Here is a 64,628-nt window from a genome sequence, read left to right as displayed (position 1 = left end):
TCTCCCATAGTATGGACCCCAGCCACAGGGACCCTAGGCATGTGGTATGCTAGCTAATGCCAAGGGCGGGGGTGTCCATTTTCACTGGGACAGGCAGACAGAACAGTGACTGCTTAGGGCTGTTTGGACCTAATCAACAGGTCAGCTGGTCAGCTGTTTAAGAAGCTTGAAGTAATGGGAAGAAGCCATTGTTTTGCTAATCAGGTGATAAAGACTGTTATCACCAGGGATCCTGATCTTCCCTGATAAAAAAATCACAAATTCTATAATAAAAATTGAAAATTCTCTGATAACCCCCCCCAATATGTGTTTAAAATTAAAGGCCCCCCACAGCCCTTCTGACTCTGCTCATGCCCCTCACTCCCTCCACAACAGGCCCCCAGTTGGTGCCACTCACTCTACCCTCACTGCCCCCTAGCCCTGCTCATACCCTTGTCCCCCACCCAGAACCCCTGCCCCCCAGCTCTGATGGAGGGGGCCCCCAGCTGCCAGGACTATGGGGCCAGAGACCCAGGCCCACACCTCTCTGCCCCCAACAGAAGGCAGCAGCTGCTGCAGCAGAAGGAACACAGAGCCAGCTCCTGCACTGCTGCCCGTCTGCTGCTGGCTCGGGCGGGGGCAAGACCGGCTCCTGGCTGCAGCATGCACTCCTGGGGAGCAGGAGGTACCCACACACCCCATATCTCTGCGGGGGGGGCAGGGCAGATGTGCGCTGCATGCAGGTTTCCTGAAGGACTGATAGTGTGCCACTCTGGGTCCATGTGTCCCTGGTCGGGCAGACACTCCATGTGGGGCTGCTCCCAACACCTCCCCACTCCCTCAGTCCCCAGCCAGCTTCCCACAGGAGTGCCTGCCCAGCCGGCAGCACATGTCCCGAGTGGTGCACTGTCAGCCCTTCAGGGAAGCTGCACATGGAGGCACGGAGCCCAGTCGAGCAAATACCACGCCACTCACAGCCCACATGCCACTGGCCAGGTGGGCACTCCATGTCTTTCCCTAACACCTCCCCACTCCCTCATCCCCCAGCCAGCTTCCGGCAGCCAACTTCCCGACCAGCCAGCTTCCCCCCCAACCCTGCTGGTGCCTATCACCCTTGACCTGCAACCCGCCCAGGCCCCTGCAAGCACCACTTACCTCAAAGGCTTCAGGAAGGAAAATGAGCCGGAGCCAAGCCTTGGGTGATTAAGAGCCCCTGTCCTTTCCCCTTCTCCCTCCTGCTCTGGACTGGGCTGCAGAGTTTCCCGCCCTTTTTGCAATTAGCTCTTGCATGCTGGAACTCTGCCAAAAGTGGGAAATCTGCATGTTTCTCTGCTAAAGGGTAAACTCCATTTTTTTCTCTGATAAAATAGAGAAATCTGTGGTTTTCTGTTTTCCACGGGAAATGGAAAATCTGGATCCCTGGTTATCACTATCAGCCCCGAGCTGGCCTGCTTGCCTGTCAGCTTGGAGCAGACAGTATGACAAAGCAGGGAGGGAGATTGAAAAGCTCCATATCATCAACAGTTGCATGCATTGCAACCCCCACATGCCTTGACTCAGAGTGCTAGCCTCAGGCTGGAGACTGGCAACACTCCCACCCCTTGAGCAACCAGCAGGGAAAAGCCTGGGATAGTACAGGCAGATCTCCCTAATGAAACAGGCCTGGCCACATCCCCTTTAGTTCAGGTCCCTGCAGATGGGAGGGCTGCTATAGTGCCCACCAACTTCTAGCATGAGCCACTTCAGCCATGTGCCCAAATTTCCTCAGCCCATAAAGAATGTCTGTCCAGTTTCAAACCAGTTCAGCCTAGCCAGATTAGACTAATCTGCAAAGATTGAATCAATTCAGGCTCAGGCTTTTTGAATGTCTGTCCCTAGCCATTAACATAAAAATACAATACTAAGATGACTTGGATCCATCCCATTGTTCCAATAGATTATACTGCTCTGCATGTATAAAAAAGCACACATTTTTGAGATGTTTGTAGCATTCTAACATCAAAAAAGAAGGTTGGAAGGAACCTCTAGCACACTGTTGGCTCATATTTAGTTTGCTGTTCACTATAACCTCCAGCTCCTTTTCTGTAGTACTGCAGCCTAGCCAATTAAACCCCATTTGTGCATTTGATTGTTCAAGCTAGGAAACTAATAATTTTGACTATATAATAAGATCATAATGTTAAGTAACTGAAGATACCTAGAAGCTCAAACTGTATATACTATGTATGTATATTTGGGGATAGACATCTGTTACACTAGGGGTTGTCAACCAAGAGTACGTGTACCCCTGGGGGTACTTGGGAACGCCCTAGGGGGTACGCAGCAGTGGCACAGGGGGCAGGGCTGCCAGCACTTTGTGCTGCTTGTGCTGCCGCTTTCATCTTCGCTGGTGCTTTTGTTGCTGCACGCACCTCCACCGCTGCACACCGCCAGCACTTTCGGTTTCATTTGCATTACACCTTGCAAGCAACTTCTAGAGAGAAAATCTGCCAGCTTGAAGACCATGAGTTTCAGTCTCCATTTGATTACTTAAGCACATGATTCTTTAACCTCTTCTGTGTTTATGCCACTTGTTTTCCAACTAGGACCCTTATCACAATACAAGTATTAAGCTGAATATGAAGACAAAGTAAGGATGAGGGAATCAAGACAATAAAAAAACAGTTATAGACAATTACATTCATAGCAAGAGGACTATGAATAGTTCTGACATATAACATATAGAACTTATCCATATTCCATAGAACATATCCATATTCCAACCAGACTCTACAAATAGTTGAGCCTGGTTGGAATAAATGTGGTTGGTGTCTATGAATTTATGATATGGTTAAAATATTGTTGAAATAACTATGAATCTCTTTGCCTTGGTGAGTTTTTCTTCAATGTATCATTTTGATGCTGCTTTTTCACATTACATTTATTCATTTTTTTTTAATAACTAAAATTAGTTCATTTCCTTACTTGTGATTTTATCTTGTCTGCATGGAAACCCACTGCACTGTTAAGCTTAGAATTGTTGGACTTTTCTGCCTTTTCAATTCCAAAAGGTACGTAAGAAGATCCTCTTCCCACTACTTCTCCTGCATGCTGTCACCTTGATAATTCCCTGTACAACAGACACAAAGGCATAGCTTAAAATTTTGGCATCCTGGGTGGTGTAGCACAGGGGGAAGCAAGCACTTACGACTTCACACAAGGGCTGCTGTAGTTGTGGTGGCAGCACAGACTATCTCAGTGCAAGCTCTCTGAACATGGGCTGTTGCTGTGGTGGCAGCACAAGCTCCCTGGGGGGCTACCATTCTCACATACCCTCTGATGCAGCACATGGGGCTGGGCTGCCCTGCTCAACCCTCCCTCCCCACAAGTACAGATATGCCTGGTTAACTTCACTAAAACTGCAGTTCTAGCCAGACATGCTAAATTTGAGATATATAAAGTGTATTGGGGGAGAGAAGGGGACTGTAAAAGAATCAAACAAGGGTATTGAGAAATCAAACAGAAAACTTTCCTTCAGAAGAGAGAGAATGGAATAACACCAGACTTGCCTTAGCCTCAATCTTTCTGCCCAGAAAATGTGAAGATAAGGATCAATCACCACCCCCAGGAGACCAGACACTGGAAGTGTCAAATGCAATAAACCACAACCCTGTGAGAACAGCAGATTTGTGCTCAATGAAACCAGTGTTAAAGGTCTGGAAACTAATGTTCGCCTCAATAGCACCTTATATAGAAAACTTTGACAATAAGGCTCCTTTATGGAAAGGGCCCCCCATTCACTAAACCTGTGAACCTTTCAAAGTCTAGGAACATTTTCCCCAGTGGTTCAAAGCTGACAGGGTAAGAGATTCTAACAATAGACTGAGACTCTATTGTGTCGTTGGCCATTAGATCAGGGATTTGTAAAGCAATACTGCTTTTAGAAACTGGGAGATATAAGGATGAAACAACAGGCTAGAACCGGTATTTTGTGATGATATTTATATTTTCAAGAAACTAGAACTCAAACCCAAATGCCACCTAGCAAAAAGCCCAGAATATCTCAAGTACAGTTTCATAGGTGGAATTCTTTTTCCCTTTGTACATCTAAATGGTAACTTTTTAGTCACATTAAGGGGAAAAAATGCCCCTGTGCATAGGTAGCTTTTTATTTCTCCAGCAGCATAAATGTGTAAATGAGTTGATGTAGACTGAACATGTTCAGTACTCTATGCACTGGCTGGACATGCATGTGCCTCCATTGTGGCTACATAGTGGCATCTAAGACATGTTGGCAGTTGGAAATCTATGACTAGCAGATATTAGGGTCCGGAGTGTGACCCTCTTGTTTTAGCCCCAGTAGTTGAATGATTGGGACCCTCATGCAAAAACCAGGGGATGCAAGTTGCAGACCCCTCCTCACACAGAGGGGTTTGAACCTGTGCTCTACCTAGCACACCCTAGGTCAGGCAGACCATTATCTAGTGCTCCTTTTGAAACTGAGCCACTGCCTCTTGCATTTGGATGCCTAGCAGTTCAATAGGCAAAGTTCTGCTCAAACAAAAACAAGGCTCCAAGACAGCATCTGTCTCATTGAACCACACCTCTCTTACTTGATTTCTTCTTCCTGGCTCCACAGACTCCCCTTCATGGATGCTGAGGGGGACAACTGTAAAAGACTTCTGAAGGGGGGACTTGATAATGCCTGACCTGTGGCATTGTGCTTAAAACATTGTATTAGACCTTGGTCAGCTAAACCAGAAAGGTATTTGGAGCCAAAAGAAGACAGCAAGCCAGGGGCTGCAGGCCTCAGTGAGACAGATGCTTCTTCTGGGTTGTAGCTTGAAGTCTTGATCACAATGGGATAGAGCCTATTCTACTATCCTCCCCTCCTTTCATAAACGCCTCCTGAGCTGTGGCATGCTGGTTCGAACACTACACTGGGAAGTCAGAGGTACAGGTTGAAATCCACTGTGGGTAGGAAAGGTCTAGAACCCACATTTCCCACTTGCTATACACTAAACCCTCATCCATGGGGGCAAAGGTGGTGCTCAACCAACAGCCTGTTGATCAGATTTGTCAGATGGCCTGCAGGGCCCCAACAGGTGCAGAAATTTGGTAGTGAGGAAGCAGTGGCAGCATTAATTGCTGTGGCTAGGGTAAACATCTTCCCCAAATGTAAGTGGGCTAAGGAGGTGTTACAATTACCTCCTTCAGCCCTTCCCTGATGTTGCTTTCTTGCCCACCATGATTTTGATGTTTCCTATGTTTTGATATCGGAAGTTAGTTACTCAGGGCAATCACCTCAGACTGCCAGGTGGGACTGTATTATGGGGCTCCTCCTCCCCTATACCCCAACCTCAGCACACTCTTTCTTGACAATTCCAGAGAGAGAAAAAGAAAAACCTTTCAGGGCTAACTCTTCCTGGGTAGGGCTGTTTTCTCCCCTGCTTCACCAAGATTGAATGGAACATGCCCACAGTCTTCAAATCCCTCTTCCCCCACCCCCCATCTAGGGGTAGACCAACAAGTTCAAGTCCAACACAACCAAAAAACCCACCCTCAGCTGAGGTAAGACAATAAAGTAGTAAAAGAAAACAAAATGGAGGAAAAGAAACCAGACACCATCCTTTGGGGCCTCCATAAAGATGTTCTACCCTTCAAGAGGGCAAAGCTCACCAGATCTTCCCTCTCTCCTTCCCGTACCTACTTCTTGGTGAAGGTTCCTGCCCTGTTGTCAATCCAGGTTCCTGGAGTGGCACTTCATCTATCAGTGGTCCTTGGACTTTTTGTACTGTCTTCCTGATGCTTTGGTGCTGCACAGCTCTTCATAGACTGGCATCAAGAGGAAGATCTCCTTGTGTCTACAGTCTCTTGAAGGGTAGAACATCTTTATGGAGGCCCCAAAGGGGCCTTGACACTGGAGTCTCCCCCTGGCTCCCTCTCTCCAGGTCTACAAGTACCTTGTGTGGCTCAACTCCCACCAGTCCAGAGTGAGCACTCACTCTGGAAATGCGGCATACTGCCACATGTGCCTGCGGCGATCCTCCACTCTCCTGCAATAAGTATGAGGGGATCACCTCTATTTTCAGGGGTCTTTCGTGCTTTAAAGTCCTTCCTCTGATACATCCCTCCCCTCAAGACACCCTTAGACACTGTTTAACAGTTACCTTTTGTACAGAGTTTCCCGATGTTACCTGATTGACCTCTGCATCTTCCTCCTGATGGCAGCAAGACAGAAAATCCAATACTATGTTTGTCTTACCTGGTCTGTATTCAAAAGAAAATTGGAATGGCTGCAAGGTCAAAGCCACCTCATAATTCGAGCATTGTTAGTTTTAGCAGATTAGAGTCATTTCAGTGGAGTATGGTTTGTAATTAACTTAAATTCTCTACCTATCAGGTAGCATCTGAAGTAGTCAATGCTCCACTTAATGGCCAAACACTCTCCTTCAATAGTTACATACCTTTTTCATGGTTGTTCAACTTCCTACTTGCATAAGCCACTGGCCCCTCCACCGCCCAACAGCCTCCCCTGATGCATCTGCCTACAAAATGAAAAATCATGTGTGGAGTACCACATCCTGGCAAAGTGCCACCTTGACTGCTTCAAATGCTTCTTCACACTTTGCATCCCATCTTATGGGGCCATTTCCTCTTCCCCAGATGGTATCATTTAGGGGGTCTGTGATCTCTGCAAAATGTGGGATAAATCTACAATAATAACTACTCAATCCAAGGAATGCTCTTATTTGTTTTTTACTTTACGGGGGAGAGTAATTTTTTATGGCTTCTACTTTACCTTCAAGTGGTTTTATACAGCTTTGCCTGACTAAAAATCCTAGATATTGTATATAAATTTAGCCCAGGACTCATTTCTTAGGGTTGGCTGTTAAGCTAGCCTGGCAGAGTCCCTGCAATACTGCTTTCACTGCCTGTACATGTTGTTCCCACCCTTCAGTATAGACCACTGTGTCATCAATATTAGCCACAGTGTTGTTATGGAGCCCATATCCAATTCATTAGTCATTGGAAGGTGGCTGCCACTCTATTCAACCCAAAGAGTATTCTCTTAAACTCATATAAACCCTAAGGAGTTCCAAACACCATCTTTTCCTGATCTTCTGCCCCCAATGGAATTTGCCAGTAACCTTTGGCCAAGTTGAAGGTTGAAATAAACCTGGCTTGTCATATTCACTCTAAGGGATCCCCTACCTGGGGCATGAGAAAAGCATTGAATCATGTGATGAGGTAGAGCTTACTAAAATCTAGGCATAAATGGATTGTTCATCAGGCTTAGGGACTACCACCAGGGGACTTCACTATGGATTATGAGATGCTGTGATAACCCCCTGTTCCAACATCCTATCCAATTCTTCTTTAATTGGCTGGTACTTCTGATATGGGATCCTTTGCCACCTTTCCTGAACTATCTTCGCTTCAGGAGTGAAAATCTTGTCCATCACTCCACAAGCACTCCGCAGTGCCCCACTAAAGACATCTTTAAAATCTCTAACAATTCATCTCAATTGCTCTAACTGCCCCTCTGACAGCTGGCCCCCGAAGGTTACTCTGTCTTCTAATCATGTCCTCACATTCCTTTCTCTGTCACAACCAAATTCCTCCTTCTCAGGGAGTGGGGTGACTAAAAACCCTTCCCTTTCTCTCCATAACTTCTGTTTCACTTAGAAACCAAAATTTTAACTTAGTCCTTTATGAATTGACACAACACTCAGTTGATGAATATCAGAAAGGCTTGTTTTAATAACTATTTACAAGTTATAAAACTAAATGACAGAAAAAGACTCTTTCCCAATATAAAATAAGCTATTAGTCCTTGTTATTATCTTAGCTGCACAGAGATCTTTACCCAATGCAGGCAGGAAGCAGTTCTTGTACAGTAGGGGCAGGCAAAATATGGCCCATGGGCTGCATCTGGCCTGCCAAGCCATTCTATCCTGCCCCAAAAAATGAGTGAATTAATATTTATTTGCTCCTGGCTGCCTATCAAAGCTGACAGGAGACAGGGGCAGTAGGACTCAGCGGGAGCCCTCAGCAAAACTGAGTAGCCCAGCCCTACCCACCACCATCCATTTCACACACTTCCTGCCCCTGCCCTGCTCTGGACACATGGCTCCCGGTTGCACTGCTGGATGGGGGAGCACAGGGCTGCGCTGGTATACGTATATGTGTCTGTGTGTGCAGCCAGGGGAAGAGTGTCTGTGTGCATCCAGGGGCAGAGTGTGTGTCTGTGTGTGCAGACAGGGGCAGAGTATCTGTGTGTGTGTTCATAGGGTGAGTCCCACATGCACACCCCACCATACACATGCACCCACACCGCTCCTCACACTGCCAAAAATGCAAATTCCCACGCTAACACCCACTCATATACTTCAGCCACCTTTCCCCCACAGACCCCGCACCCACCCACACCCCACACACCCACCGCACCCCACAAACCTATACACACTCCCCACAATATACAAGAGTAAGACTTCATTTTAAGGTATTGTGCAATCACCTCAATGTACGCTACACAAACACATGTAAATCAGAACAGTTTTTTTTTTAAATCAAATTAAAGAATGCTGTAGATGTTTGCTTCTTTTATGGTATAATTTGGTATTTTTCTGCTTCCAAGATGTCAAAAACCCTTGCTGAAAGGAGTACTTCCAGTGGCAAGTGGAGGGACTTCAGGTGGCAAAGGTCAGGGTTTAGGGGGTGGGACTTACAGTCACAAGATGATGACCAGGGGGCAGGACTACCCACGCAGCCCTCAACAGCTTGCCAAAGCTCAGTAAGTGGCCCTCCACCTGAAATAATTGCCCACCCCTGTTGTACAGCCTTACAGTGTGGTCCTTCACTTTTGGTTAGGTGGTATAGGATGGCTTCTTGATCTTCCTTGGACTGGACAGACACCTTGCTGACTGTTCTGTCTTGCTTTTTCTATTTTTTTAATTGTATAGCTTCAAAGCATTCCTTCTTGATAGTTGGTTAATCAGAGTCTGAACAAAGCAGGTAAGGCCAGAATTAACATATTACAATTGTATCCTGTTTGTGTGTTTGTGAAGTTTGCAAGCTTTTGATCAGTTTGGAATCAAATTGAATGGGTATTTATTGAATGAGATACTTTTAGGAAATTAATCACAAAATACTGTTTTTCAGTAGTTATTTTAACAACGGAGCCTAAAAAATAGCTGCATCAAATGGCTCATGGAGATAATGAAGATCAGAGACTATTGGATACAATAGGTGTGAGTTTCAGGACAATACATACTGGTTTAGCATAATAAACACTTAAAAATTGACCATGTATTTTGAGAAATATGCCTTAATTAATAAATGGAAATGTGAGGCTGTGAGGATCAGACAGTAGGTGTGAGGTAGGATAGATGCAGTCATATAGATTGATTTAAGCATAAAACTTTAGATAGATATTTGAAGTTTGCTTTGGGAAATAGGTCTTAATCAAAGGGGGGAATCTGTTAACCAGGACACATTTACAGTCATGTTTTCAACGTATCTTGGCTTTTCTTGAAATGAATATTTTAGTTCTTTTGTTTTCTTTAGTGATACTGAGATCAATTGAGATGTAGATGTAGTTTTTAAGTTTCTCCCCAGGACATTTGGCTTTCTAGCTTGCCCTCTGAGTCTTGTTATATTTGTGTAATGAGTGTGTTAGGTCTCTGCCAATACTTTTAACCATCACTTATTTTTTTAGGCTCAAACATGGTAGAAAGTTAAGGACTGTTATTATGACTATTATTATCTTATGGCATGGGTCTGGTATTGGGTACTGCAAGCACTGCACTCTCTCTTATACCTAATGGGTTGCAAGCCATTTTTTATTTTCTTGTTGCAGTCTTGTTTCCACAACCCAGTCCCACAACCCAGTCTTGCCCCAGCCACTGTCTTGCATTTCTGTGTAAGAGACACTGTCCAAGCTTTCACAGTTTTCATATGCAGCAACTTCAGTAAATTGATATAGTAAATATGCTTATCATTTTATATCCTGTCAAAGAACTTCATAATCTATGGGACCCACTCGCCTCACAATATCAAAAGGGCCTTGCCAATAAGTAAGACATTTGCTGGTTGAACTGGGCAGAAGAACTAAGACTCACTGCCTCACTTGGAAGCCACACTCCCTAGCTTGCTTATCATGTTGTTGCTTCTGATGAGCCTGCACGTTCTGTAAATTCCTAACAGCCACCCTATTAGCTACCCAGAGTCTCTCCCTCAGGGAGGTCACATACTTGGAGGTCACATACTGCCCCAGATTCCCCATCGTTTTCCCATCCTTCTCAAACTACATCCAGATAACTTTGTGGTATACTAGCCAAACACTAGTTCAAGCAGCGCATAACCCAGAGAGGCTTAGGGAGCCTCCTGAACTGCAAACAATAATGGGGTACCAGGAGGTCCTCCTTGGGTCTTCCTGGACACATTGGCAAAGCATTCCTTTCAGGGTCCCATTAAACTGATAAATTGAGGTTTTGAGGTGTGTAATTTTCAATACCTGACATACACTTCTAAGCATGTAGGGCATAAAATTGGTCCCCTGATCTGTTACAATCTCTCTAGGGAACCCCACCCAAAAGCAACTCAGATGCTACTCCTATGGAACCCCCTCTATTGTCACTGGGCCCTTCTAATGCTCATATGTAGAAGCCCAACCATGCATTCAGATCTTTCTAATGGGAGAAGTTCTTCCCACTCCCTCACACGGCAAGAGATCTGCCATAAGCAGAGACTGTGAGCAGCCTATGTCTACTATCATCTGCCCTCATCTGCCAGCCATTCCTACCATCACTGTGTGCTTTTTCTGTGTCATGACCCCCATAGCTTCACCCAAACTACAGTCCATCATCTCAGTCTGTGATTGTTCTTGTGTAGTGATTCTTCCCCCTTTCTGTTCTCCCCTCATCTCTGTGGCTAGCAGATAGTTCAGTGAGCTGGTGAAACAGTCCCTGGCTGTGTGTCCTGGCTGGCCACAAAGGAAACAGATAATCCCTTGTTGTCGTATTTTCTTCAGCTCCTTACTTTCCTTCCCTGTTCTCTTATCCAGGGTCTTGGAAGAAATGGGCCCCCTGACCTTATTGCTTTTTTCCCCATTGTGGGTCATCCTGGGCACTATCCAAGTCCTGAGCCAGGCACAGAGCCTCCGCCACTGTCCTTAGTCAATGGCACCTGACCCACTTTTTACATTTGCTCCAGGGTGGCCAAAAACTGCTCCAGAAGAATAAGGTCACATATCTCTGCCTTAGACACCTGTGTAGGCTTCAGTCACTTCTCCATGGTCTGCAGCAGAAGCCTTGGCATCTTGTCTTCTGTCCTCTTTTTTGTTTAGAATTACCCCAGAACGATATCAGCAGTTACAATAAACTGATAAAGGATTTCTTTTTTCACTTTGTCATAATCTTGGGCCTCTTCCTGGGGCACTGCTTGGTAGGCTGCTTGAGTCTGTCCCACCAGGAGTACCCCAACTTATTGGCCCATCTTCCTGATTACAGGCCTTCAGCTACCATAGCCCACTCCAAAGCTTCCAAAAAGGCCTCTAAGTCATCTTGTCCTGTCTTTCTTGGGACCCTGAAATCAGTCACATGCTGCTGAGCCCAGTCCTGTTGCTGAGCCAAGTGGTGCTATATTATGGGGCTTCTCCTTCCCTACACCCTGACCTCTCCACACCCTTTGTTGACAATTCTGGAGAGAAAAATGAAAAATCTTTCAGGGATAACTCTTCTTGGGTAGAGCTGTTGTATCCCCTGCTTCCCCAAGATTGAAGGGTACAAGCTCACAGTCCTTGAATTGCCCCCAGCCCCTCCACCCCTTAGAGATAGACCAACAAGTTCAAGTCCAACACAATCAAAAAAAAACCACCCTCAGCTGAGGTAAGAAAATAAAGCAGCAAAAGAAAAAATGGAGGAAAAGAAACCAGACACCGTCCCTTGGGGCCTCCAGAAAGATGTTCTGCCCTTCAGGAGGGCAAAGCTCACCAGATCTTCCCTCTCCCTTTCCCCTACCTACTTCTTGGTGAAGGTCCCTGAGCAGCTGGCTGTCATCAATCCAGGTTCCCATGGTGGCACTTCATCTAGTGGTTGTCCTCCAACCTCCTGTACCTACTGGTGGTTCGGTGCTGCACAGCTCTTCACAGACTTAAGTCAAGAAGGAAATCTTGTGTCTCCACCCTCTTGATGCTGGAGTCTCCCACTGGCTACCCCTTCTCTGGGGCCAGCGAGTACTCACTCTTGAAATGTAGTGTACTGCTGTGCATGCTTCTGGCAATCCTCCACTCTCCTGCAGTAAGTATGGGAGGATTACCTCTATTTTCAGGGGCTTTCCTGCTATAAAATTCTTCCTCTGACAGACTGGCCCTGCACCAATCATCCAGCTAGAGGAGCCAGATACATTGAGCTAAAAGATAGACGTGCTATCCTCCTCCCTTTCCCAATCATTTTTTTCCATGACTTGCACTCAGGCATGAGTACTGGAACTATGTGCATGTATACATAGTCACATATATAAGCGAAAAATAAACAGGTAAATGGCTTGAAAATTACCACTTAGATCAGCAGTGGGCAAAATACAACCTCTGGCCTGGGTCTGGCCCATCAAGGGATCGTTCAGCCCTGCCTAGCACAGATACAGGAGGCAGCCCAGGCCATGACAGCTGGTCCTACCACCCCTGGGCACACAGTGGGGTTAGGGCAGTATGGCAGCCAGACTCCAGCTCCTAGAAGCTTTGGTGCTGACAGCTCTTTCTAGCTACTGCTATCAGCATCACTGCCACTGCTGGACCCAGCCCCACATCCTGGGCACCGTAGCCCATCTGCCCCACAGTGATCACCAGGAGCACCAGATGGAGCATGTGGGGACAAGTGTGGTCTCAGTAGAGACTGGCCCAGGACCCCCGCAGCAGAACATGCTCAGCTAGGTGAATGGGATGGTGCCATGGTGGAGTTCAGCATCTGGGAGTGGGATGGACAACCAGGGCAGAACCAGGGCTGAGGCTATGGGCTGGACCAAGATCATGGGTCAGTGACAACATAGGGCCATGCTGGGAGCAGATTGTGGCTCTGCATTGGGCTCTGGGCCCACACTGTTACCACTTTGTGATCTTGGCTCTGGCCCCACCCACCCATTCTGCTCCCAGACACTGCTCCCACGCATTGCTCCCTACCCACCTGCGGCCCCATCCTATTAATTTGGCCAATTGTGTCCTGCCCACAGGGGTCCTCGGCTAGTCTCCAGGGAAACTCACCCACCTGCCCCCCTCTCCATCCACCACCCCTTGACCAGTGTAATAGTCTACCTCTTATGGAGTTTTAGTGAGCTGTTACATGCCAGGTGGTGGGGGAGGGGAGGAGAGGTGCTGACCTAGTCTGGCATGGTGGGGGTGGGAGCAGGAAGGGTGCACTCCAGCCCAGATAATTGCCACCCCTGACTTAGATGCAGAAAGGGAAAAAGAATTCCCTTTCTGGGAATTCTTTGCTCTAAATAAAATAGTGGTCTTGTGATATGGATACCAGCCCTCTAGGAACTGGTTTAGAATCAATAACTTATTCCAAGTAAATAATTGAGCAGCATACAGACACTTTTTTTTTTTTTCTGCTAAACTGAATCTAAACTGATAACCTAAAATAAAAAACTTCAGGACCATAACATCTTCCTCTTGTTTAAAAAATTGTATTTTTTGTACTTAATGAATTAATTGCCAAAAAAGGGGGAAAAATCAGGTCTTATTTCACTGCAACTTTAACTCTGAATGCATCACTAAAATCATTCATTTATATATGAAGACAATAACTAGCAGGTTGATACAATATGCTATAAATGGCAAAACCCAGCAATTTCCTCCTCTGATTGATCTTGACCAGCTAAATACGGATATAAGTGTTCACTTGCACTTTCACTTAAGGAGAGTATTAACATGAGCTACAATGCATCAGCGAACTTTGACAGCTTTTCCTAATGCAGATAAAGGTAGATAAGTTCCCTAATATAGATAAATGTAGGCAAAGAAGCTGTTACCACTTTAGAGTGGTTGCTTGTATTTCTATTACAAGAATATGCTGAGTAGCACATGAGATAAGACCATATGTATATTCCACATTGTTACAAACATTGTGCCAAATCCTCCACAGCCTTGCACCTTGTACTTTATTTAAATCTCTAAAAAATAAATTTAAAGTAGGTAAAAGGCTTTAAATCACAACAATGAAGCAATTTTAAAACAAATTCAGAGTATCTGAATTTGACAGGGAGCCAAAGTAACTACTTGAAATCTGAAGGGTTTTCCCCATTAATTTATACTTATAAAGCCAAATATTTGAACAGGTTGAGATGTTGCAGCTTGTTCTCAGAAAAGCCCCTAGTTTAGAATATGGGTCACAGAAATTTTTATTACAATCTTGACATCAGTCTTTAAAATAAACAGCTGAATTCTGGTGATATTCCACATGGCTGGTGGCAAAAGGAAATAGTAGCTGATCTGACACAATGATCCAAAGTTAGCAGTATACATGCCATCACTTAGGCTTTTGATACAGAACAAATTAGATCAGTTTCAACAGAAAAGATTCCTAACCAACAGACACAGCACATCTACTGGTTTACATTTATTCTAGAGATTTCCTCCTGAAGATTTTAGCCAAATATAGTAACTTTAGCACATGCTGACACTGAGGGAATCAGATTCTTTTTTTTCTTATTTGAGTGTGTGCCAAAAACCCTCTGTCCCACAGCTATGTGTCAGACTTGGTTCTTTTATTTTCTCAGATGAGGTTTAGCTACACAACCATTGACCACGCAGATCACCTAGATTGGCTAGCAATTCTAGGCATTTAGCATTGGGTCCCATACAACAGTGTATCAAAGAAACACAGAACCTATAGATGGAAAAGTATGTCAGTACTGGAAAACCTGTAGTCAGCAATACTCATTAATAGTTGAGTTTCTTTATACCTCCAAATTAAAAGGTTGGTTTATGCCAAAAATTAGAGTTTATATGTTTCTTTCTTTCTTTAAAATCCCAACTGACATAACTATGGCTGTTATAATTCTTGTTTGTTTTTCATCTGAAAGATACCTGGTAGCAAGGAGTTGCCCATCCCAAGATGCATTGTGTAAACATTTCCTTAAATCACATTTAAATTGGCTGTCTTTCATTTTCATTGGAAGTGTCATTCTTGTCAGTATATCACACAAATATAAGGTATATATGGTAAATATGACCATGAATATATTATGGTAATATAAGGTAAACATGACCAACAGATTTACATTCACCAACTTGTTCATTATTTTTAATACTTGTTCCATATTCTCTCTTGGTAGACTCCTAACTTAACACTTCAAATATTTATACTTTTTCTTTATGTGAAAGTTGTTCCATGACTTTATACAGATCTATTTCCTACTTTTACATTTTCTGACATGTGGAAGAATCTAGTTTTAAGATGTAACAAACAATTCAGGTGACTTCATCTGAAAGCCAGTTTCAAAGCCCATTAGATTCCATGGTGCACTGTTATGTTAGTCCAATAATGTACCATGTTTCTTCAACCAGAAAGAATGTCAGAGGGCTCATGGGAGAAATCATCCACCTAAGGATCCTAGCTCATAAAGAAAAGCTATAGGTATGAAGCACCATGACAGCTCAAATAGTCACAACATTTTTGAATGGGCTCAAAATGAAAAAAAAAAATTGGTATTGCAAATCAAATTATTTCTATTTGGTGGGATGGGCAAGAAACAAAATATTAAGTTTCTATTCAGCAAAACTTAAATTTTCTTGAAGAAAATGTTAATTTTTAAAGAAACTGTCTTGCATAAAGAAGTTCTTGCCCAGCATTCCTGTGTACTTTTAACTTTACCATTCTATATAAATTAAATCAGTTCCAATTCTCTGTCATTGTTACTATAATTTTATGAAAGTTTAATTCGTTTAGGTTGTTTGTGGTAATATATTTTGTGATACTATAGAATTTAAAAATGACAGCAATCTGGTTTTGGCCATTTGTTATTATAGTAGTATTTAACCATTGTAACTGCATTGGAACTAGATAGAAATGAAAGATTTGTTACTGCCCTGCTAACTGAATAAGATCTGCACTAGGTATTTGCTGTCTGCTTGTAATCTCACATTTAATTTACAGATCATTTTCACTCTTTCTTTTAGTACTGGCTGACTAAGACCTATATCCTTAGCACAAAAACTCAGGCATAGGCATACTTCAGCCTGGGCTTCAGAAAAGCAGACTTCGACTCATTCAGGGAATGCATGAGCAGGTTCCCCTGGGAAGTCAGTCTAAGGGGAGAGGAGTCCAGGAGAGCTGGCTGTACTTTAATGAAGCCCTGCTGAGAGTGCAGGAACAAACCAACCCCATGTGCAGGAAGACTAGCAAGCATGGCAGAACACCAGCTTAGTTTAGCAGGGAACTCATCAGTAAACTAAATCACAAAAGGGAAGCTTATAAGAAGCAGAAACTTGGACAAACAACTAGGAAGGAGTGTAAGAGCATTGCTCAGGCATGCAGAGATGAAGTCAAGAAGGCCAAAGTACATTTGGAGTTGCAGGCATCAAGGGATATGAAGGGTAACAAGAATAGTTTCTATAAGTATGTCAACAACAAGGGGAGGATCAGGGAAAATGTGGGTCCCTTACTGAATGGGGGAGGCAACCTAGTGACAGAGGATGCAGAAAAGGCTGAAGTACTCAATGCCTTTTTGTGACGGGGCCATCACAGGGCTAGTCACAACGTTGGATCTGCTACCTGTCTAGAGCAGTCCACCCATCTGCCATGCCTTTTTTGTAACTCAGAAGTTGTTTCTAGGTGGAATGCTGCCCATTTAATGCCCTGATGCCAAGGATGGACCTCCCCTTTACTGTATCCCATGCCTCACAGATGGCATCCAAAAATCACTTCCACTATTGCTTCCCTGGCATCATTACTGGGCCACACTCGGCCTCTGGCCCAAATGTGGCCTCAGGTGTCCTTAGACATGTCCTTCATGCTGGTCACCTGACATACGTGCTTCTTTGTACCTTATGTTAATCTGTTGGCTTTAGAGCCACTCACAATCTTGCCCTATAGCTTTACCCTATGGGATCAAAAGGTGTTAGTAATTATCATGAAAGGTTACCTACCACCCGAACTCAGGTTCACCCAATAAGCAAATTACACCACATTACTTTGAGGTTTGAAATTAGCATTACCTGCCTAAGCTCAACTCCTTAGTTTTTTATTCCTGGATTCTTTGGAATGCACTGATTATATTATAAAAAACCTGTTAGATAAGCTAATCTTGTAGCTTTGCTTATTTTGGGGGCTCAGTGGTTCCATGATCAGTGCAAACAGTTAGATTCAACACTTTGGTTAAATTGTGACAGACAAATTCCACTTGCAGGTTGCAAAATTGCAAGCTTTGCATTAGCTAATCTTAACTGCTTATACAATTGCTGAATGCCTCCAAGAGCATATATTTGTTGCTCATAATAGTAACCCCTCTGGTTCTGGCTACCACACATACCCCCTCACTGTGGCCTCTACTCATGCCCCCCACACTGGGGCTTCTGGCCTTTACACCCATTGGGCCTCAGGCATCTGTTGATGTGCCTGGACTCCACTCTTGTCCTATGGCCCACTCAGGCCTCAGACATCTATCGACCTGCCTTGACCTCACCCTCATTCAGGCCTCCCACTAGGCTCTACTCCCATTTAGGCCTTGGGCCTCGGACCTTCCTGACCCCCTGTACTGTTGCCCAAGTCTCACATTCTCAGGCTTTGGGCCCTCCTGGCCCCTGTGTTGTTGCCCAAGCCTGGTGCTTTTCTCTTAGGGTGTGCTCCCCTAGCCTTTCCCCTCCACAGGATCACCCAGAAGGCAGTGGAGACTGAGGCTTTTCAGAACCCCATACTCACCTTTCATTAGAAAGGCATTGGTCTGGCATTTCCTGGGGACTGCCCCACCACACCTATCCAACCCTAGCAGGGTGTAGTTTCAGGTCATGCCCCAGCACCAACTGCAGGCCCTCCTGCCCTGGTCCAACTCCTCCCTCACTGAGCTCCTGGATGTTCTTCCTGAGCTGCTTTCTCTCCTGGGGACTCTAGTCCAGCCTTTCCGTATACCCTGTTTCTCAGCTGCTGGCCCCATCACTCTCAGACTCCTATATAGGCCACCTCCCATCAGGAAGCTGGGCTGCAGCCTCCATCATTCCAGTGTGCTGGCTGGCTGACTGCCTATCCTCTTTTGGCAGTGATGTCTCCCCCCTTAAAGTGGCAAGCACCTAAAGGTACTCTGTCACACACCTCCTCCCTTAAAATCCTTCCCGGAGGAGAGCATCACTCTGCCTCTCCCATGTGCAGGCTGCCTCACTGCAGCCTGTACAAACCCTTAAAGAGGCAAGCACCCAAATGTACTCTGCCACACTTTTTTACCTCAGTCTTCACAGGCAAGTTCAACTCAAAAACTACAGCACCTGGCAGTACGGTTTGGGGAGGAAGCAAGAAGCGAACAGTGGTGAAAGAGCAGGTTAAGGGCTATTTAGAAAAGCTGGACATATACAATTCCATGGGACTGGATGGGATGCACCTGAGGGTGCTGAGGAAGTTGGTTAAAGTGATTGCAAAGCCACTGGCCATCATCTTTAAAAACTCATAGCAATTGGGAGAGGTCCAGGATGACTGGAAGGGCAAGCATAATGCCCATATTTAAGAAAGGGAAAAAGGAGAATCCAGGGAACTACAGACTGGTCAGCCTCACTTCAGTTGCTGGAAAAATCATGGAGCAGATTCTCCAGGAATCCATTTCTAAGCACTTGGAGGAGAAAGAGGTGATTAGGAATAGTCAGCATAGTTTCACCAAGGGCAAGTCATGCCTGACCAACCTGATTGCCTTCTATGATAAGATGACTGGCTCTGTGGATGTGGGGAAACCAATGGATGAGATATACCTTGATTTTAGCAATGTTTTTGATACAGTCATCCACAACATTCTCACAGGCCAGCTAAGGAAGTATGGGTTGGTTGAATGGACTATAGGGTGGATAGAAAACTGGCTGGAGCATCAGGCTCAGAGCGTAGTAATCAATGGCTCGATGTCTAGTTGGCAGCTGGTATCAAGTATAGTACTCCAGGGGTTGGTCCTGGGGCCAGTTTTATTCAATATCTTCATCAGCGACTTGGAAGATGGCATAGTGTGCACCCTCAGCAAGTTTGCAGATGACACCAAGCTGGGGGGAGTAGTAGATACACTGGAGGGTAGGGCTAGGATTCTGAGTGACCTGGACAAATTGGAGGATTGGACCAAAAGAAATCTCCTATGGTTCAACAAGGACAAGTGCAAAGTGCTGCACTTAGGATGGAACAATTCTATGCACTAGTACAGGCTGGGTGCTGACTGGCTGGGCAGCAACTCTGCAGAAAAAGACCTGGGATTTACATTGAACAATAAGCTGAATATGAGCCAGAAGTGTGTCCTTGTTGTGAGGAAGACTAACAGCATACTGGGCTGCACCTGTAGGAGTGTTGCCAGCAGGTCAAAGGAAGTGATTCTTCCCCTCTATTCAGCACTGGTGAGGCCACATCTGGAGTATTGTGCTCAGTTTTGGGCCCCCCACTACAGAATGGATGTGGACAAACTGGAGAGAGTCCAGCAGAGGGCAATGAAAATGGTGAAGGGGCTAGGGCGCATAACTTCTGAAGAGAGGGAACTGGGTTTATTTACTCTAGAGAAGAGAAGACAGAGAGGGGATTTAATAACATACTGTCACGGGATGGGGTCCCCCAATGCTGGCCATGATACCCCTAGGGCCCCTCGACTGTGCCATTTCAGCCCGATGGGCACCCTCTTTTCTTGCCCACCATGTCTTGGTGTAACTATAATAAACAGGGAGTCTGCCTTAAATCTAGTTGGACATGTTCCTGATGGACCCCACTGAACCCCATGGGTTCTTGGACCCCTTGTGGGTCCCATTTCAAAATGGATGTCTTGGGACTCCCCCAGCCTTATGGGCTAGATGCATAAATCGCCCCTTTACCATGCCCCAAGACTCACAGATGGTATTCCCACAGAGTCCTTCCAAGGCCTTGGTTTCCTTCCCCAATAGCCTCAGCCCAATCCACTGGTCTTATAAACAGAAATCAACATGCAAGTCCCTAGGCTATAACATAAGCCACACAGGGATGCTCTGCCCCTTAACATTACTTAGAAGCTGAACCTGCAGTCAGGCCTCTTCCCTTTGCTTCCTCTAGGAGAGCTCCTTCCCCCTTGGCTGCTGGCAGAGAACTGCCTTCCTGGTCCCAGCTCTGGGTTTATATACGTGTCAGGCCTTGCCTCTTCTGGTCAGCTGACTGCTGGCAGGTGTGGGCCAACTCTATCATTCTTGCTGCCCTGGTAACCAGCAGCTGGGAGGGTTCCTGACTGATTGCTAGGGCTCTCTCCCTAGGAGTTTCAGCCCTTAAAGGAGCAGAGCACCCTAGTGCCCTGCAGCACATACCTGAACAGGGTTTGAGAGAGGATAGAATGAGACTGTTCTCCATGGTGACAGATGACAGAACAAGGTGGAACAGTCTCAAGTTACAGCAAAGTTTAGGTTAGATATTAGGGAGAATTTTCTCACTAGGAGAATAGTAAAACACTGGATCAGGTTACCCAGAGTGGTGGTGGACTCTCCATCCTTAGAGGTTTTTAAGACCCAGTTAGAAAACCTTAGCTGGGATGATCTAGTTGTGGATGGTCCTACTTTGATCAGGGGGTTGGATTAGGTGACCTCCTGAGATTCCTTCCAACCCTAATTATCTATGATTCCTTTTCCACAACATTTCATACCTTGATCATTGCTCAGTACTGTTTATTTTTTCTTCTTCTACTCTTTTTGCCTGATACAGATATTACAATCCTCCTGGCAGAGTAAAATTATAACTATGTTAGGTTATACATAATGAAGATTAACTCCTTTCTCAGATTGAGGTCATTCTTTATCACACTGTCCTTCATTCTTTTTAGTCAGAGGTATCATTTCTCCTGAATTCCCTTGCTCTCAGATCATCACAAAGAGCTGAATTCTGGTTTAACTGGTCCAATGACAAGCAGTGCTTCTGTTGACATCACAGGTCTGAACACAACTTTTGTCTTTAAAGTAGGTTGTTACCTCAATGTCAATAAAAGGCTGCATGAGCATGCTCTTAACTATTTCCATTTTCTAATACAGGGGTTTTCAAGCTTTTTGGATCAGTGTACCCCCGGCAACTGGATGTGGAGCAGTATACCCTCAGTGGCTGGATGCAGAGCACAGGGAAGAAAGTGATGGGTGAACAGTAGCAGCACATACCCCCTGTGCTCCAGAGCTGTGTAAAAGCAGTGACTCTGGCCAGACCCTGTACTGGCCAGCTGGTGAGCTCAAAGAGCTCCCTGCATAAGCAGTGCACAACCTAAGGGAACTGCAACCGCAATCCTGTACCCCCCTGGATTCTCTCTGTTGCAACATGCACTACATTGTAACAAGGGATGTTTCACTACATGCACTACTTACAAGGGTGTTTCAGAAAGTAACAGCAATTTTGAAACAAAACTGTTTTCTGTGCAATGATCATTTATTGGACCAGATCATTTTTTTACAGTCTTAAATGATGGGTGCATTCAACAGTGCCACTATCAGTGTTCCCTGCTGCTGCTAGTTTCCCACTCCTGTTGTAGACATTTGTGTCAGCACCCATTTTGCTGTTAGTTTTGGAAACACTTGTCTTTGTATATAAACACATATATATTGTAACATGTATGGAATTCTCATAATTAGCTTTCTCAGCCCAAAGCTCCAATGCCTGGATCTTAGGCACTTATTTACAGGTATGCAAAGTGACTATCTGTAAAACTCTGCCATTCTGATTTGATAGCCTTTTGCATTTCCTTGCACAATTGTAAATAACTGTACAGAGTGCGTGAAGTGGAGAATCAGGTTCTCTCATTTCAAAGAGATCATTTTGATAATGCATGGGAATTCTTGCTACAGATTAAGCTATAACATTCTAATCTGATATACATAGCATTCATTATTCAATATCCTAACAATATGCTTTTGTATTGCATTCAGTAGAGTGGGTTATATAATACTTCAAACATAGTAAAAGACCTCCTTAGAAATATGACACACACAGCAAGCATCTGAAATTAGAATCTGCCCTCATTGAATACATGATACTACTACTATTGCTGTATCTCATTCCTCTCTGGGAAAAAAAATCCTCATCCACCTCAGCCTTTAGGATGGCAGCCTTTAGTGCCATATGATGCTCTGAATTATGCCTCTACATCTCTATTGAATTCAATAGTTTTTGCAAGGGTGTATTGCCCCTGTATCTATCAGGCTCACAACATATCTCAGAGGGACACTAAGCATAATTATATATTAATCTTTGCGCTGATGTATTTTATACATGGAAATCGTTAGCTAGCAAAAACTAGCTCTGACAGATTGTAAAACAGGGTTGCAATGCTGTTGTAGCTGTTGTAGCTGTGATGGTTCAGGAAATATGCAAGTAGGGTTTTTTGGTGATATCTTTTACTGGACCAACTGTATGGTTGGGAAAGTATTACACACATTTTTGTTTACAACTCTATATAGTTGGTCCAATAAAAGACAAGAGCCAAAAAACCCTTACTTTTTAGAATTATAAACTGGTCAGATTGCAACTTCAGTTTTCTAATTAATCTGAAGTAATGAAATAACCGGAACTGCATCTCTTCAATCACTGGAAAGAGTTCATACTATAATACAGATCTTCCTTTCTTAATATCTTGAACCTCATTGTATTAGCTAACTACTTTGCAGAAAATGCTCTTCAGATATAGAAGACAGAATAACAATAACAGAGTAGTTTATAATGGTTCCCTTTCACTGAAACTCATGTTCTAAACCAGTGAATCTTAACCAGGGTGCTGGTGCCATGAACTCCTTTTAAAGATGCCACCCGTTATTAGCACTATTAGTTGCTCACATACCTATACATGATTCACAAGATAAACCCAGAGATTTAAAATAGAAATTCATAATGTCAAAAATATTCTGACCTGTTATGGTCTTTCTCAGTTCTTTGCAATAAAATAATTGCTCTATTATTTTTCCATGGCCAAAATATGAGTGAAAACTAAGAGGTGGCATTTTCGGAGGGGTCCCTTGAGTCTAAAACACAGCTTGAGAGTCTCTGCCCTAGGCTGTCATTTTCAGTCATTGAATCTTCCCGTTTCATTGAGGGCTTGTGTTTATGCCCTTCAGCTACATTCAGAAAATGCAATGTTTCTGTAACATTTCTTGATTGTTGAAGTCAAAATATTTTAATATTCATTGTGTGATTTAAAAATATAATAAATATAATTTAAAAATCCAAACTTCTTCCTTGAAGACCGTGTTTCATTTTGCTTATAAACTATTTTATTTCTTAACTCATATTAGTTTATTAGGTGCCATTTCATAATCCTCCTTTTAATGCAATTAAACATTAGATATCATTAAACAAAATGGAGGGAACAGAAGCAGAGAGAGCTACTACCAGTGAAGAATCATATTTGAATAGGAAGAGAGATTCTAAATTTAGAGAATATGAAAATAACATCCTTATATGTGTTAAAATGTGGCAAAAAAAAATAAATGGGCACTAGATGGCACATATCCAACCTCAAGCTCTTGTCAGGAAAATCATCTGGCATGAGATTAGAGAGAAGATAACTTCTCTTAGAGTTTACCCCAGTGACCTGACACAATGCCAAATAAGGTGGAATGACATTAGGGCAGGGGTGAAAAAGAGGCAAAGAGCCAGTGGCAGTTCATGTCAAAGGCAAGAAGGCAGAAATCCAAGGAACTATTTACGTTTCTTTGTAGAAGAACAGATCTGGGTGACTACAGCAAACAACTCTCTGCACATTCTTTTACACATAACACTGATGCATGCACTTTTCTTATATTTGGAGATCCTTTCAATTAGTATTGGCAAATAATGTAGAGAAGTAAGTTGCTATTGATTAAATGTTTTTGTAAAATAAAAGGCCTGTGAAAATTTGCACAAAAAAAATTTCTCAAAAGCGTATCTGCCCTAGAAGTGTTCCTGCTGGCACACTGAAAGCTCACTGTCGGTTGGGGTTGGGAAAAAATACGTTTGCTTCAGGAGTTGAAGGATGTTTTTAAATAAAATTTTAAAAAGGGAAAATGAGGAGCATTAGTGAGAAGGTAAAAAGTGATATGCAACTCGTCTATCAGAAGCAGGGGATTCACTAGTGTTCAAGGGGTTCAAGGATTTGCTTGTGCATTGTCTATGAATCTGAAGTGTTGCCAAGCAATAGCAACCTCTCTACCTGGAACAGTTAGTTGCCTTTGGTGCTCCGTAGGAAAATAGTCCCCAGGGGCATATGCTGCCTGGCATCCTGATAGGGTGCTGCATCTGTCCGACTTCTGAGTGGCTGGGGCCACATACTGGCCTGGCTGCACCAGCAGGAGCCATAGGCTTAAAGAGTGAGAGCCATAGGTTCCTTGAGATGTTACTTTGTGTTTCCCCCTTCCACACCCACTGTGCATCTGGATGACACCCCCATAACTACACTATACAAGGGGGCAGCCACCCTAGACTGTTACACTAGGTGTGTGGGCAGGCTCCGCCACTACCTCCTCAGTTCACCAGCCACAAGCTCCCCTCTGAACCACACTGCACTCCCCCAGCACTACAGGCTGGACTGGGTTGTGCCATGACCAGGAATCCAGGTTTTCCATTCACCATGTAAAAATGTGGTAAAACCCAGATTTTCTCGTTTTAAGGAGAAAAACCCAGATTTTCTCTTTTAAAGGAGACAAGTGTTGGAAAAGGCAGGTTTCCCCTTGCAGGCTGGCAGAGCTCCAGAAGGAGGGTGATCAGCAGGGGATGCCACGTGCATGTGCGCATGTACATATGCACATGGCTGACATACAGCCTGGACAGCAGCTCCCGCAGCTCCCTACAGGTAAATTAGTGGGGGTGGGGGGCAGGAATTGAGGCCCCCATAGAGGGAGTTGGGAAGAGCTGAGGCTGCTGCCCAGCTGGTGTGGTGCATGGGGCTTGGGGCCTGGGGCTGTGTGTGGCCGTAAGGCCTAGGCAGGAAGCAGGACAGAGCTGCAGGTGGCTCGTCCAGGGGGCAGGGAAGCGGGGCTGGCTCCCTGCCACCGAGCACACTCCCAGAGGATCCATGAGGGGTATGTGCCCTCCAGATTTGTGTGGGGGGGGTGCACCAGGCTGCCGTCAGTGTGCTCAGGGCTCCCTGCCCTGCTGCCCTTCTCCCAGGGCCTCCACAGCCCAGCAGGTGGGACCAGTGCAGGAGGGCAGAGCAGAGTAAGGAAGCTCGGTGCCACCGTTGTGAGCCCAATGCCACCATGGTGAGGCACCCCTTGCCCACTGGGCAGTAGCGGGGGGGCAGGGAACAGCACAGAGTTGTGCCCCTTGCTGCTGCCAGGGGGGGCAGGGGGCACCTCACCAGTGTGGGGGTCTCAGTGGTGGCACGAGCCTCTCTCCCCGCTCTGCCCTGCTGTGCCAGGTCCTGCCTGCTGGGCCACAGAGGTCCCTGGGGGAGGGCAGCAGGTCGGGAAGCTTGAGCCCGCAGCAGGCAGCCCACACTCCACCCCTCATGGGCTCTGCTCTGGCCATGCCACCCATTGGGGAAGCCAGGCTTCACTCTGCTCCCCACTTAGGCCACAGCAGCCGCTGCCTCCCACAGGTGGCGGCTGGGTTTCAGGCACTGTTGTAGACAGGCAGGGTGCTGTGGACCTGGGTCCCTGACTCCATAGCCCTGGCAGCTGGGGGCCCCTTCGGTAAGCAGGGCTGGGGGGCAGGGTCCTGTGAGTAGGGCGTGAGGGGCACTGACAGGCTTAGGGGGCACCAGCAGGGCCAGAGAACTGTGAGTGGGAAGTGAGGGCCACCAGCAGGGCTGGGGGTCTGTGGCTTGGGAGTAAGGAGCAATAGTATAGACAAGGCACCAGTATATCAGGGCTGCTCAGCACCACAAAGCAGCAGGGGCAGACAACCACAGCTGCACCTGTATCCTGGTGAGCGAAGGGAGAGAAATACCCCACTGGGGGCTTCCCTCTTCCCCTGTCCCCCAGCACCAGAGAGACTCTGGCTGGGGGTCTTGTGTGCGGTTCCCCCCATGTCCCCTCTGCAGCTGACTGGAGGCTAAAGAGGGAGCATGGCTGGGGAAATCATGCATCTCCCAGCTCTGTGCACTGGCCAGTAGGCTGGCCCCTCGCTTCTGGTATGGGCCACTGCAGGGGTCTGGCTGCCTTTCAGTTTTGAAAAGTGAACATCAATTCACTTTCTTATCAGTTCAATCTAAGCAATTTACAAAGACTGAATCAATTCAGTCTCCGGCTTTTTGACTGTCTGTACTTAGCCTTGGTCTGCCTCTCAGCACTGTCTGAATACAGCTATACCAATTAGCCCTGCTAAGAGACAGAGTTAATTAGCTTGGCCACTTGTAATGCTGCTTCCAATGCAAGGAGTAGCCACAGGCTCTCTCCCAAACAGGAACCAGCATAGACAGGTTCACACAGCACTATGTCCAAGACCTAATTAGCAGCAGCACTAATTCTCCTGTCTGGCACTTCAAAAACTAGAACTCATGTGAACTACTTGTTCCAAAGTCTATTGAGTTCCTCAGACTGTGTCCCAGAATTTGGTTACTTTGGACTCCAACCATGATAATGCCTTACTTCTGCTGTGGGCTTCATATTAGTGTTGTAAGGAAAAACATGGTAATTCCTATGTTCTACAGAAGAAGAGGATTGCACATATGTTACCAAATCTTCTCAGGAGTGAGCCATGTCTTTTCTGCCCAAGTGCAGTGGGGCTGGACCTGATGATCTTGAGAGGTCCCTTGCAGTCCCTAACTTCTCTGAATCTATGGATTTTACTCATGTCACTCTGGATTCCCAGATAGCACATATCTATGTAGTTCCTTTGTAATCTGAGAATATAATTCAAAGGTCTTTACTGTGGATACATTGAAAAATTCATTGTTAGAACTTGGGAAATGCATGAAGTAGTAGCAACTGATCTATCATCCTATGTGCAGGGTGTCACACAACAGCATCTGAACACACCAATGTGTCACCTACAGTTGAGGTGACAATCGTGACATCTAAACCAAATACAGAACTCTGCAAGAGCAAAAGCAATGTCAGCCAGGTAAATGTTCCAGTAGAAGGCCACAGAGCTTGAGAAATGAGCATAAGGTTGGAAGTCACACATGTTCAAGTTCTGACTCTGATTTCTGTGTCGCCACCACAATTGTGTGGCTGTGGTGGCAGTTGTTATTTTACTGCCTCCACCCCCCAAATTATTTTGGTACCCAGAGCTGCTGTCCATTGATCTTGGTGGGGACTGAGAAAGTTCATCATCCTGAAGGAGGCACACCACACCTTCTTGTACCAAGTTTGATATGTAAACATTTGGTCTTCTGTTTATAGCTATTATAATTAATGTAAGAGCTTAACCCACTTTTCACATCTAATTAAACTGGTTTTGGAGAGAATGCAAGTTTCCACTATATCGTTTGCTAAAATTACATACAGATGCTGCAGAGTTCTTGTACAAACTTGTGCCTATGAACAAATTATAAGCTTTTAAGATCACAGAAAAGTTTTTGAAGTTAAAAATTAACTAGTATTACAGACACAATAACCTGTCACTTCTTTTACACTTCAGTAAAATAAAATGTTGGCAAGAGGAAATAAAATGTTCTGGAGAACTGCCAGGTCATAACTTTACACTCTGTCACATGCATACCTCCAAAGCTGTTATTAGAAATGTCAGTGAGCCGTTTATTATTATAATATATCACTTGTTTAAAAAGAACTATTTATGTTCTCTTTGATTGACAATAAAGGGGTATATAACACACAAGATTACTTACTGCATTACAGTAATGGTTAAAGTGTACAACCTATTTCCTAATTTATAGCTAGTAAATATGATTAGCAATGCTCTTTTATTAACATTTAATAGTGCCAAACAATGCCCTATGAAAAAGATGTACACATATTCAAGAGAAAAAAATCTGGTTTTACTTGTCAGTAAATGAAAGTGTGATTGAACACTGAATCAGTAAAACTTGTTCTACCCTGTGTAAAACATTTATTCTTCTGATGCCCCTAATATGAGGTCTGAGTTGTATATTAAGATTTGTGAAATGAAAGTTATATTTAGAGCTGGCTACACATATACTCCCATTGATCTGAATGGACATTTACATGGCAAAAGATAGATTGTGGGAAAGCAGGCCTTGCCTAGCCTTCTCCAACCTGTAATGGGGCTAGACGTTGTCTTAGTACATGTGCTCAGGCAGGGCAAAGACTGCTTTAAAAGAAAAGTCCTTGCCTTTTCTTTCAGAGGAAAGAAATCCCACAGGCCTTTTTCTGATCCCACTTAAGCCAATGAGGACTGGAGATATCTTCATGAAGTCATTTGCTTATGTGACAAACAAAAGTATATTCTTCTATAGCACAAACTTCAGCAATGCAAGAATACTTATTCAGTATATTACAATACTGGTCAGTTTTCTTCCTATTTAACATGCATCTAAAATCAATATAAATATATTTCCGTGTGCTAAAAGGAATTCACAACACAGCATACACATGATGCATTCTACAGAGTGATTTAATTTTTTTCCACTAATGTTACTGGCAAAACCCCCATTTAATTAATTGTGATGCATACCTAAACCTAAAGCTTATATTAAGTATATGGGGTGGCTTATTTACCTGTGGTTAAATAAACTCTTTCTCCCATTTCTAAGCTTTTCTTCCAATAATGTCATGTGATTGTCTTCTCTTTAGAGTTGGGTAGGATATAAGGAGATATCTGCATGAAACAAGGCAGCAGAAACTGCATGACAGAGTTAATTAGCCTGGACATCATACTAACCTGGCTATACTGTTTCCAACACCCATGCTAGTTTAGGTTCTCTATATAGTACTACATTGTGCTGCACAGACTTACCTGAGAAAGAAACACATATAGTCTAGTCAGCTAGGGGATGGAACATGCTTATCAAGGATGGAACTTTCAACCATAAAGACATCCCAGAAATGCAGGCACATACCTTCAATGGCTCAAGCTAGAAGCTGGGGAGCACTGGAGCAGCCCTCCCTTCCCTTCCACAATACTGAGCTGAGGGGAGTGTGGCCAGGCCCCAGCAGGATGATCTGATTAGGGAGGTGTTTATCACTCCTAACTCAGTGTTTATCAGCCCATCAGAAAACAAAGCCTCTCTATTAATTCAAGCTCTTCTTAAACAGCTTTTCCAAGGAAGAACACAGAGACATTACCAGCTATCTGTTGATTAGCTCCAAAAAGTCCTAAACTGACACAGTCCTGTCTACCTTTGTCCTGTCTGCCACAGCACAGACCATAGCCAGCATGTGGTATGCTAGCTAATGATGAGGTGTCTGTGTAAGGCAGAGGGGAGCAGGGAATCCATGCTTGAGCAGGAAGTGAGGGGGAGGGGTGTAGCAGGAGGAAGCTAGGCAGACCCTGCTGTACCTACAGTCTCTAACAGAGCAACAGCCAGGGAGCAGAGGGGATGGGTCAGCCCAGCTCTCTGGAGCAGAGACCTTCACACAGCCCAGAGAGCATGCCAGGATGCTGGGGGACTCTGATTAACTCAAACCAGAAAAGGGTCATGGACATACATAAACCAGTTTGACCCAAATCAGTTAAGTCTGATATTACATTCAACCAGATTTATCTGAAACCAGTTTCAGTCATTTCCAAACTGGTTTATATGCACTGAACATCTGCTTTGTTACAGGTTTAAACCAGTTTCTGGTCACTTAACCTGCTTTATGTGTAATGTCTGTCCTTAATCTCAGAGAGTTTAGGTCTTAAACTCTCCTACGCTACTGATCTGGTCTGAATTGTGATTTTTTTTTCAAAGGCTTATAATTTGGTCAAATTTGGGGACATTTTTCATGGGGATGGTAAATGGCAAATGACATGACTTTCACACAAAGACAACCCCATTGCCAAATTTCATGAAGCTACTCCAAAGAGTAGGGTGCTAGAGGAATAAAAATAAAATTCACATGGTTTTTTTTTAATGTGGACCAAATAAGATACATATTCCTTAACCAGGGTCTCAGATTTGCTCAAACTGTTTTGGCTGAAATTTAACAAAACTATTCAGATCAAAGCAGACACTTGTGTGATAAATTTCAGCCGAAATGATTTAAAAGTTTGATAAAGATATGAATAAATGACATAATCTATAAAGAGAAGTGTTGGCTAAACTTAAACAAAACCGATGGTATCAGTCATGCCTAAAAGAGCATTTGTTAAAAACTATTAGAAATTACTTGGTACTTTTGAAAATTCTACTACAGTTTTAGATTCCACATTAACAGGTAATACAGAATTGAATAAAGCTCACATAATTTAGATGTTTTCTTCAAAATAAGATGGCATACTGCTTGATTTGCTGAAATCTCTGCAAACTTTCTCCTCTCTGCACTGTTTAACAAGGGTCTCAGTACCCTCCTTCTTACTCCTCTCAAGCTGGTTTCTGGACTTCACATAAAAGATAAACTGTACATCAGAATCATCATTTGGTCTGACAGTTTCCAGTGGTCTTCATCTAGGTGCTTTAACATAGGCAGGTAAAGTAAGAGGACACAGATAGGACATGTAAACAAGATTTGTGCTAGTGAACTATTTTCTGACAGTATTATAGTTCTGTATATGGAAACAATGTGTAACAAGACTTAATCTCTGAAGCTGGGCAAGACCCTCCCCCCCCATGGCCCCATTTACCTTGCCTCACTGTCTGGCCTCCCTAACCCCCTCGCTCTTTCCTGCCATGCCTTTGATGGTAATAATGATACACTAAGGACGCTGTCCCTAGAGGCTAAAATAGCTTCTTCCTTGGTGCCTTCTTTCTTAGTAAAGTACTGGGAGCTTCTCCACTCCCAAACTGAGTCTCTCAGGGTTTCTCTGACCACAAATTCAGTCTGTCCAGCTCTGGTCCCTCTGTCACTGTTTCTCTTCTGCTGAGCCCTGGCACTATTGGCCCTAGACCAGACCTACTCTCACTGTGTAGGATGACCACCCATCCCTAATTGGGTGGCACATTCCTGCAACGGGAAGCTCAAGTCCCGGTCTTGGGGTTGCATGACTCTGGGACAGCACTTGTCTTTGATTCACAGCATGTTCAGGGATCAGGAAATAGAGGGTTTCGCCTTGCAGGCTGGCAGTGTTCCAGCCTGTAAGGGGTTGCTGGGAGAAGAACTCAGAGGGTGCTACATGCATGTGTGCACCTGCACACATGCATGTGACTGGGAAATGCAGCTGGGAAACATAGATTTCAGCTCGCTGCAGGTAAGTCTATGGGAGGGGATATCGGGAGTGGGGGGAAATATTGAGGCCCCCATGATGAGGGAAGGAGTGGGGCAGGGGCTGGGCACGCTGTTTAGTCAGTGCAGTGCTTGTGGCCAGGGTGAGGAGAAGGATAGAGCCACAGGTGGCTCATCCAGGAGGAGAAGGGCATGGGGGGGGGGCACATGCCTTCCAGATTTATGCACAGGGCAGGGGTGGATGCAGGCTCAGGGCTTCCTGCCCTGCTGTCCTGCCCCCAGGGGCCTTGCATTGGTTGTGCCACCATGGTGACATGCCTCCCGCCCACACAGCAACAGCAGGGCCTGTGGCAATGTCAAGTTGTGCCCTCTGCTGCTGCCAGGTGGACAGGGATGTATAGCTAGCATGGTGATCCCAAGGGAAAGGCAGCAGGGTGGGGAGCTCCAAGCTCACAGCAAGCAATCCACATCTGCCCTGACTCAAATACATTTGGCTCTTGTCCAGCCATGGCTACAGCAGCGGGGTGTGGGGGCAGGAAGTGGGTATGTGTCCCACCTTTCCCTTTTGAAAAGATGGTCACCCTATCACTGTGCCTTAAGGGCTTTAATCATGATCTCCAGGTGCCCCTATAGCCACACCTGTGCCTCATGGGTATTACTCTGATTTTATTCATTGTGCCTTCCAAACCACTCCTGTGCCACAACCAAGGTCCCAGTTACCCAAAACCCAAAAGGAATCAATTATATAATACAAAAATGCTTGTTTTTGTGAAACTCCACACAGGCCTCCTTACCCTTCTGAAAATCTGGGTTAGTTTGAACTCTTACCCGCAGGCTTATATGGCCCCTTGTTCCTGCCTCTTCCACTCAACTGATCCAGCTCTCTGTTAGCAGGTTCCAGGTGCTGCTAACTCTCTAATCAGCATCCCGTATCTGCAGGCTGAGTCCCACAGCCCATGTAACCCTGCTACTCACACCAGCTGTTTCTTGAAGCCAGGCTTTCTGCAAGCTTCACTAGCTCTGCTCTCCCTGCCCTGCCCTGCTCTCTTCCATCCAGTAACGGGGGTGTTACAGTGATCCAAGAAAAAGAAAAATTATATATGTACAGTTAGCAGTACTTCACACGTCTCAAAAGCCCTATGGCCATAAGCTAGTGATTTTAAGAAGTACAGTTATCCATGTCTGTCTTCTGTGCTACATTCAAATAGGATTTAGATTTCTGTCCAAACGCTGACTCCACCTGCCCCTATGTAAATCTTCTCATTCGGTTTACAGCAGTAAAATTCAATAGTCCTGAGAAGTAAGCATGTCAAATTGCTCCCCCCACAGCACACCAGGTTCATCACAAAACTAACATACAAAGGGTCATTTCTGAAGTCATTTATAATAAGTTAAATTGGAGTGTGCATGACTAATTAAAACTCTTAAATAGTTATTTTCCAACTGCTCATGGTGGAGGATTATCTTAAAGCTAATGACATAGAGTTAAATATTTTAAGGCAGGCAGGGCTCTTTGGGTAGCTGTGATATCTTTTATTAGACCAACATATGCCTGAAGAAGAATAATTGAGCCCAAAAGCTTGCAAAAAAACTTTTTTCCAACTACTCGGTCTAATAAAAAATATCACGTCTACCCAAAATACCTTGGCTGCCTATGTTCTTAGACCAACATGGCTGCAACTAAAAACCCAGCAATATTTTAAGGTACACTTTTTATTGATATATTAATTATATGTTATGGAACCAGATTCTTTGATCCACCTGAGCTTGGCACAAGATTAAGGCAGAGAAGGCAAAAAGTAACATACTACTTTTCCAGCTCCATGATCTTCTGGCTCCTGGGGAGAGCACTTGATCTCTGGCACAATTTGGAACAGACTCAGCACTGCTTAAGTTATGCCAAGCTGTCAATGACTTGAAAGGGGTTGTTTTAGTAGCCACAGACTGTGAGAGCACAGCAGTACTTCACTCATAACTCCATTCCCATGAGAATGCACTCTGCTATCAGAAGAGGTGCCAGCACCAGGAGACACCACCAAACCTATTGCCGTTTTCTAACATTTTCAGAAAATTGGAGGATGTCCCAAGGATCTCTTGGGGAACGATGGCCTTCCAGAGTGATGGAAAGATTTGGCAAGGTTTCAGGTGCTGGATTTATTCAGCTATCCAGTTATAGTTGTGCTTGTTAATTAAATTTGGTATCTTTTGAGATAAGAGAATACAGTATACTGAGAACGTGAAATAGATGTGAACTTCTTTGTATTTCAAATTATTTTTTTAAGGTTCAACAAAGCAGCACTTGACATTGAGGATTACTGTGCATGCATGCTAAAAGGCAACCTCCAAACATTCTTGTTCAATTTCTTTAACAGCTGAAAGACACAATTTTTAATACTTGGATAATTCAAAACCAGCTGAATGGATTTTTCTTCAGACTTCACAACAATCACATCTACAGTAAGAGAGGCATACAGCAAATCAGACTAAGGAAACTGAGGAAAGCCACTGAAAACAAAGACTTAAAAAGAAAATGCCCTCTCAATCATAACCTTTTAAACCATGATAATAAAAAATCCTAATTGCAAATAGTAACTCTACATTATACTTACATATCTACTTCCATCAACAATCATATGCTTTAAATGCAATTTCACTCTCATAATAAATCTCTGTTATAATTAACTATTTCTTTATCATCTGTTTCTTTCTCACAAGTCTGACAAACCCTTGTTCCAGGCCTCTAGAATTTCATCAACACCTTGTAATTATAACACTTACTGTAGTATGCACGGATCTCAGAAAAGGTGTTAAAGTGAAGAGGGGGTTAAGTATGCAGCCCTACATTCTTTAGAGGGATATATTATTTTGTACTTCCAGTCAGAGAGTACACTATTACACTCCTCTTTAAATGTATTAAGGGTTATGTTAGATATAATAAAGAATGTGTCTTAAGATCCAAAATACTAATTTTAATGGTTGCAATTCTTTATTTGGTAAGACTTCTTCCAGTATGATAGTCAGAGAGAACACAGCTATGTCTTCTTCCCCTCCATTACATGTGTGGAAGATAAAAAATGTAGCAAGACATCTTTTTTTAATCCTGAAGGGTTTTTGTGACAGCTGAAAAATATCAAACACTAATCTAACTGTCATGCTCGCTAAGCACAATAAAGTCACAGCATCCTACTTTCTGTCTCTGAATACCAGTTTATTCATATCAATTTAGAAATAGTCCCATATAAATATCTAGGCATTTTTCAGCTGTCACAAGCTGAGTAGTTTGGCTTTAACCTACCAGTAGTTTCTTATGGGACTAATTTTGAGATAGACTCTCATTCAGTTTCTGGCACTAAAGGTCAGACTGGTAAATTTATCTGAAGCCAGATATCAAGAGCAGCTGCTTCCACAACAGGATTGAAAACTGAAGAGAGATTCTAAGACCTAAAACTACAGCATGTATAAACTAGCTACTAAAATAAAAATCAGAAAAGATATCTAAAAACTCCAGAAACAAATTAAGTGTTGAAATAGAGCACCAATAAAAATCCTAAAAGTGATCCGAATTAGGCATAGGCATCTCACAGCTATGTAGCAATATTCATGTAAATCACTGATAAGAAGAGTATCTGGTATATTTTTTTCTCTCCTGCTTGTGTTATGCCACAGCAATATAAAAGCCTTCTCAATGCCAAAGCCATAGCAGTAGAAAAAGCAAATGGAGCAGCTCAGTGGTGGTGTACTACATGAAACACAAGTTGATGACACTGAGGCTAGGGACAGACATTACACACAAACCAATGTAAGTGATCAGAAACTGCTTTAAACCTGTAACATAACGGATGTTCAGTGCAAATAAACCAGTTTGAGAATGGCTGAAACTGGTTTGAGATAAACCTGGTTGAACGTAGTATCAAACTTACTTGATTTGGGTCAAACCATTTTATGAAATGTCTGTCCCAGACCCCTTGCTGATGTTGCCCACTTCTGAACTTGTATCAGAGCCCAGGAGACTTCCATTCCTCACAGAGGCTGTGCCACTCCCCCACAGTAGGACTCAGGCCCACAGTGGCCTAGGCTGGTAGAACATGCCCCCCACCATTGTCTTCGGGACCCTGCTCCTATGCTGGTGACCACCAGGGGCCAGGAGTAGCAAGTTGGGCCTAGAAGGCAGGCTGAGTTAATGCCAGCCCTGGCACTGGTTCTTGGGTAGCTTCATCCCCTTCTGGTCCCTCACTGCTGCTTCCTGGAGCAGGCCCCACTGGATGCCTTCCTGGCTTCTTACACAATGTGGCAGCATCTTCCATGCAATGTCTCTCCTGTCCTGGAGGCCCCCATCATCCCCCAGTCAATGCATGATGTGGAGTGTTCCCCCATGGCCAGCATCTAGGGCCCTCCCTGTGGTACCCTTGGGCATTTCAGCCCAGGGAAGAGTCACTGGAGCAGAGCTCTCTATGGCAATGGGGTTAGTAGCAGTCTGCCGCACCACTCTGTCCCAGGAGACCAATTGTCTCCTTGTGGGCAGTGGCACTGATGCCACTCAGGGGTGTCATAGCTAATCCCAAGCAATATTTGACCCTGTGCATAAACTTCTTACCCTAGCACTGCAGTTCTCAGCTCTGTAGCAGCACATGCAACATCCCTCACAGAGTAGCTGGCTATCCATAGACCTCATTCTTGGACCTTCGCAGTGCGTTCTTTGTCCTGGACAGCTCATTCATGAGTGCAAGCAATTGCCAACTTGTCCATACCAACTCCCAACATGAACATCTTGAACAGCGCCCTGTATGCATGTGGTGTCCACAATCAGCACAGCACTTAATCAGAAACTACAATCTTTATAAATGTCCAGATGGCGTAGATGTAATCCACACACTGAGCAATAATACCAGACATCTGGGCAGAAGGGACAAGGCAGGGGATTGGAAACAGGGGCTTTGTTGTCAGTGACAGACCAGATGTGGGGCTGGCCCAAAGCTCAGGTGGACTGTACGAACTCTGGCTGAGGCTAGACAGTCACCCCATGAGGGGAGATGAGCAGGGTGCTGCAAAGCACCGTAGGTTGCTAGCGGAATGCAACATAATGTGAGTTATAATGGGATCTGGTACCACAGCTGTCCCTAGGGGTGTGTGAGGTCTGGGGCATATCAACCTGTGCAGGGCTGGCAACCACCTGCAGAAGCCGCCGGTGGCGGTGGGGCCCACAGCACTGTCCATGGGGGCCCCCAATGCATGGGGCCTGGGGCAGTCACCCCGATTTGCTCCTGCTCCCCGACCCCGGGACAGCGCTGTCTGGTACACGTGGTTATTATGGCTGAAGTCTGATACCACATCCATCCAGAGTTATCTTAGAGTGGGATCCACCATTTTTACAGTGCTCAATGTTCCCTGATCATCTGTTCAGTTATAGTTGTAGTATGCTTTCTGTATGCCTACCGTGCCATAAGGGTGACTTCTGTACTTGGCCTTCAAGGCTTACATCAGGAAACAACAGCAGGAAATTAACTCAGGAAGTTGAGTCCTCTGCTAACAACTTTATAGACCAGTCTTGTCTGGGAAGTCTTTGCATGAGTGCAATTCATTTTATCACCTTATATAAGGATCAGAAGCTGCTTAAAATGACAACTCATAATTTAACATACCCCCAACAGACTAGAAGAAATATTTCTGAAACCCAGGTTAGCCAGAAGAAACTGAAATCTTCAGGACGTAAAGTAGACAGGTGGGCAACATTTAAAAAAAACTGGAAATCTTGATCTATATGTTGATACTGGAAATCATCCCGGTTGACTGGCAACCTATAGAAAATTATTTGAAAATGTAAGAATCTTACTGGATTCAAAGCAGAAACTTCCCAGTCCAAAAATTAAGTTAAATTGTACTACAATTTAAGCCCAGTGGAGTGAACAGATGAAACATTAATTCTGCTTCAACTCAAAATGAAGGGTGTCATATTTGCACATAGAGATGACATTTTGAAAGATGGAATTTAATCATGTCAAACTACCTAATGGAAAAATTATTCAGTGAAGACAGCCTAACCTTACAGAATTTGTGGATAAAAGAGTCCATGGGGCTTTCTTACTGAAATATTGAAAAATAGCAGTCAGGAAGTAATTACAATTACAATGAATTACAAAGAAAAGTATATAAGCACAGAGGTGGGCAGCAGAAAAGCAGGGTGTTTCACACATATTTTCCACTGTGCTTGGGCATCTCTGGTTGTTTTTAGTTCAGAAAATGAGCAGCTGGGGTAAAAAAGGTAATGGACAGCACTAACATTGAACAGCCTGCGTATGTGAAAACTGGTTATTTCTACCAACATGGCTAAATACAATCAGATAGAAAATAATGGTTACTTGTCAGTAATGCAACATTTCATTGCATAAATGATCTACTAAGTTTAACTGTAAACTGATGATTTCAGTCAGTGCTAACATAATACATTCTTCTTACAATGCCTGTACATAGCAATCATTATTAGAATGGAGTGTGGTTATTACCTCTTTACATTATATAACAGGAATCATGCAATCATAGAAGAATGGAGCTGGAAGGGACCTCAAGGGGTCACCTAGTCTAATCCCCTGATCAAGGCAGGATCACCCCTATCTAAAACATCCCAGACAAATGTTTGTTTAACTGTGGCTCTTTATGATACAGCAGTTTCTCCCTGGCTCTATACTTGTGGCACCCTCCTTATAGCATAGAAGGAAGATGAAGGGGAAAGGGAAAACTTTCCAGAAAATGTTTATTTCCTCAGAAAATCTAGTGCAGAGTGCCAGGATTAAGTTGTGGACATTGATTCTGGTACAAGAGCATTTCCGATTAATAGAACACTTTGGAAAATGTTGACTACGCTTTCTTTGACCTAGGCAAAGGCTGCATGAGAGGTCAACACAGTAGTAAACTTGTATTTGTCTACTTCTGGAAGGATACATTAGGAGCTTCCCTGGCAGCAAGGGTCACATCCAGTCATGAAGTCTGCATGAAGACTGTTTTCTTGAAGTTTGCATTTATAACTTCTTGGAGTTGGCAGCTTTGGTACAGATGGTTGAAGGGGCTGCTTACTGTCCTTAACCTTCTACATACAGACACCTTAGGGAAGGCATTGCCTTTACACAAGCCAAACCTATTACCATTAAAGTAGTTTATCAATGTATCAAAAGTAATCTACAACTTAAACACTTTCAAAATCTTGCAGTGTAAATATCATAGACCGCTCAGACAACTGGAGAAGCAGGACTACTTGACATAGACAGAAGCTAGATCTTCCATGATAAACCTACCACCATGTGATATCTCTATATTCAATGGAGTGGTTCAGGTTTCTGCTTCAAGGATAAATCTTTTGAAGCACTCTTCAGGCTGGGCCCATGGGAGGCTTTGATGGACACTTCTAAATAGCCTTTTGGTGTTCCCAGTGAAACTTGATTTTCCTGGGTGATGATGACTTTTCTCAATGAGCTATACATATTTTTCTCTCCTCCCAAGTACAAGCTATGGTAGCCACACCCATCCATGTGTAGCCATCTGATTGCACTAGCAACATTAAAATCATTGAGATTCTTTCTGCCATCCTGAGCAAGAGTAAGAGGAAAGTACAACATACTGGAATAGAAAGAAAATAGCAAATTAATTTTGATGCAGTAATGGGTACTAAAAGAAGCTTGCACATAAGCCCCTTGTTTGACTTTCCATAGCTCTTTTCCCTCACCCCCGATGCAATTCAACTATAGCATTCTGTGGCCCCTACTATTTTGGATGTAGTGTGCCTACAAGAACATAACGCTTCATTGTTACGTACAGTAAATGTAACCGTGGTGCTACAGAGCAACTGTAATGTTGCATGCCCTTTGTAACTGACAGTTGCTGGCAGAACAAAACTGTTAGCAATCTTTTCCACAGCTGCAAAAAAGCCTTTGTGTATTCATTTTTTCTGGGCCTAATGATGAATCAAAATGCTGAATTCATTTTCATTTAAATAAACGTATCTTTTGGAGATCTGATTTCCTTGTTGGAATAGTTTCTTAGTCACCTAGGAAACTAGCTAAATAGTGCTTACCTTCTAGGTGTTAAACATCAGTTTAGGATTACTATGTATGTCTGGTGCATTAAGCAAGCATTAAACTTAAACCATTTGACCAAAACCTGCAGAACTGTATGCATGCCAGAACGGTTGTGATTTATTAAGAAAAAAATTGAGCTCATAAATGTTTGTGGAGGACTGGAATGTTACAGTTTAAGGCTAATATTCACTGACATACTATTATCTCAGAACTATAATATTTTGGAATTCAAAGTGTCTGACGTAGTGGATACCACAAAGCACCACACAAATACCCTCTGTGTGAAGAAAATCCTTCCCATGTTACCCTTGCACTGCCATCCAGAGGTGATAAATTACAGTAAAGCATAAATAATTTTCAATCAAAAATAGCACCCCAAAAGCAGGCAGGTGTTAAAAGTGAAGTCAGGTAAGCATTTTTATAAATCTGTAATCAGCAGATAATGAAAATAAAAGTATCTATGGAAAATATTCCCAATCATGGAATTATTTACTACTACAATAATTGACCGAAAATGAAGAATTACAATAAATCATACAGAATTAAATATAGTACGTATTTTCAAGATTTTATCAGCATAAATTTGGGATTCATTCATTGCTTATAAACGGTGAAGAAATGGAGTTATGAAAGTCATCCCAAACAAATGCCTGTAAAATCTCTATAGCACACTATACTCATCACTTTACTCCCAGTGCCTTAATAACCCGATCTCTAAAATATATATCATGCCACACTAATGTATGGTATAAAGCATATGTATTAGCGTGAGGCAGAAACTCAGAAGGGCAGCAAATGGATGCACAGCTGTACTCACTCAGCAAGTTTAAGATTATTTTTAGAACACATGGTCAAAACATTGAGCCTAGAGACAGACATTCAAAAAGCCCAAGCCTAAATTGATTCAATCTATTCAGGTTAGTCTAGCCTGCCTAGGTTGAACTGGTTGCTACTGCACAGACATTCCCTCTGGACTGAGGAAATACAGGCACATGCCTGCAGTGGCTAAGGCTAGACACCCAGGGGGCACTAGAGCAGCCCTCCCTTCCCTTCCATAATGCTGAGCTGAGGGGAGGATTGGCTAGGCTCTAGCAGGATGGTATGATTAGGGACAGGTGTAAACTCCCACCCTGCCTGCACAATCCCAGACTTTTCCCCACTCGCTGTCAAGGGGCAGGAGGGTTGCCAGACCCCAGCCCTGGGCTAGCACTCTGAGGCATAGTGCACGCATCTTTTGATGATACTGAGCTTTTCAATTTCCCTCTCCCTGCTTCTTCATACTGTCTGCAAATCTGGCAGGTGAGGGAGCCAGCAGGGGGCTGATAACAGAGCATTTATCAGCCCATCAACAAAACAAAAGCCTCTCTCATTAGTTCAAGCTCTTCTTAAACAGCTTTTTCCAAAGAAGGAACAGAGGGATATTACCAGCTGACCTGCTGATTAGCTCCAAAAAGCCCTAAGCTGACACTGTCCTGTCTGCCTGTCCCAGTGAAATTTGAGACAGGCACCTCTCAGCATTAACTAGCATACCACACGATTAAGGTCTGTGGGGTAGGGTCCATGCTGTGGGAGATGGAAGGGAGGGAGGGAAGGAAGGAGGCTTTCTGCTTGAGCAACAAGTGGTGAGGTGAAGGTGGGGCAGGGGGAAGCCAGGAAGACCCTGCTCTGCCTGCAGCCTCTGCTGGAGCTTCAGCTAGGGAACACAGGGGTGGGGCCAGCCCCGTTCTCTGGAACAGACAGCACAACCCAGGGCTGCAAAGCATCTGGGATGCTGTTGGACTCTTGTTTAATATAAACCAGGAAGGGGTCTGGGACAAACATTGCATAAACCAGTTTGACCCAAATCAGTTAAGTCTGATACCACACTCAACCAGGTTTATCTTAAACCAGTTTCAGCCATTTTGAAAGTGATTTACGTGCACTGAACTTCTGTTCTGCTACAGGTTTAAACCAGTTTCTGATCACTTAAACCAGTGTATGTGTAATGTCTGTCCCTAGCCTGACTGTATCCTTCATCTGTTTTGTTGGGTAAACTAAACACAGATTAGTTTCTTTTCATTATTATTTGGCAAGCTCAGTGCTGTACGAAGCTCAAAAAATGATGTATTCCCTACTCTGAGCAGGTTACAATATGAGAGTTAGATTAACATCAGTATAAATCCCCCGTGCAACACAAATCCCTTAAACTGTAGAAAAGAAGGCGGTCATGTTGTTAAGGCAAAGAAGGTGGAAGCAGATATTGTCTGAGGTCTCTTTTGTGCCACCGTAACATTTTAAGGTGTCAAAAATGCTGAGCAAAGAGATGTCCTTACCCCTTGTTGTGCCACATGAAAGGAAAATCACTGATGCAACAAAAGTGGTAATAGACTCTATTGCTTTATTGTAGCAGACATTTCTTACCTCTGTGGGCTTCCCTACTCAGCTACACCCTGAACTGGATCTGGCAGGGAAGGGGCAAACCCTGCTTCTCCAACTCAGCCAGACCTTGTGCAAAGGAATCACCCCTAAGTATCTGCAAACAGGGTGTTTGGGGGGACCTTTGTCAGTCTCCCACTTCTGCCCCTGCAGACATGTGAATGAAATCCATGAAATCTACATGGATTTCCCCCACAGGTCTACAAGCACAGAGGGGGGAAGACTTGTACATATCCCTCTATGCTAGCAGGTACATGGGGAAATCCCTGTGCAGGAGATGTCTATGAGTGCAAAGTGGGGAATCATATCCCTGATTCCTTCTGTGATATTGAGTAAGTCATTAATTCCTCCTATGCCTCAGTTTTCCATGTGTAAGACTTTTATTGTTTTTCTATCTCACATAAATTGTGAGTTTAAATCATCAGCATTAACTGCAATGATACTGTTATGCCATAGAACATAAAAGATTGTCCCCTTACATTTCTGTTTTATGTTTTCACTGTTTATTTTTCATGCACTGTATACTGAGCAATAGCATGAGAGGACTCCATGTTTAAGATACCCATTGTCTCCCTTGCTCTATAGCTAAGGCACATTTTAGGGTTTTTCAAAGGGTGCTTTGTGTCTGAAATATGTGAAAAGGGTCAGAGTAGATGGCCTTGTGAATACTTTGAACAAATGACTGCCTGCAAGGGATTGGACCTGATAATCTGAGGCCCTGTTTAATCTTATATTCCTATTCCTGTTCACCAAGATGCTGCAACTACAGCCAGGATTCTAACTAGGTTCAAAGCGCTTGCCATCCTTGTACTTCCTCCAGACTCTTCCTTTCTGACACCTGCATCTTACTTCTGTTCTCCCTTCCTTCCCTAGTCTAAAGAGAAGGCCAGAAATTCCTCTTTCCTTTTAGCCTGCCTTGTTAACTCACTCTAAATGGACTTGAACAGGGCTAAAGGGGCCTTACACCAGTTCTCCATATTGGAGAGGATGTTATCCTTAGCATTAAATAATGTCAGTGTTGTTTTCACAGAATTTTTAAACTTTGCTGCCCTTGTCAAGTCAACTGACTTGGGATAGTATAAAAAAACTTTCTATGGGAGATATTTCAAATATACCAAAATAGATAGTTAGCTGCAACTGATCATAGCATAAAGATGATTTTGGAATCAAAATAACGCTAAAATATTACAGAACTATCTTTAATTGCCCGTAATTGTTACCCAAGAATGTAATTGTTACCATTAGATGCTTATAGCTTAATCAGGAAAATATATGATGAGGTTGAAACTTGACTTAATCTTGGAAGTCTTTCATTTTAGAAAAATAATTTAAAAATATAACATTTGGTTATTAAATCCTGGAGATGTGAGCAGGGGCTTCTGGGAAATGGAGTCCAGCTATGGGCCTAATCTGGCCCATGAGCTAGACTTTGCCCACCACTAGCTTAAACTGACTCGATCAGTGTAGGAGTTATATTATTAGAGCAGATAAAACTCCCTAGCAGGAACTACTGAAGACATTATGCTCTTATTTCAACCTTTCACAACATGCATTTACCAACCCAGCTGTACTAGCTAAGAGCAGGCCATGGCCTTGCCTCTCTGGATTCAGTAGTTTGGGGAAACATGGGATTGGCCATTTTGATGACATCCTGCTCCTTTGCTTTTTACTGTGCTTGTGTCCTCTCCCCTGTGTTTCTAGGAAGGCCAATGAAGAAATTGTTAATCTTTTGGAGCTCTATTTTGTTCCTCACGTGTTTAAACTGTAAGGCCATAGTGTGTTTTGGTCCCTCTTGTTCTGTGACTTCAGAGTAGTGCAGACAACTCTATTCTACCTAGCTCGAATACAAAGTATATACCAGCTGCAACAGCACAGAGCTTATTATGTCTAATTTAATGTTGTTTGACCTCTGATTGCAACCCCTCCCCAATTTTTTTTCTAGGGACATATTTATACAACAATAATCATGATAGATAACACTTGCAGATTTCTTTACGCTGAACAGGTCTTCACAGGCATTGGTTAACTGTTCACACAAAAAGTAATTATACTCAAATATAGAATTGTATGTTGTTTATATGTGAGAGTCAGAAATACATATATTTGGACAATTAACAGGAATACGGAAAGAGTAGATAAATGTTTACTTAATTCCCTTTTCCATATCTTATTATAAAAGGAAGCTATAGAAAATGCAGGCAGCTGTGGTAAATATATGATTTAAAGACATGACAATGAAGAAATGGATAATGCTAAAGCTCACTTTTAAACATACCTTGCTGTGCCCAAACACTACAAGCAAATATGTCCAAACTGTGTGTGATCTTCCATATCATATGTGAAATACACATAAAAAAATGCATTTAGAAATCTTATGCAGTTTCAGATTTCTTTGTGTCTACATTTCTGAATCTGAGTCAGAGCTTTCAGATTATTTGAAAGCAGTTTTTGGTACTTTAATTACTTATCCTTTTTCTGGGCTAATTAATGTCAGTTAGCAAAAATCCCCTGCAGGACATTGTTAAACATCACTTGTTAAAAAGATTGTGTCATTTGTTCCTGACAAATGTGAAGTGACATTCTGCCAGTGTCTTTTGTAAGGACATATAAAGGAGCTGGTTCATCTGAAGAAAAAAATCCCACCAGGAACCAATAAAAAAGACAATGCTCATCATAAAGAGTAGTGGGCCTAAGTAAATGGTTCGCACGTCTTGCTCACATGAGATGAAAGGGGATGATTTTGAATTCATTTTACATTTGATCACAGACAAGGAATGTTCCAGATCAAAGTGTGCCACTATAATGGAGACTTACTAAATGCAACTAGATCCAAAAACATCTGTCAAGGGTTTGATGTCTAAAAATGGAAATCCTTTGCATTTATGTACTATTACATAACCACATAAGAAGCAGCAGACCCTATGACTCTTAACGTTTTTTTCTTTATGCACCACGGTTGGGAAAATTCAATTAATTTGAAAAATCCCTCAAATAAATCTAACTCTTTAACATACAGAAATTGCAATGAAACAAACAGTTGAGGCTTTAGGCTTTGCTTTCTTTGTGTAAGATCAAGCAATATTTAGAAAAGGTTAACAGTGTAGAAGTGGTAGTGACCTGAATAAAACATATCGCCAGCATAGGAAATGAGTTTGATGGTCTTAATCCAATTCCCAGTGGACAAGGGTCCACATCACAAAAACCTCCACTACAATTAGCACTAATTGGCAACTTTTTTTGGCAGACTCTTTAGAGAGGCTAAGAACTGAATAAGCACCGAGACTGAACTGTCCTTTCACTCTTAGAGGTGCTCCCTTCAAGCAAGAGTTGACGTTTATTGGTGAGACAACATGGTTGAAGTCTGCACTGGAGCTGCCTATAGAGGAACAGACTTTATTTTTTAGACTTGTCAAGGCAATACCTTTAGAAAAACTAAATCATAGCCAAAGTGATTGAAAACAAGCCTTTTGAGCTCATTGGGATAAGGCAATTAAAATGTAACAAAGGATTAAAGGTGCATTACTTCAAAACTAAAAAAAAGTGCAATAAATTAAACTACAATTAAATGAACGTCAACTTCGTTTTAGGGTATTTTTATAGTTTTCTTTTTCTTAGCTGAGGGCAGTTCATTAAAGAATCAATGTTTACATAAGACATTTCTCATAATGCAAAATTTGGCTAGCATTGGATACATATTTTGTAGTGTTGGGGTGCTCTGAAAGACCAATAGTAGTTTTCACATGGGATTTTTAATCATCAGGTTCCAGGGTAAGGTTGATCATATGGTTGGAGTCATGTTATTCCCCAGACTGGAGGGGTATTATGCTCTGGCTATAACTGCTGGTGGATTGCTTTATGGAAGCTGGCAGATTTTCAAGTAAGCCACAGCTCCCTCAGGGTTAGAATTAGTATTAGCATACAAGTAGACTTCATATTTCTTCTGGATACATGGTTCCCAGCAAAGAATCTGGCTCATTTATACTGGAATGCAGTTTTACAAGGCAAATTAGAGCAAATTAGACATTAGAGCAGGGTCTTCTCTGCCATAGGCTAATATGCTTGCTGGTCAGTCTGAAGTCAGACAGAATTCAGGGTTGAGAGACACCTTATAGACTAATTCAGAGAGTCGTGAGCTTTCATAGGCAACAGCCTACTTTGTCAGGTACTATGAACGAACCTGCTGAAAGAAAGGGTCTTAAATAGAAATAAACAAGGCAGTTGTTTATGGAGTCTTGTTTATCTCTGCTGATTTAATCAGTCCACTTCTGCCTCTTTCAGCAGTGTCCGTGACCCAGTCCCTTTCCTTTCTATTTAAAACCCATTCTTTCTGCAAGGCCATACATAGTATCTGAGGCTGCTGCTTAAGGGACTTGTTCCATGTTCCATGTTGCACTTTGAGCTGCTCATATAGTGATCTGTCAGTGCTAGCTCAATTTTGTAGTAGCCACACCATCTCTGACTGTCGCTCTCCCATGCAGCTGTGACTTGCCATGAGGCTTACAGGGGTGGGCGGATGAGAACAGGTTGGGTTTCAACACAAGTGCAAGGTACTGCATCTGGGGAGGAAGAACCAGTAGCATACCTACAGGCTGGGTAACTCCCTTCTCATCCGTGCAGAGGCAGAAAAGGATCTTAGAGTCATTATTGATGCCAAAATGAACATGGGCCGACAGTGTGGGGATACGGTCAGGAAAGCCAATGGTACTTTGTTATGCATCCAAAGATGCATCTCAAGCAGGTCCAGGAAGGTGATCCTCCCTCTCTATGCGATACTGGTCAGGCCGCAGTTGGAGTACTGCGCCCAGTTCTGGGCACCGCACTTCAAGAGGGATGTGGACAACATGGAGTGGGTCCAGAGGAGGGCCACTCGCATGATCAGGGGGCAGCAGGGCAGGCCCTACAAGAAGAGGCTACGGGACCTGAACCTATTCAGCCTCCACAAGAGAAAGCTGAGGGGGCATCTATTGGCCTGTTACAAACTAGTCAGGGGGGCCTAGCAGGCATTGGGGGATTCACTGTTCCCCTGAACGCTACCAGGAGTGACTATAAATAACAGTCACAAGCCGGCAGAGGGTAGATTGAAACTAGATATCAAGAGGCACTACTTCACTGTTAGGGCAGCTAGGATCTAAAACCAACTTCCAAGAGAAGTGGTGCTGGCTCCTACCCTGGGGGTCTTTAAGAGGAGGCTAGATGTACACCTTGCTGGGGTTGTTTGACCCCAGTACTCTTTCCTGCCATGGCTGGGGGTCGAACTTGATGATCTGCTCAGGTCCCTTCTGACCCTACCAACTATGAAACTATGAAACTATGAAGGGTAGTGAATTGAAGGAAGTCAGTCACTGAAGGATAAAATAAAAAGCAGCAAAAAAAAAAGAATGTTAAAAGAAATAAGTAAATTAAAAAAGGTCTTATGTTTTAATAAATTGGGATTTGGGATTAGGAGTGTTGGTTATGCTTCCCAGGGTGGCTGGGAGGTAGGAGCAATGATGGAAGACACTTTTGGGGGAGCTACTCATAGGGACGTGATTCAAACCCCTACCTTCCCCCCCCCACACACACACATACACACTCACACACCCCACACATGGATTTGACTATCTGGCATGTGCTCTGAAAGCTGTTTGTATGAGGTAGTATCCCTGGGTGTGAGGGGCAGGGCATACCATCAGAGGTGGGAGGGGAAGTTGGCTTGGTGTCAGAGATTAGAACGTTCATCCACGCAGAACACAAGGGCTGGGGAGGAGAGGACACTGCACCCTCGGATGCTGGAGGACTGCAATTTGGGCAGCTTATCTGTAGCCACACATTAATGGAACACAAACTGAGTAACACAAATTAGAGAGAAACCAAATTAGAGAGTGGTGTAACTTTAAGCCTCCTAAAGTATTCTTAAAATTAGTTTCAGGGGTTGTGTGGACAATCCAGGGGTTAAGAACTCCAGGAGCCACCTTAAAGTAACGTGTAAATCTCTCTGAACCAATTTGTCTCTGTCCTACCTTGTACCAAAGAACCAATTTGTTTCTTCAGTCTTATAAACTTCTGAACCTCACATTATTAGACCTCCAGAATTTGAGGAAACAAGCATAGTTCCTTCTCTAAGGAAACCCATTTCTATTCTACTAACATTATGTTTTAATCTGGTATGTATTATCTATGTATCCTGACCACACAGATAGGAGAGGAGGCTATTGTTACACTCCCTAGTCTAGAAGTACTAATTTCTGGGAATTAGAGTTTATATTTAGCAGGAATTGTTCCTTTTCAAAGAGATTTCCTAATTTCCTAGTTTTATTGACTTTCAGCATTTCATGCTCTATCCCTTCCTTCTGAAAGATCAAAATTCTCTTCTATTGTTGTGTTCCTTTATTATTTAAGTGCCAACAACATGCTGAACCCTATATGGGGCATGTCTACATGTGTATTAATGCACCATAACTATAGCACATTTAGTTTAGTACCTATAATGACAGGTACTAACTAGGGCTGTGTGAAATTTCAGTAGCTCTTTCATTTCAGAGGTGTTTTGGCCCATTTTGGCACCTGAAACACCAGATCCAAAATGAAACAGAAGGCTCCAAAACATCTCCAAAATGAAATGAAACCATCTGAAACATTTTGGAATGTTTCAGGTGTTTTGGAATGTTTCAGAGGCAGGTTTGCAGGGAAACAGAAACTCAGAAGAAGGAGGGGGAAGTGGGAGGTGGAGGGAAGGCCTTCTCTGATATTGACATCTGTAGCTGGCCAGTGCCTGCAATCTGTCCCTGAGGTCTCTTCCAATCCCAGTGCTCTGGGGGAGGGACAGAGAATCATCCTATAAGGCACTCTGTGAAGCCTTTCTCTGCCTTTTGTCAGCTGTCTGTCTGGAAGCTACAGCGTGTGAAAGGTACTGGCTGGCTGCTGTGACTGGCTTCCTAGTCAGTCTCTTGCTAGTCTCTTTTTGAAAAGGATTGGCTATACACTTTTCCAATGTATTACAGATAGAAGATACAGTAAGCAGATAGAAGATATAGTAAAGACATATAAGATATATTACACACACACACATATATTAAACAGATATATTGCACAGAGAAGATATATTGCACACACATATATTAAACACATACAAGATATATTACACACACACACATATATTAAACAGATATATTGCACAGAGAAGATATATTGCACACACATATATTAAACACATACAAGATATATTACACACACACACTTTCCAGCACATCAAACACTATGAAGCGTGCTGGAAAGGCAAGTGCCAGGTCTTATGGCAGGGGAGGGAGAGGAGGCAGAGTGAGAGCTGTAATTCCTCCCCCCCCAGTTTAGATGCACCCACTTCCCTAGCAGGCATGAGGCTTCTGCTGCTAGTAGCAGCAAGGAGGCAGGAGCAGTGTTTACACCTGCCCCACCTGCGCTAACAGCAACTATAATAATAACCCCCAGCACCACCAGCGTGACAGTCTCCTCCACCCCAATTTCAGTTCCCAGCATGAGCCTTCCAGTGCCAGAGGATGAGCTTTTTTTATTTTCCTTTTTTATTTTCTGTTTTTTATTTTCCGTTTTTTATTTTTATGTTTTAAACATTTAATGCCCCACTCTCAGAGCTGGAGGCGGCACTCACTGTATCACCAGCCAGCAGGGGAAGAACATCTCCCTGCTGAGCTCCCATGCCAAGACAAACTTGAAGGTATGGAATGGGGCTATAGGGAAGGAGGAGACCCCAGGTCTTGGGCATGACCTAAAACTGCACCCTGCCAGGACCGGGAGGCCTGGTAGGACTGTCAGTGGCATGGCAGCCCTCAAAAAATGCCAGAACTGCAAACCTCCAAGGTGAAAGGCAGGTTATAACTTTATAACTTCCAGCCACCACATGCACTCACAGTCCTGGCTAGGGAAAACCCAGATCTATAAGATCTTTGAGAGGCCTGAGGCTTGCTGGTTGCAGTAAAGTTGTGAGGCTCCAGGTGAGCTTAGCTGCCTGGGGTGCCATCTGTGAGGCATGGACCACAGTGTTAGGGGAGGTATGGAGCTGCAGAACAGATGTTACCCCTAGACATCAGGGGCCTAAATGGGTAGCCTCCTGCCTGGGAAACACCTGAATCATTTTTCCATCAAGGCATGGCAGAAGAAAGAGGGGCAGGTGGTTGGCCCAGAAACAGGTGGGCAGGCCAAGATCTCCACTGCACTGGGAAGCCCCCCCGCTCTTCCTAGATGGAAGGAATAGTGAAGAAACCAGAGGCTTACATGGAATGCAGGCAAGAAAGCCAATCAGTGAAAACATAACCTGAGGTGTCAGGGGGTGAGAGGGATGTAGCAGGTAAAAGTGGAGAGGTACCTGATGAGTCAGATGTTGGGCAGGTAATAGTGTCATAAATCCAATGTCTATATTGAGCCCATGAGTTTCTGTATCTAGGAGACTGATGAAGTAAAGTTCATATAGGCTCGTCTGTGAAAAGTGGTTTGTAAATTCAAACAAGCACTGAACCTCACTAATCTCATCACCAGAAGCACACCTCCTACAGCTGAAAACACACCAAATGGATACAGACCATGCCATAACAAGAAATACAAAACCTGCCAACATATCTCTGGCACCATGAAGACCCCCTGTTACACGCTACCATCCCTACTGTTTTTATTCTGCTGTGCCTTAACACACACACACAAAGTCACACGTCACAAGTTTTGCTTTGAACAGTTTGAGTTGCAGTTTCACAAAAAAAGCCTTCACCTATCCCCTTGAAACTTGACAGGCTTCATGTCCTCAGAAGCAACTACCACACCTGCAATTTTCATCCTAATCAGGCAAGAAATGGTAAAGTTATAGGCATTATAGTGATTCCCCATTATGGCCTATGTCTGAATCACTGAAACAAAGTTGAAACTCCAAAACAGATTCTGCCAAATCAAAACAGAACAGTGATCCAAAACACCAAAATGAAGCACTGTCCTCTGAAATGGGAGAAACCAAAACGAAAATGAAGCATAGATATTTTGCACAGCTCTGGTACTAACTAAATGTACTGCAATTGGTAGGACTGAGCATTAGTACCAGCCCATGCTTTTTAAGTGATGCTAATGCACAGTAGGCTAATTTTACTGAGCATTAGCCTGGGGCGGGGGTTGTGCCATACTAATGCGCAATAGAATTAGTCTACTGCACCACTAGCATCTCATTTAGATGAGCCCACAGGGTATAAAACTTATGCTGTACTGCTCCATTATAGAGTTTACCGTGCAACTAAAGCATACACAGAGTATATCTGGGGCAAAAAGTGAGCCCAGATGAGAGAAAGACTAGAATTTTTATTGATTTTTTAAAATAAATTTTTATGTTGCTAATTAATTTCTTGTGGCTATTGTAAAACCTTCGGAAGATGTCCTACAAGAATAGGACACAGATTTGAATTGCATTCTATGCATTTCAGAAAGAGTAGCTCTCTTTGAAGCCTTCACTTCTTTTGGTCTTTTGATATTCTCATAAATATTATGGCCTGGGAACAAAACTAGTTTTGAGAATTTGAGATTCCATTTAAGTCTCACAATAGATCATGTCTGATAAGATACCAGGTCCCTTAATTTCTACAGATTACTTATTATTGACTTCTGTGGGAAACAGTCTCTTGGGAAACCCATTACTAGAAAAATTAATGAATTCTGAGACTGCTTGAGTGATAGAATAACAAAGCATGGTAACTTTAGTAAAAGAATGTCTCAGTAGACAGGGTTTAGGTCTTTGATGCAAAGCAGAACGTGGCAATGATCTGTGTCTGGTAAAAAAAAAAAGTGGTGGGGGGAAATTAAGGGTAGCTTTAAAATCTTAGATTTTCCAATAACATCCATTTCTTTAAAGTTCCAGTGATTATGATGGCAAATGTGCAAGAAAATGTGGAGAGTTTCCTCATTATTCCCCCTGCCTATCACCTCTACTTTGTCAAAATTGAAACTGAGGCACAAAACTACTCAAAATAAAGTGGCAAAAAATGTTGCATGAAATTTACTGGGAAGTTTCATTCCTTCAGTTCAGGTCCACTCTCCCCTTTTAGCACATTCTGACATACTTTCTTATATTTCATACTCCCTTGTTTTGTGTGTACTACTGTTGATTATTCACAGGGCAACACAGCATTCATCATGAGGAAAGGTACGTCTATACAGGATGCTATGGTACCATAGTGACACGTTGCGGCGCCATAGCATCCATTGTCAAAAACCATGGCGACAACGCTACATCTCCATAGCAACACGCTCCTTCATTATAGTGTGTTGCTATATGACATAGCGGCCAAAAATGCAGCCAGCATGACCCAGTACAGGCTGTTACTGCCCCATCTTTTCATACTTCCAAAAGGAAGGACTAAATGACAGCACAGTAACAAAGGCACTGTACAGCCATGTGTAGACACACCTGAAGAGTATCACAATCTAGCCCTTTGAGATTGTATTCAGATATTTCACAAAGAGCTAATACTGTGGAAGTGGTAATGAACTGAATTAGAGCTTTACCACTTTCAACATATCAACAGCATGAGGGTGTTAGATGTATTGTGAGTGTGTCTATTGAACATATGAACTGAGAACAACTAGCTAAGAATAGTGTTGGAGATAAAGATGTATGCAGTGGTTCCCATGCTTTAAGCTGAGAAGTATGATCCAAATTCCAGTAATTCTTAATGGGCATTTGATTTGATTTATATGATATTTTTTGTGTTGCTTTTTATAAAAGGTGTCAATTAAAATAATGTATTGCCTGACAGATGTATATACCAGCGAATCTTGTCTGCTGACAACATACATTTCTTAGAGCCCATATTTTAGAGGTTCACTGTTTAGTGTTTTCTATTAGTAAATGAGACATTTTATTATTTCTGAATGCTGCTAGCAGTGATTTAGATCATACAATTGCTTTAAATCAAAACCATTGCCACAACAGTTAAAGAGCACTAGCAAAAGAAATATAGTGTCAGTATAAAGAAGTTTTTCTTCCTACTGTTATTTTTTTAAACTTACGTACACCTTTAAGAGCAAATTCTGCCCCTAGTGATGTTAAATGAACCTCATTAATTAGATAGTGTCCCAAATGAGGACTTGGAAAGTGTTATTCTGGCTTCCTTGAGGTCCATGGTCTCCAGCCCTTTCTACTGCAAGATAACTTAGGTGGATGTGTCTACACAAGACACTTACTGTGCATTAGTCTAACAACACTGCACATACTGTGCTAACAGCCTACTGTACAGTGTTATTAGGCTAATGGGCAGTAAGCATTGCTAAATAACTATGTACCAGTACTACTGTGCAGTGACTGTAAGTACTATGTATTTAGTTAGTACTTATTAAGGAGGTACTAAACTAAATGTGCAGTATCTAAGGCACATTAATGAATGACTAGACATGCCCAGTGTGTGCAAGCATTCAAAAGAACTAGTAGAAGTTAAGCAGTTGTAATTTAACCCAATAGAAACCAAACCAATAGAACTCAGTACAAGTGTTCATAGGGCTGGCTGTGTGCTCTAAAGCAGTGGTTTTCAACCTATTTTCATTTGTGGACCCCAAAACATTTTAAATGGAGGTGTGGGCCTCTTTGAATTATAAGTGTGGCTATTCACATACTTTTGATTGATTGTAGTCATCTTTCACAGACCCCTTAGACATAGTTTGCAGACCCGCCCAAGGGTCCGTAGACCACAGGTTGAAAACCAGTGGTCTAAAGACAGTGTTGCTGATTACATTTAGCCAAAAGGCCCTGCAACACACATCCCAGCATGCTTTGCAGACTCCCCAGTCTTCCTAGAGACAGATGACAGCACCAGAGGACACATCTACTGTCTTTTCAAGCTTGTCAATGTCTACTCCAGCATCCCAATGTATCTTTACCTCTCTGGCACTAGACAAGACCCAGTTCCAGTGGAGATTGGCTGATTCTGGTGTGAGTTGGGTGCTAGTGGGGCTGTTACTGAGGGCTGGGTTAGGTCAGGCCAGGATGATTCCATTGCTGGGGGTGGGTTTGGGATGTTCAGTTCTGGATGGAAAAGTAGGTCTGGAGACTCCAGGAATGGTAAAAATCAATGCACTTTGAGTAGGTGGGGCAAGGCCTGGCAACCCTGTCCCACCCTATACCCAAAGTGTATTGAACTCTGCTGTTCCTGGAGACTGCTGGCCCATTCATCAGCAGACTGGTCATTCAGGTAGGGTCTCTGCAGTGAGGTTAGGGAGCCCCAGAAACAGTGGGGATAGGTTGGTCTGGGCTAGTGGAGTGGGGAGGGGGCTGACAGAGGGAGGGGCTCAGTCTGTGACTCCGCCAAAGCAGTGGAGTCCAACCAAGTCCCAGGCTGTTTTTCTGAAGAGCTGGAGTAAGGCATGCTGTGAAGCTTGAGGACAGTGGCGAAGCTTCTATGGGTCTAGATAAGTGCATAAGAACTCATTCAACCAGCGGAAACCCTACCAGGCTAAACTTCTACCTCACTAGATGAGGTCTGAATTTAAATCACAGGCATCATTTTTAATTCACACAAAGCATAGCAAACACTTGTACACTTAGGATGTCTACTATGGGAACTGTGATTCCACTAGTAAAAATGTAATGCATGTACACACCCTTAGATTGGCAAGAGAGGCCAACTGTGAGGAATGATTTGTCCCTGCATATGGTGCATTTGATTTCCATTTGTTTACCATATTCTGGGGAGATGTTAACACTGGTATTTTATGTGAACAAAAATGGTATGGAGAAAGGGAGACAAAAAACATGCAAGTGTGGCAAACAGTGATATATATAAAACAGCCTGTGCTCACATGTATTGAAATGTATGGCCTAAGCCTTATGAATCAGTCTGGTCCTTACTTAAATGATTGTAAGCATTGCACCAGAAGGCTGGTTGAAAATTTTAGTCTAAAGTATTGATGAGGAATGGAAAGTACTGAAAAGAATGTATACTGTTGGGACAGGATGGGGGGATGTGGCTGAAGGCCGAATGAGAACAACATAGCGGCCTTCAGGATAAGCTTATCAGGAACAGCTTGAGAAAGCACGCTTGGTTCAGCGAGACACCAAGATGAGTCACTGTCAGACTGCCAATGGTGTGTTATGGGGCGGGTCGATCTGTATGTGATTTATCAGTATATAAAGTAGCCTGTGCTTTGTTCTCGTCAAGCATGAGCTGCCCCTTGCTGTTCTCCTGTGGCCATGCAAAATAAAGCGCTTCTGATAGCCAAACAGTGATTCTGTCTGAATTTCCACATCAGTATTTACCAACAGAAAATCAGGTTTCAGTAACATTTTTTTCACAAGGATGTCAGCTTTCCACAGCAAGTGTAAGGTATTCTTCAAAACCTGAATAACTGACACAGAAATGCTATCATAGTGTATCATGGGAGCTTTGGTTTTTGCACCTTTTGCCACCATTCTCTTACATGGTTTTTGCTTCCCCAGCATGGCAGACAGCATCTCCCACAATGTACTATGATATGTATCCAGTGGCTCAGCAAGAAGGAAGACAGGAAGCATCATGGAAGATGTTCAGTCATCTTAGGGGAATGGAAGCATGAGGAACTCAAACTAGAACCGTTATGAAAAGGGACATACTTAAATAGCGGCTTTACATTTTTTGTGGAAACTGCAAAAATGGCGATCCCCACAATTGCCACAAACAATGGCATTGGCTGCAATTTCCCAGGAAATCAACTCCCAAAAAAGTAATAAAAATAAAATGCTGGTTCCCCCGTAAGAGCCAGTGGTTCTTGCTGCCGCTACAGCCTAGCTTCACAACGTGCCTGGGAGAGGAAGATGCCGGTTGGCTAGGCAGCACAAAGGGCAGCAGCCAAGATGGTGGTTTCCCCCTTGTGCCTCTCTACCAGTCATCAGAGAGTGGGGCTACACAAAGGGCAGCCAGCAGCCAAGATGGTGGAATCCCCCGGTCCCTCATCCCCCGGGGCCTCCCTGCCAATCAGAACTGAGGGGCAGGGCCACTGCAAAATGACAGTGAAATTGGATACTCAAGCTAAAAACAAGTAGGAAAAATTGCTTTCTCTCATCGTAAGTTAGATAGGTCCATACCTATGAAGTACCAACAAGTATATCCAAATAAAAAAAATTAGTTTCAAATAAACATTTTCATAGATTTCATAGACATTTGGACTGGAAGGGACTCTTGAGGATCATTGAGTCCAGCCGCCTCGTCAAGTCCAGCCCCCACGTTCTTTCTTCTCTCCTCAGCAGCTCCTCTTTCAGTACTGGTCCTGGTCTGTTCCTCTTCACTCCACATTTCTACTCTCTCAAAAATGGCCCATAAGTTTGTCTTGTTCAGGTTACTAGTCTCAGTAACTTCAAGTCCATTGCTTAGTTGCCATCTAACCTAGCAGAACAGGTTCCTCAAGGCATTAGCTGCTACAAGTCAGTTGAGAAATCATTCTCATTTTAACACAAGAGTTGTGATTTGAAGTTATATATACACCTTAAGAGTATATATCACAATCTCAAAATGGAATGTATATATTAACATAATAATGGAATATTCATTTTTAGGACCACCCTATTTCCAAATAATTTCTTCTACAAATGTTCTTTCTGGCCATATAAATCTTGCATTATCTACTGCTCAGTGGCTGATTTTTAACAGAAATTGAAAGGATTCCCATCAAGCATTGCATAAAGCTCAGTGGTTACTTTCCTTGGAGATGGCCTGACTTCCAGGATGTAGGTGGTCAGACCTAACTATAAGGACTCAGGCTGGGGTCACAGTCAGTTGGAATCCAGATGATGACTGGTCTGTGGGTAGTCAGACCACGTGGCCAGAAACAAATGAAGGTCAGAAAGCCAAAGAGATCACAAAAGGAAACCATAGGTGACTCCATGTGCAGGAGCAGAGAGCCATAGCCAGGGAAAAGCAGTTAGAAGCCAGAAATGGATATGCAGAAATGAGGCAACAGCAGAGACCAGAGTCAATGCAAGATGCTGCTATCAAGGAAGTCTAAAAGCTCACTAGAAAACGTGTTGTGTTGATAGCTTTCCATTGCCTGCACTACTGGCTTAAGAATGAGTTTGCGGTGGGATGAACCTCATACCAATGCAGGAATCAATCACTGGCTGCTAGAAAGATGACTCATTCCCCATCAGGAACAGGAGAGATCCCTCTGGCACCCATGACTACCAGTTGATCTCCTGTGCATTTTCAGGCAGAAATGTTTGGCTGTTAACTGTTTACTGAAAAGTTAAAATTTGTCATGGAAAATTTTAATGACAACTATTTTTGTATTTGTTTTTGTATAATTTCTTCATGGGAAGAGAAATATCCAGCCACCTCTAGTGAATGGGTCTTTTACTAATCCTCTGAACTGGGGTAAATTTCATCCTTATCCTCCAGAAGCAGAATATGGTTTATAGGAGGAATACAGGAGCCTTCATCTCTTTGACCTCCCTAAATTAGAATAACATTTAGGGGTTAAACAGAACATGATACCCCCAAAATAAGAACTTTTGTCTTTTTAAAAAAAATCTCCAGTATTTCCAAACAAAACAAACTTTGGAAGGATGCACATTTGTGAAACTCTAACCCCTTTTGAGTTGCAAAACATATTAGTAATGTGTTTAAACAAAAGTGAAAATTTACTCAGTAAGGGGCAGGGACTGACAACATGGGAGACCGATCCCAAATAGTTGTCCTGCAGGGTGTGGGGAGGAGGAGGAGATAGTGGGGAAAAAAATCAGAAAACAAAAATTTCCAGGTTTCAAAAATAAATGCAAAATTGCAACAATCTGCTCTTACCAATCTGGACCTGCTTCTACTCAAAGCAATGGCAAAATCCTCACTGATTTCACAAAACAGACCCTTTTTTTAAAAACAAGCCCTTTTAAAAAACAAAACAGAAGTGACACACCCAGACATTTAAAATGTCAGCAGTGATTAAAATATTCAAAGTCCACTTTCCAACTTGAAAATTTGATGGAACTTGGTTGGCTGACTATTTAGCACAGGGACCGTTTCCCAGGAGCTGGCGATATGGAGGGATATTGGGCCAGAACTAGAAAGAGGTTCTGTGGCCAAAGTCAAGACAGACCAGGGTCAAAACCCAGAGCCAGAGACAGGGTAAGATGAGGGATAACCAGGATCAGAAACTAGGAATTAGAGCTGGAGCTTGAATCAGAATCAAGAGCAGATCAGAATCAGATGATGCCACGGAAAGTTGGAGTCAGAGCCAGGAGTCAAAACCAAAGAACCAGTAAGGAAGTGCACAGAGGCTCAGGAGCAAGAACTTTTGCCTTTGCCCAGACAAGGAGATTGAGAACTGGGCCTAGTTGTAAGGGCTACTGAATGAGGTCTGTTGCCTTTCCCTGCCCCCCTGATTGAGGTTGACTAGGTCTGGAGCTTCACTGTGGCCTCATTACAGTGGTCCTCTGGGTCATCTTATAGTAACAAGAACTGACTGAGGTCCTTCTTACATGGCAGTATTGGACAGCTCCTAGAGCTCCTAACACATGGATTGTCCACACATTAAGACCTGTAACTAGTTTTAAGTGCTTGGCAGGCAGCTCAAAGTTGTGCCACTAGTGCAGGATTATCTCTGATCCATATTACCCATTTTGTGTCACACTAAGGTGTAGCCACACTAGGCTACACCTTGGTATAAATTCCCTACCTGCCCCCCCCCTCCCCCACTGGCCCAGATTGGGACCACTACCCCCCTCCCAGACACACCCCACCCAGGACCCCAGATCCGCAATCACTAACCCCCTCCCTCTCTCGAACTTACTTATGGCTGCCTGTGCTGTCTGTCCTTGAGAGCAGGCAGGGAAGGGTTAACCTGCCTGCCCAGCTGCCACCACTGCTCTCTGGGCCAGGCTCAGCTCTGAGAAGAGCTTCAGCTTGGCAGTGCTGGCAGAGGGGCCAGGATTGCAGGTTAACCCTTCCCTGCGTACTCCCCTGGGATAGACAGTGTGGGAAGCAGGGGGGCAGGAGGGAGGAAGGGTAGGGTGGAAATCTGAGGGGCCTGGAGTGAGTCCAAGGGTGTAGTGGGGAGGGGGTAAGTTCAGAATGGGGGGGTGGGATTCTTACTTTTCAGTCCTCTAGGCCCCTCCTGGCCTCAGTTGTAACTGCTCCAAAGTCAAACTAGCACTAGCACTGATCGATATTTTTGTGTCTCGCAGCATAACGTGTAACAAGGTCCTGTTCTGGCACTTCCATACAGGCAGTCCTCAGGCTTATGACACAATTGGTTCCTGAAAACTGCCTCTTAAGTTGAAACATTTTAACTTGGAACCAATTTTTCCATAGGACACAATGTTATAAATGGGGGATTGGTTCCTGAACCAAGGCCCAATACCCTATTTTCACCAAAAATAACTGAAAATTTTGTACTCAGTCAATTACAGATGAGTAACATAGCTACATGAATGTATTTATATTGTAAATAACAATCATATTGATTGGGAAAGACTTCCTTGAGGTGACTTTGCTGCACTTTTTGAAGGGCTCTTGGTTGGATTTTTTGGATGGTTCCTGGCTGGAGTCTTCTCAGGAGTCTTGGCTGCAGGTTTTTCTGGAGTCTTGTCTGCTTTTTTATAGAAAGTGTCCAAGGAAGTTTGGACAGATATTCTTCCTGGAGAATGGTGGCACAGTGAACTTGTTTGCTGGTCTTGCGTCATGTCAAATCAAATGTTGCAAAGTCAAAACTGCCGTTAGAAAGTTGAAATGGTGTCAATTTATAAACATTGTAAGTGTGAAATGTTGTAACTCAAAACACTGCAAGTCAAGGACTGCCTGTATTCCCTTGTACTCCAGCTCTAAGACTGAAGCCTTCTCCTGTTAATCAGGATCCCAATGTTCTTCCTGCAGATAACTACCCTTAAATGGGTTACTATAAGCCTTTTGCCACCAATTTCCTATCCTGCTTGCCACAGATTCACCCCAAAACCAAGTGCCCTTCAGGGTTCATTAGGTGCCATGCATGGATATTCTCCTAAATTAGATTTAACCCTGTGGTTTTAGTCTCTATTTTTAGCTGGTGGGAAGCTGGGTTCAGTTCTGTCATTTTCATATTTGAATGGATTATAGTATTTGATATCAATGTAATGTTGACAGATCTTTATATTATAATCTCTGTTGTGAGACAGTGATTAACTTAAGTGGCCCTTGACTGTCCACACTTAGAAGACACTATTGCTGAGAATTAGCATTTGATAACATTTTGAATAGTTCCAACCAGCCAAAGATACATTTACACTTTAGACAAAGGGCCACAAGCATAATGCCTGGATAGGAGGAGCATATTCCCAACTGAGGGGAATTTTCAAGAGAGGGATAATGGATTAGCAAAATTCCATGTTTAAAAAGATACACGTATGCTCCTGGTCTTAACTAGATTAAGAAAGATTTCTGCTCTGTAGAAATGTACCTGTGGTGGGGGGCGGGAGTCAGGAAGTTACTAGCAGAATGCAAGCCCCCATAGACATGAAGGGGTGACAAGTTAATGGGCAGGTAGGCAAAAGTGTAAGCATGCCTAGAGAAGTTGGCTGTCTTCAGTCTTTCCACATACAGGGCGGAGAGCTGTCCCTCAGCCAGGGCCGACTGAGAAAAGCAAGTTCTCAGGGGAACTACAGGAGGCTCTGAAGAGTCTGAAGCAAAGGTTGCATTTTAGCTTGGTAAAGTTGGCTAAAGACTGTATCCTTGGATTTAAGGTGCCAAATTAAAAAATATTTTCTTTTGTCTTTGTATCACAGCATGTGGTTACTGATTTCTTAAGTTTGTTCTTCTTTTTTATAATAAATCTTATGTTATCTTTTTTTAATTCTTTGATGTCAATGATCCATATGATTCCAGAGTATTTTGACCATTTAGATTTTCCCATTCCACAGAAAGAGGGATCCATTTTTTCTAAGCACATGACTGAACAGGGGTGTAATCCTTCTACCTGGCAAAATTCCCCCTGCTAAGGACTGGAAAGACTTGAGCAAAACATGTAGGGCTGAGGTACCACAGGCTAAGGCGTTGGCCTCTGGTGCACCTCACCTGGTCAAGCTGCAGATAGCAGCCAGTAGGGTTTGGGGAAAAAGGGCACCTCAAGTTGTAGAAACACCCCAGGAATGTTTCTCAAGGGCACACTCAGGCTGTATCTAGGACCAGAGTCCACCACAGCTATCATTTAGCCAGTAATAATACTCCATCTCAGAATTCAAGAGAGTAGTTCAGTGGGATACATCCTGAAACATAGAATGTTTCCGATACATCAGCCAACTAAATAATATTACTTTGATTCCTTTATTATTGCTAAAGTATTCCTTGTACTAAGCATAAAGAGGTATAACAGCGAGTACTGCAAATACTGAAGTAATGTTACAGAAGATAACTTGTGAAAGTATTATCGAAAAGTATTATTAACATTGAAAGGCATTACTTGATTATTAATATTACATACCTTGGTGGAGTTCAATTTCAAGTTTCCATTTGAACAAGTATGCAATTAACCTTTCCAAGCAATAATATGAAACAATGGTAAGTTCTCAGGATGTAACTGACCTGCATTATACTAAGTCTGGTTTTAATTAAGCACCCACAACTATCTAAATGCCTATGTAATGGTGGAAATTGGGGCTTGGCTCATTTAGTTTATGTTAAGTAGGTCGACAGATAACCTTTATTTGACCCACCTCAAGAGACCCTGGAATAGAGTGCTGTGTGCACACCCACGTGCCGTGTGCAGAGCCCTGGCATGCCGGGTGCACTACCTCTATAAAGGACTCTGGATTGACAGAAACTGGGTGTGTCTGGGTGTGTGTGGGACTGGGAGCATCTGAGCTTAGTGTGTAGGGTGCATGTGAGTGGCTGAACTGAGGTGACTGTGAGAGGGCAAGAAGCCAGGGTGCTTGTGGACAGAAAGGAGAGAGAGACGGAGAGCTGGTTAACTGAGTGGAGATTCCTGGTACTGGGCCCAGTCACCATGAGAGATCTTCTGTCTGCCACCGGAGCAGGAAGGGTTGGCTCCCCGGGCTTTTCCCTCCGGGTGTGTCTTTCACGCCAAGCAGCGGCCCTCTGTTCTGTTTGGTAAGCATTACCCCATTCCCCTCTGGGTATTAAGGTTCTTCTTCTTCTCGGCAGATGTCCAAAGAAGATTAGAAGCCACTGTCTGAGGTGCAGTTGTCTCCAGCCCAACAACCGGAGCCGAACAGAATAAAGTTCCCCTGCCCTTGATAATAAAGTTCAGTCCTCGTATTTTTGTTGTTGTACTTAGGATTTGATAGATAATTAAACTAAGTGTGTAATTGTATACTTAACTGTTCTTCTCAGTAATAAACCATCTTGTTTGTGTACTGTTATCAAGTCTCTTCGTTATTTATTTAATAAAAGCAGTGATTAGATACGCTGTGGGCAAAGAACCACCCCACCTCTCGGCGGGTTAATTGACAGAGAGAGTTGCTGTTTGGGCAGGCTCAGATAATTAAAGACTAAATTGATAATTAACCCACAACTCCTAGATAGTTCCTATTCCTATTAAATTAATGCAGGTTGTGTCCATAAGTTTCACATTAGTCTAAATCTGTTCACTGTTGAAAGTTTTGCTAAGAATAGGGAAAAAAATCATGACTTAGATGATGGATATCCAAACAAAATAATCTACTTTTTCTAGCTGTACTGCTTTAGAGTTCTTTAATATAAGTTGATGGGAAATCTAACAGTTAAATAACAGAATTTCAGGTTTTTTAAACTGTTTAGATTTGGTCTTCCACTCTGGATTCCTTGAAGGCCCTTTGATAATATATTATCCCTCTGATAATAGAGTCTGCAGATCCCCTGGAATCTGTTAAAATGTGCTTGAGTTAGGACATACAAAAACAATGTTTAATTAACAGAGGCTATTTATGGTTTTTCAGTTCTTAGCAACAATAGCAACAGATCAAGACCCAGCAGTGTGGAAGAGAGTAGGGCTGGGGCTGGGGCTGGCAAGCTGGGGCGGAGCATGGGACTGAGCCATGCATCGGGGGGGCTCATGTACACCTCTATGTACACCCCCAGGAGGGCATGGGGGGCCATATGCCCCCAGATCTGCACACAGGGTGCAGGAGGGCTGTGGCTGGCACTGGGGTCTTTCTGGCAGGGGGCTGGGCTGGCCTGCATTAAGGATGAATAGTGGCAGTGCTGGGAGGGGGAGCTGGGGGGACTAACTACCGCAAATTCTGGAGTGGCTGCAGTGCCCCCTCCTTCCCTTATCCCTGTTACCATAGGCCCCAGTGGTGAGAGAGGGAGTGGGGATGGGGATGGGGATGGGGATGGGGCAGGTGCTTCACAGTCAGGGTGGAACACAGGACAGAGTCACAAGCAGCTCATCTGGGGGGCGTGGGGGTGACAGGTCCCACCACTGCCTGCACCCTGGGAGGGCATGGGGGAGTGCATACCGCTAGATCTATGCATGGGGTGGGGCAGGCTGAGGCAGGCTCTTCCCAATGGGAGGCTGAGCCAGGCTGCACTTGGGGTGTGTGGCAGCGGCCCTGGAAGGGGTCTACAGGAGGAACTACAGCCATTCCAAAATTTGTGCCCCCCCAACCCCCTCCTCAGCGCAGCCTGGCCCAACATCCCCACTGGGAACAGCCCAGCACTGCCCTGCCCCCAGCCCACAGTGGCCTGCAGCCCTCCCTACCCTGCACATCTCAGTCCCACACCCCACCCTGCCTGGGTAGTCCCAGCCCCACGCCCTCACCCGTGCCTCTTTCCTGACAACAAACTTACTAGCCAGACCCAGATGCTCTCCATGTGGCTGGGCTGCACTCCTGGCTGCCTGCGTGCTGCAAACAATGATTCCATGCTACATTTCAGTTAACAATGATTTCTTTGCCCTTATTAAAAAATGCCCCTTTTAAATTAAAAGAGTGCATTGAAAGTTACTTTTTCTGCTCTCCAAAGCTAAGATATTTTCAATGTTAAGCATAATTTTTTCCCTGTATTTAGTCAATAATATTATATATAGAAGAATTTTTCTTTTAAAAATTGATATTTTGGGCCTCCAAAACATCTAGTATTCATGTACAGTACTTTGTGCTCATATAGAATCTTACATTTATGGTCACCATTTTTAAGGGTTTTCAAATATAACTCCAGTTCTGGAGGTGGAATTAATTGAATGGGAATATTAGCATCTAAATGTCTCAGATTTGTGGGTGTGATATGTTAACGATGTGCCTCATTTCCTACTGTTTTACACCTAGTATATCTACACCTTTGCAGAGTGGCTATAAAAGTGTACCAGTCAGACCTAAAAATGAGAATGACTGTACTATGTGCAAGTGGCAGGTAACTGCATCCACACCTGTACAATATGTGGTGGTTGTTGAAAAAAAAAAAAAAAAAAACAAACAAAAACAAACACCCACAATCAGTCTCCTAGTGCTATAAGTCAGTGATCCAGATTCTGCGTTGCAGTTTATCCTCAGTAATGACTTAATAAAGGAAAATACATTCAAATTCTTATTGTTATTTGATCCTAGCATTTAGTAATTTACTAATGCCAAACCACAGCAGCCTTTTGCCTGTATAATACAAAGAATAAATCTACATATTTTACGTATGTCTTTACACCATACCTGTTTTGAAGTGATTGCTTTGAAATGCGATCTTTGCAATAACCCTTTCTTATTCCATTCATGGTTGTGGTATCTGCTTAAAGCAACAAATACAGGACCTGATTCCGCAAATGTCTGCTATAATGAGCACTGACTTCAAAAAACTTTTGAACTATTTACAGCAATAAACACTACATCTGGCAGTAAGTGTATGCAGGCTTGGGACCACAGTTGTTAAAATAATGTATTGAGGCGTTGTAGCAAAAGGCATACCCTGACAGGA

The 64,628-nt window shown here is 43.5% G+C and overlaps 1 pseudogene; it reads left to right on the top strand.

The window, feature by feature from the left end:
• The first annotated feature begins 13,898 nt into the window (after positions 1–13,898).
• On the top strand, positions 13,899–21,063 carry LOC109315984 (annotated as a pseudogene).
• The last annotated feature ends 43,565 nt before the right edge of the window (positions 21,064–64,628 follow it).

Source organism: Crocodylus porosus, unplaced genomic scaffold (genome assembly GCF_001723895.1).
Source record: "Crocodylus porosus isolate Cpor-Errol unplaced genomic scaffold, CroPor_comp1, whole genome shotgun sequence".
Lineage (NCBI taxonomy): Eukaryota > Metazoa > Chordata > Crocodylia > Crocodylidae > Crocodylus > Crocodylus porosus.
Note: the sequence above shows the minus strand (reverse complement) of the source record. Positions and strands in the feature narration are given on the sequence as shown.